General features: G+C 31.6%; 1 protein-coding gene across 4 annotated transcripts; it reads right to left on the bottom strand.

The window, feature by feature from the left end:
- Positions 1–16,432: 16,432 nt before the first annotated feature.
- On the bottom strand, positions 16,433–37,919 carry LOC137398721 (uncharacterized). 4 transcript variants are annotated; one of them, XM_068084909.1, is made up of 5 exons: positions 37,899–37,919; positions 29,221–29,323; positions 21,439–21,561; positions 19,563–20,027; positions 16,433–16,548 (listed from the first exon to the last, which is right to left on the bottom strand). In XM_068084909.1, exons 2-5 carry the CDS (start codon positions 29,270–29,272, stop codon positions 16,514–16,516), a joined length of 675 nt encoding a protein of 224 aa, XP_067941010.1. In that variant the 5' UTR covers positions 29,273–29,323; positions 37,899–37,919; the 3' UTR covers positions 16,433–16,513. The 4 variants fall into 4 exon arrangements, with proteins under 4 accessions (XP_067941010.1, XP_067941011.1, XP_067941008.1 ...); XM_068084907.1 differs by lacking the exons at positions 16,433–16,548; positions 19,563–20,027; positions 21,439–21,561 and adding exons at positions 26,974–27,086; positions 27,459–27,923; positions 28,101–28,223; XM_068084910.1 differs by lacking the exons at positions 29,221–29,323; positions 37,899–37,919 and adding an exon at positions 36,203–36,299.
- Between the last annotated feature and the right edge of the window lie 23,359 nt (positions 37,920–61,278).

The following is a 61,278-nucleotide window of genomic DNA, read 5'->3' on the forward strand; positions in this document are numbered from 1 at the left end:
ATATATATATATATATATATATAAACGCGTATGTGTATATATAAATACATACATCATATGCATGTGTCTGTTATTATAACATACATACATAAAGGTTTTTGCACAGAAATTCTATGTTAAATTAAAACACACAATCTTTACCATTCAAGCTTTTAACTGTTGTATTCCAGGACAAATAATTTGTGTAGCTTTAATAAATTTAAAGAAAAAATAAAACAACTGTAAACATATTCAAATTTAAAATAATATGCAAGTAATGGTAAGATAAAGTCTGTTTTAATACAATGAAAAATTATTTGATAAACATAAAACAACCATAAAAGGGTTTAATGTAAATGGTAAATAATTAACAAGTAATAGCTAAATTAAGTCTGTTTTTCTACGATTACAATAAAAGATGAAGCGGTAATGATACAATTAATACAAACTAAAGTAATAAAAAATAAAAACCATTTACATGGTGAATTAGTAACAACAATGGGTACATAGAAGTGTGTGTATAAAACAGGTTATTGCAGCAGAAGCTATCCATCAAAATTTTAAATACAACAATGCTCTAAATGCAAAAATACTTGAATTCTACATAGGACAGACAAAAAAATAAGATATAGGAAAAACGCGAAGATATTACTAAAGCAATGTAGTCCACGTGGGTATTTCACCTGAACAGATGAAGAGAAAGTGAAGAAGCAGTTGTTATTGTATATTGTGTTATTTTCGATAACACAATATACAACTGTTTGTGTGAAAAGCTTTTAGTCTTCAAAGATGTTCATCGGCTGATCTCAGGAACAGTTTCAAGTAAAACTGGAAATGAAGAAATGTAAATTGAAACAGCATATTCGAAATGACAACTGAAACAAAAAATATGAGGCTCTTTTTTAAAATATTTAAAAGGGTATATTAATATGTTAGTTGCACTACCCAGACTTTTTTATTACTCGGCGTCGCCCGGGTAATACAAAGGTCTTTGGACAGAAAATTGATTTGTATTTAACATATAACAACATTTGTCATTTCAACTTTCAAACTACATGTAATGAGAAAAGTGTTAGTTGAAACAACTTAATAGAGAATAAAAACAACTGTAAAGGTTTTCAAACTTTGTCAAACAACTGTAACTTTCAAACTTCATATCATGAAGAAAATGTTTTGTGCCGGACAGCTAAATTAAAAATAAATACAACAACTGTAAAAGTTTTCAAACAACTGTAAGCTTAAAATTTCATAACTCTAAAGAAGTGTTGCGGTGAAATAACTAAAAATTGAAAGTTTAAAGGTGTTTAAATGTAAATGTGAACTCATTAGTGAGTAATGGCTAAATATAGTCTATTTTGCTATGATTACAATCAAAAATATTTGGTTCACAATTATATGGTTTTAGTTTGTTTCAAAGTTGGCATGCGAAAAGTGGCACACAAAAATATCGTAGGCTATAGACATACATAAAGAGGTATAAAAAACTATAGTTATTATCTAATGCAATCACCTCCTGGTAAAAATCATCATCGTTAAAAATAGTATCAAAATACTATGTCAATCTTGGTAACTATAGGTAGCTACAATAACTTAGTGCATTTGTGGTTATGATCTGCAAGATATAACATTGCAATGTACTGAGTGGAACGTTCTTACCTTTGAGACAGACGGGCAACCTACACAATGAATTTACCTTAAATGAATTTATTTTACTAAATACATACTTGAAGGGAGATCTAGTATGTATTTTAGTGAACTTCAAAAGTTTAACAGAATGTTTATCATTTACTTTAGCAAATTGTGTTTATTATAACAGATACAGGATATAATGAATAACGGATACGGATAACTCGCCATGGCAAATTCAGTAATGTGTGTCTTTTAATAACTTATATAATAAGTACAGTAATCACCAAATGTCAAGTTTGAGATAAAATATTGTTGATTTCGTCGGCGGAACAAATTTACCCTAATGAAAAAAAAAATGACAAATCTGTGCTCTCATCTAATGCTATGCTGAAATAAACAAACATCTTAATCTGGGCTTTCAATAGACGCTCAATGTCCTTACTCAGATTTTCCACTCTTCTTGCAATGGCGTTTCTTGACAGAGCAATACTTTCTACATTGCTTTTCCTATCACGGCAGAATTCATCCACAAACACTGCCAGTGCCTAAAAATAATAAAGCAAGATTAAAATAAAAGTAATTGATAGTTACTGAAATATAACAACAACGACAATGGCAAACCCCACAAACCTTTGTTGAAATTTTTATTTTAGTTTCAGGTATATCAGGCTATAAAAGGAGTTATAACTTGCTTCTGTCTTTTAAGGTCACAACTTCACGCCTATAGTTGTTTTATGCAACTCTTGACTGACATAAAATTATAAAAAGTCTTTATTTTCAGAAAACCTAGCCGAGGGCCAGGTGCGGCCCCAGGGTCTCCTGCTGGACATGCCTGGTGTAGACCAAAAGCTCTAGCGCTAACAACCTACAGTACATCTAACCTCTTAAATTCTAACCCTAGGTCTTTTACACAGGGAAAGACAAATATATGTTTTATTATAGTAAAGATAGCACTGCCTTTTGCCATTAGCATAAACTGCATAAGCATAACTGCTTAGACCAACATATTTTTTCAATGTTTTTTAGAGTTGCGTTTTCTTTACAGTCACGGCTTTGTTCCGATTACAATAGTCCTGCTGGTCACCTGAGTTTAAGCAATCGTTTTTACATACGGGCATGTATGGTACTTTTGCTATAGCTTCACCCTAAAACAGAAGTCAAAAACTTGACAAAAATCTTTGTAATTACGAGACTTTACCGATAAATCCTTTATTGTAATATTACAGCCAGCTAATTGTTATGCAGTTTTTTAAAAGGTTGACTTGCAACAAAATTCAACTTACATATATGTGGTATCAAAGGGTTTACCATGGTCCATTCTGCTGTGTTATGGGTGTAAGATATGTGGAAACGTGATTACAAGCTCTTAATAGCTCAAAAACAAACAGTTGAGCGTAGCCATCACAAAAATGGTGTAGGTTAAAATCCCTTATTTCGGTGACATACTCAACTCGACGTGGTTATTGTTTTGAGACGCAATGTTATTGTGTGAAATGAAATGCCATTAAAAGCTCAATATAAAGCGTTTCGTAGCACTAGTTTATGACAAGCACTTTGGGTTCTACCAGAAAGCTCTCATCAATTATAGAAGCTTGCTACTGTACAGTTTCATTTCAGTTTGGTTCAGTCATCTAGTCGTAATTTGATCATGTGACCCATAATTCCTGCCAAATGGCGCAAACAGTTTTTGCAGCTTTTTTCGACTATCACAGATGACCAACAAGTTCCTCATTTTCATCAGAGGATGCGATGCACTCCTTCAAGCTAAGGTTAAAAAGTTAAACTAATTTTTAGTCTAGGTTTTGTGATATCAGGGCTCAAAAAGTGACAGCATTACAGTGATGATGAAACCGACGCAAAAGGATTTAGGCGACTCTCAGGGATTTACTAATTGCATTTGATTGATTTTCTGATTGAATAGGAGTTGGTGGAGATACAGCATCAGGAGTATTTATTTTCACTTGTAGTTGGTTAGCGTGGCGCTTCTACATACCTCAGTCAGTTTTCATTGTGTATAGCATAACACCCAATTTCTCAACAATAGTCTCTGCAAATCATTTTGGTTGTCCCCTGTAATTTCTAACATAAACCAATGTTCCTTGAGTGAAATATCTGCACGATTTGTCTGGGGTTGAAGTAAACGACTCTTAATTTTTTGGCTGGAGTAGAGAAAACAGATTATGAGGTGGTCTTGCGTGTAAGATTGCAGCTAAAGACGTCCAGTTTAAACTTGGGTGAGGTGAGCAGCAATATGTAGCAAGAAACAACGGTTGCGCAGTCTTTATTTCCTTTCCTCCAGCGTGGATTGTGTCTAAGCTCCTCTTGAAAGACTGAACAAACCTTTCTGTTTTACCATTAGATGCTTGATGAAATAGTGGAAAAGTCAAATGCCTGATGCCATGTGCTGTACAGAAGTTGTGGAACTTCTTGGAAATGTTTCTTGTTTTTCCACCATGTCCGGATAGTCTCAATGTTTTTCTCATCATTTGTTTTGGGCTGCTCTGTATTAGCACCAGATCCATCGCTGCCAAAACCGCTCTTCTTGGTATCATTCTTGGGCATTTTTGTTTCTCAATTATATGCGATGTCATTGTAGCTATTTTCAATCAAATTCAGTTTTACCCAGCAAGAAAAGATACACGTTGTGATTATAATGGTTTACTTCAACAGATTTGTCAATTTTTACATTAATTACCCAACAAGTTGATTGTAAATTTTATATACGTACTGTACCTATTAAAAATTGGAACCAAAATGGTATATTAACCTTAGTAACTGCAGTAACTTGCAGTAACTTTAGTGTATTTAGTGGTTATGATCTGCAACCAATCATAAGATCGCTATGTTCAGTATATACTGTAGAAAGATCTTAGGTTAGAGACAGAAGTATAACATAAAATTTGAATTTAACATGAATGAACTTAGCTAACTAAACACGCACTTATAATTTATAGTTAAGCTCAAAGCTCAAGGAAAAGTATATATTACCACTAACATACACAACAAACTTGATATCTTTTTGCTCAAACAATATCAAGCTTTTATGAAACATAAAAATGCTGAACTGAAAATGAGAGCATCGTATGTTTTTATGGCACAGTAACGGATATTTGGGGAGACCGCTGAACTTTGAGGTACAGGTTTAGCCTTCAAAGTGATAAACTTGAGATTTAAACTGCTCTTAAAATTTTTTGAAATTTAATGAGTCATTTCCAAAAAACTTTGAAATCATTAAAATTTTTTAATAATTTCCGTTGCTACTTAACTTGAATTTAAATGTCAAGTTCATGAATATAAAAGCTAAACTTCACTGAGTCTGAATGTGTGTTTTGATAATCAGGTTAGTAATATTTTAAAAATAAATCCTGATAGTATCTATATAACCTTTTCAGTAATACAGAAATGTGAGATGATGTTAAGCTGGTGTTTTTGCTGTTCGATTTTTTTTGTAAACCAAGATGAACATGTTTGCATTTTCTGAATGATTTCCAGTTATGTTTTTTAGTGCCAAAAATTGTTTGTATACTAATTATGGTGTACAACTGTTTTGATCAGCTCATTCAGCTGTATACGCAAATATTCGTGAATGAACATGCATGGAATAAGCTCAACCAAACAAATTTACTGAAAGTGATTAGTAAGGATCTTTTTATTTATAAAAACAATATGGAATAATTACCAACAAGTTATATTTTTTCTATAAGTTATCATCCTTCTTCCTTAGCCAATTCTTCTTTCCTCACTGCAATCCAAAAATATATAACTATCACTCATGTAAATATGAAAATAAATATATGTATTTAAATGCACATACACAGTGTGTATATAATAAATATATACATGAGTGTATATTTAGTGCATACATACACTTCATATAATAAATATATTATACATTTTTATTATATAAAGTTATAGTTATCAGCCATGTTTATGCGTAATATGTGATTATACATGTCATATATTTACCTTCACAATGTACATATAAACATATATATATATATACAATTATATCATATGTACATATAAGATGGTAAAGATATCATCACATATTACACATACACATGACTGATAACAATAACTTTATATAATAAATATGTATATATTTATTATATAAAGTGTATATATACAATAAATCATACACTTGTATATATTCTATATACACACTATGTATGTGCATTTAATTACATATATTATATATATATGAATATATAAATATATAAATATATATATATATAAAAATTGTTTCCTCACCCCGGATACTCAGTATGGGTGCTAAATTCTGCTCTAACTCGGGTCTCCTACCAGAGACCTGGGAGTTTGAGCACTCGCCTCAAGATCTTAGCTGTTCCCAATAGTGCACTTTTTTGCAACTCATCTGCGTTGATTGTTGTTGGTATTTGGGCAAGCCACGTTTTATGCGCCGGTGTTATATATATATATAACACCGGCGCATAAAATATATATATATACATATCTTTATTTATATATTATAATTATCTATAAATATGTTATAAATTATGATATATATATAAATATATATACATATCTATATTTATACGGACACTGAGATGTATACAAACACTGAGATATTTTTATACATATGAGGGTATGTTAAATGTGTATATTTAGATTATATGTATATATTAATTATATAGGTTGTATTGGTATATTCATTATAAATATGTGTAAATATATAACGCTCTATTAACAATAATTTCCTTTCAAACAAAAATGTTTTGTGAATTATACCATAAAATACCATAAAGTTAATTAATAGAATCAAATAGACGGTTTGACATAGCATTTAAAGTAACTTTTTTGTTAAGGATTACCAAAACATCACCATAGCGACTATTGTCAAATGATTAATGTAATAGACTCAACATTTTATATTCATACAGTTAGTATTACCAAATAAAGAAAATGAATTCTAGCAGTCATAAAACTATTATAGGCAGCAATATTGACCTTCCTGGATCAGAGAGACCTAATGGGATGTCAAAAGGTCACTTTTAACTGCATTAAATTAGCCGTTTTGTAGCTATAGTCGACAGAAAGTCAAAAATTCATATTTCTAATTTTTGCTAACAAAACTTGTTATTCTCTAACAAATTTACACAGGGCCAGTCAAATTATTTTAAATATAAAGTTTACCGCTTGAACATTGTATTAATGGTAAAATTTAGTTGGAAGAAAACTTTGGCACCAGAATAACTAGGTGAATGCATTTGGCCGAAAATCTGACCAATCCATCTGACTCAAATATAGTCAATGGTAACGCGTTGATATCTTCATATGAATTCTGGCTTTATCAAACTGGAAAGTTTGATAAAACAGTTTGCAGCAAAATCAAAATAACTTTTTAATTGCTGTACAATTTAAAAAAATTACATCAGAACAATTTCTCATCAAATAAAAAGAGTACTAAATACGAGGATGTATTTAGGCTAGATGTTTGAGCTTCCTTTTTTGTTACCGAGTAAACGAACTTACTTGTTTCTGTTCCACAGAATGAATTGTGAGACATGTTGACTGACAAAATTATAGTTTCAGGAGTTATCGGTCTATCTTTATCTCCAAAAACGACAGTCAAGTTATTTATATTTACTACAAGTAAATTATTTCCTAGTGCTCCTTCTGTTATCCTGAAAAAAGGGATCATATGTTGTTGAACCTCACTGTAATTTCATCTCTGTTCTAAGGAGTTTGTACCCATTCTACAAACAATGTGTTGGGTGTGAAAGAAAAAAGAAAAAATAGAAAATTGGTTGTACAAGCCAATAATACTACTGTTACTGCGCAGTAGTAACATTAAAAATAGTTGACTTTGCTGCTTTCGGAAGGTTCACTTATTGATGATCTTAAAAATGGCTCAGGTTTAAAAATATTTTACAGCTTGTATGATGAGCAATTTCCCTTACAGTAAATTTTCTCAAAAAAGAGTTACTTTACAGAATTTTCTACCGTATATCGTATCCTTACAACTATGCAGTAGACATATATATATAAATCTATGACTATCATATCGGTAATGGATTGATATAAAGATATACTGATGAGTATATCAGTATATATTTACACAGGTTGGTAAGTTTAAGCAATACTTTTAGTTCACAAGTAGTATTTATGCAGTTTTTGTTTATATGATATAAGTACATTGAATAAGTCATCATTTTATGATATACATACATTATGATGTACATGTATGTATATCATATCATTACTGATATGTCAAACACCCCAACTATCAACTACCGAATCGGTAAGGATATTGATATTCGTATATCTTAAAATGTCGTTTTAGACATTATGACAAGATGGACATGTTGACTTTCACAATGCCCCATAATGAAAACAAAAAGAAATTTTATATATTCTCGACATCCAGACTGACAGACAGAATGATCACTTTCAGAAATCTTGGCGCTTGGCAACAACATATTCTTATGAGTCTCTAAATTTGGCTTTCAAGCAATAAACAGAAAGATGCAATAAGGTTGTACAGATTAATTTTACAGATTATTTAACCAAATTTTGTTTAATTTTATCAAAAAGTATGGATACTGATGATACTAACTATAATTATTCAGTTTCTTTTGAGTCATCAAAGTATGCTCAAAACTGCATGAGCGTATGCTTGATGAATACGATACTAATGTACATGTAAATGTTTTTACGAGTTTTTTTAAATCGCACAAGTTTTTATAGTTTGAGCCCGAAAAACAGTGAAATACAGTTTTTTGCAGTCAAATGACAATAGCTCTGGATTGCCCAACTGTTTTATTAGTGTTTAACCAAACATCATTGTATTATGAGCATGTTTAGATATATTTGATACAAGTTTAAAAACTTCGAATAGTCAGGCAAATTGCCCAGTGTTACGTGTTGACAATGTGTTACTGTTACAATGTGCCCAGTGTTACTGAAACACATTGACAATAACAGCAGATCATTAGACAGATTGTCAAGTGTTACGCATTTACAAGAACGGCCAGGGTTCAAAAGGTTAAAATGTCTCTGTGGTTGCACACAGAAGAGAAGACAATGTCTAGGAGTATATTTATTATATATACTAGTTTCCCTGCAGCCTAGTCTGTCATGAGATATTGTTGAGTGTGCCAATAAAACACAAAGAATAATGCAAGTGCCTGCAAAACAATTTAGTAAATTTGATAGAAGGTTGATTGGTGCAGTAGTTACATTTATATATCTGCATTGGAGTTGTCATACCATATTCATAGTTGTCCCTGTTGATATCATCTACTTCCTGTTGATCAGCTATTCCAGTTTATTTAGACTCGGACTGATTGTGGTTCTTTAAACAATGCTTTCCCTAGTGATGAAATATACATCACTTGTAAATGGAGGTAGCTACTATAACCAGGCTAAGGCTTTAAAATGACTTCATTCAATTAAATTTCATTCAAGAAATTATTAATTTAATCCCCATTCTTTTGTTTATATAATCGTGTGTAAGCTGATTCAATTTAATATTTATAGGTGAAATGCCTCAATGCAATTCTCAACTTATTAGCTATCCTATTGTCAAATAATCCTTCAATTCACCCAATAAGACAAAATCAATTCTTTATTAATTTAGCGTCAAATCGACTCAAGGTAATATAAAATAAACAATAAACCACAAATAATATCTTAATTACACGCATTAGCTCACCTCCTTGATTGTTTGTATAGCAAATGTTAACTCTTTCACTGTGAAACTTTTTGCTTGTTTGGTCAAAACAACTTCAGGCCAAAAAGCTTTTGCTGTAAAATCTAAAGTTTTTGTCATACAGTTTAAATTAAAGCTTTGTGAATCAATAGAAAAATTTGGAAAAGTATCAAAATGTTTGGATAATTGATGCCATGTCTAATACTATTTGTAGTTCAGTGAAATTGGCTACAAAAAGGCTTCTGTTTTTACAGTTTGAAAAAATCACCGACTTAAATATTATATTCAATACATATATATATATATATATATATATATATATATATATATATATATATATATATATATATATATATATATATATATATATATATATATATATGTATATATATATATGTATATATATATGATATATTATAATATTTATAACATTTAATATGAAATATAGTCATCAAAAATATCTTTATATTATCATGAGTAATATTGTTTCTATTATATTTTCTTTAGTGCCTATACTTTTAGGCTTACTTTATTGCCTTATTAAAAATTAGAAACTCAAATAGTTCTCAGTGCTTTTATCTTTAAAAGTTTATTTAGGGTGACAATACTTTAAATACATAATAAAATATAGTGCATTGTAAAATAATTTAATGTGCTATAATACAATCTAATGTAATTAAATCTAACCATATACTGTAATATAACATTATTTACTTTAGTATGAACTAATGTAGTAATTTTTGTATCATTATATTCCCATTTTTATTGTGTGCATGTGCGTGTGCAAGTGTGCGCGCGTGTGCGCGTGTGCGCTTGTGCGCGAGTGTGCGCGTTTACGCGTGTGTGTGTGTGTGTGTGTGCGTGTGCGTGCGTGTGCGTGCGTGTGCGTGTGTGTGTGCGCGTGGGTGTTAGTCAGCATAACCCTTAAATACCACATGTCCTAATTTTCAAAATTTTGACATATTTCATGCAAAAATAAAGCAAAGATAGGCATATGAAGTCTACTGCTAGTATAATAAAATACATGATAACCTAATATAATTTGGTATCATGTCATATAATAAATAATGTCATTATATTAAATTGAGTTATTAAATTTTTTGTTAACACTGTTTCAAATATAATTAAATTTTACAACTTTAAAATAAATTTTCTCTAAAAAAGCAAAAAATATATAAACATTCATCGGCATCAGTCCTACTTAATTCATTCCAAAAAGTCCGAGAAAATTGCATTACTAATTTTATAGCCTAAAAATTTATATTATTTTTAGTATATTAACTAAATCATACTGAAAGATATAGTTTAGACATCACTTAGATTGTTGTTAAAATCTTCTAACTTGGCACGGTACTTCAAGGAAAAATTATTTATCTTTTGAAATAGATATTTCTTTTTATCAGCTAAAAATACTGTATAACAATTAAATGTATTTCTGCTTACTACAAACAGTAGCTAAGAACACCAACAGACATCCAAAGTTTGAACAAACTACCTTGTATAGATAGCATTTTCTGTACATTTTAAAGCTATAAAAAGCTTTCATAGCAAAAGCTAAACGTTCCTGATAATTCATTGGTTTAAGATTGGGAAAGCTTTATATCATTGTCGTTTTAAAGCATAAAACTGCTTTAATAAAAATGTGCTGCTAATATTCTAGTAACTGTAATATACTGCTTGTCACACATATTCTAAATTACTGAAAAACTCTTTTTGTAGCTGTTATGATAAACTGAAGTTTATAAAATGGGCAGGGGCACAACTTACATGACATCAACACGCTGTAGCATTTGAAATAAGCAATGTTTATTATAATATGAAACCTATACACATATACTGCATAAATTATATATCTTATACATAGATTATATATATTATAAATATAAACTGTATGTATACACCGCATAGCTCCAACAAACTGGAAGCACACGAAACTAAAAATTCCTACACTTGAGCACTCCGTCATGAATGTGCGCATAAACTAGCTGTACAAGCATGGACCTTCAGTTGAAAAAAATAAAACGATCGGTGAGATGGTTTGTAGTATCTTGACCATAATAAGAGTCTGTTTGTTTGGCTGTCTGTTTGTATGTCTATTTGATTGTCTAAGATCACGCTACGGATGTTAAGAAAGAAGAATGTACTGCATAGGAATCACACCTGGAGGCTCATAATGCACCAAAATGTGCTATCATCTGTGCCAATTAACTACCTTTCAACATCAAAAAGTGATTGTAAACATCTTAGTTAAATTTATCTCTTCTCAGCTTTCTGAAATTAAAATGATGTAGATTATTATATTATCATGTTATAATCTAAAAGAATAATACACTAAATTGACCACAAAAATTACTAAGTTGCTGCCAATTAAAATAATTATATTGTTTTTCTAATCAAGTATGAGTCAGACTTTCATTGTAATTTATTTCTATTTTCTGGTTCTATTAAACTTTCAACAGAAATCAGGCAGGCTACAGGCCAGTTACTTCACTCTCTAATTTTTGGCTAAAACACCAATAAACAATAAAGTTTGCAGTCACGAGAAAAGATTCAAGTCATCTAAATTTGACAGAATAATAAAATAATAATGCGGTTGGTTTACAGATAGTAGTGGTTAAGGATTATTATTAGGGAGTCGATGATCACATTTTAAGTTCTGCCTCATACTGTTTTTTTTTTCAAACCGGAGTTCCAGTTTATGGTTGACATCGGTCCACATCATTATATTACAGCTAGTAAGTAATACAGAAAAAACAATCGCTACATTGACCAAAATAACCACAAAAAACTAAATAAACCTAACTTTATTTGAAAGAAGGTATAATAAAAAAAACTCTTTTCAAGTTCTAAACTGACAAATAATAGACAATCTCACATTTCAGAATTTATGTAATTTAAAACAGCTGCAAAAAATCATCCCATGTAAATTTTTACTCATAGATCTTTTCAAGCAAAATCTGTGAACATTATTTGGTAACTATTTTTGGGTTAATGATGACCTTGCAAAGGTTTTGTAAACTTTATCAAACATTTTTTGGAATTTTTCTTATTATTGGCAATTTTTGTCATGTTTGACGTCATGTTTGAAGTGAGCTGACTGGCAAAATTCTTTTAGGATAAAATTGACAAAACTTTGTCATGATTAAAGCGCTAAAAAAACACGAGCAAAATGTCTTCACTAGTTGCTATCGTTGCTATAGTTGATATCGGCTGTTGTGTTCAAATTGTACCATTACGTGTCTCTATTCTGTCGCTCTTTGCAAGTATAGACATCATAATTGCACTTTCAATTGATGTGATAATGTTTTGTAATCTATTTTGGCAAAATATTTAATCTTGAAACATCCTGGCATCCAGATCACTTCAAACATCAAAAACAGTCGCAAATATTAGAGAAATGCTAACTAATGTTTTTTGATCAAATCTACTAAAATTTCTTGCGGGTTCAATTTTAGACTGGATCTTATTATGAAATGATCAGTGACTGATAGTTAATTCTATTTTTAAAAAGTGAGCCTACTTAAAATGCATGCCCAAAAATTGAATCACCAAACATTTCAGCAGCAAAAAAACAAACAGAAAAAGTATTTAATTGTCAGCATCTGTGACAAACGCTGAGTAGCGATTTATTGCTGCAGTCAACAATAATTTACAATTTGAGTTTTTAAAGTATGTTAGCTAAGTGAAAATTTTAATGACAATTCAGGTGCACATCCATTTTTGCCACCGTGTTCTAAAACTAATCAAAAGTACAAATCAGTTTGTTGTTTTTCTAAAACTGACTTTTTTATAATAAACTCCTTATTATGGGAAAAAGAATTCTCAATAAATGACAGAAGACTTCAGCATTTTTGTTGAAACATGGTTTTGTGTTAATGATTCTGTAAGCTGGTCTTTAATAACTTTTTTAAAGTAAAAACAAATGTCTCACTGTCTTTTGCTATTTTGTCTTATCTACACACAATAGCTGATGTGTTGCTTTGATTAAGTCGTCTGTCTTGTTGTAAATCATTACTATACTGTCACAAGGTATTGGTTTTCTCTCTTTTTGTAAAGAACCTCTAAATATTCACAATTTATTACTACAATGTTTTTTGTAAATGATTTTCGGCTATTTAAAAAAATACATTTAGAGTTTTTCTAATTTCTTTGTACCTTTCAGTTCATTCAGAATCTCTGACCATAAATGAAAAAGCTCCTTTCTCTCGCTTTGAGAAAAAACAAAGTAGAATTTGGATATCCCTTTGTCATGTGATCTAAAGAAGAAAAAAAGTGGTTGAAGTTGCTATTGTAATGTGTAGCAATGGAGCGTATAAAACAATTGGCAAAGGTGTGATGGTCTGAAGGCGGCCGATATTTACTCTTGTCAACCAATTATATTACATGAATTGTATGCTCAGCTGATTTGATTGAGCCACTTGGCTGCTTTATCTACAAAACAGTAAATAAGGCGTTCAAGTCAGGAATCTATATATATATATATATATATATATATTTCTCAAAGTCGGTGTGTAAGTATATGTGTAGCTGTATATTTGTATATTAACTCACGGGGTTTGCAATCACAGGTTTGTAATCCATTTATCTAACCACGAGTCTATGAAGACTTTTATGGCCCATCCCATTGCTCTTACTAAACACTATATACACTCTTTTTCTGTTTTCACATGTTAAATGACGTAATAATCAAAACTCTATTACCTCTATAGAGCACGATGCTTTTTCGTGTTTTCCTAAGCTTCCTTTTCCGGTTTTTTTGTAAAGTTCATATGAAAAAGCGCGTTCAGGGCCGATACTTTTTATGCAGACAATTGTAATATCTTGAATAGAAATTGCCTCTACATTGTTTCTCCATTCAGTCAGACAAAGACAGTCTGACATCTTATTTTTACATTTGTACCAGTATCGGGAGGTACCAGTAGCATCGTATTCAGTTTTGATAGATAGATAGCATCTGATGGAACAGTTACCTTTTATTTGTACACACTGCTATGCAGCAATTGTTATCAATAATTCAACATACTCAGGATTTTAATTTGTTGTTACAGCTTGTATTAATTGTATGATTACCAAATCATATTTGATTGTAATTGAGGCGAAACAGGCGTAATTTAGCAATTACTTGCTAATTATAATTTTCACAATTAAATTTAAACCCTTTTATGCTTGTTTAATCCTTTTTTAGTTTAATAAACCTTCACAAATAAATTTTTTCATAGAATGAAGTTTGAAAGTTACAGTTGTTTGACCAAGTATGAAAACCTTTACACTTGTTTCTATTTTTTTCCTAATTTATTTCAACTACGCAAAAAACTTATCATGATATGAAATCTGAAGGTTAGAATTGTAAATGTTGCTATATGTATAAGAAAAAGGAATTTTCTGTGAAAATGTTTTTTTTTACTTGGGCAACGCGGGGCATTCCGATAGAATGTTTATAAAAAATACCTATGACAATATCAAATGAGTCAGAACTTCCAAAATCTTTTTATAATTATTTGACTCAAACATTGAGAACATTCAGCACTTTCGGGATCAGAATCTTTCCTCGACTCACTAAGGGTCACACAAGGTCAAGTTGTAGAACTAGCAGTAGTATCATTATTTTCAGTCAAACTGGTGGACTGATCTGTATTCTGTGAAACTGTCAATAAGGTAGGAAACCAAACTAATATTATTAATAAGGGTATTTACATTTCCCATTGTATCTATCAGATTTACATCAATCACCTATAAACTATATAAAAGCTACTTCTCAGCTTTATGTTACCAAATAGAACACATACAAAGAGTAACAACACATGACTATTAGTTGTTTTTTGAACTACAAGAAGAAAATCAATTTGGGCAGTTTTTAGTCATTTTTCTTCCTAACATTTGGTTTAAGTTTCTTTGTGCTATCATAAGTTCCATTAATGGTGTACTTTTCCTCCTTGGTGTTATTCTCCAAGAAACCAACTGTTTCTTATCTTTCTACAACGTCGGATAGTCTCCATTTTGTTTCTGACTGCTTGGTTTTGGCTGCTTGGTTTTGGCTGCTCTGTGCTAGCACAAAACCCATCACTCTCAAAAACTTACTTCTTGGTATTATTTTTTGGCGTTTTTTGCTTCTCAATTATATGCAATGTCATTGTAGTTATTTTCAATCAAATTCAGTTTTACCCAGCAAGAAAAGATACATGTTGTAATTATAATAGTTTACTCCTACAACATATTTGTCAAATTTTACATTAATTACCAAACAAGTAAATTGTAAATTTTATATATGTACTGTACATATTAAAAGTTAAAACCAAAATAGAATATTAACCTTAGTAACTTGCAGTAATTTTAGTGTTTAGTGGTTATGATCTGCAATGAATCGTAACATCCCTATGTTTAGTACATACTGTATAAAGATTTTAGGTTAGAGTCAAAAGTATAACATAAAAGTTGAATTTAACATGAATGAACTCAGCTAACTAAACATGTACTTAAAGTTAATAGTTAAGCTCAAAGCTCAATTTGAATATTATATGCAGCCCAAACATGCACAACAAATTTGATATCATTTCACTCAAACAATATCAAGCTTTTATGAAATGCTGAACTGAAAAAATGAGTATCGGATGTTTTTCTAGCACAGTCACAGATATTTGGGGAGTCCGCTGTACTTCGAGGTGCAGGTTTAGACTTCAAAGTGATACACCTGAAATCTAAACTTGACTATTGAAAGTTTTTCAAATTTAAAGAGTGAAATTCCAAGAAACTTCAAAATTAACAGAAAATTCCAATCAATTTTAATTTCTATTTAACTTGAATGTCAAATTCATGAAAATAAAAGCTAAACTTCACCAACTCTAAATGTTTGTTCTGATAATCAGATGAGTAGTATATTAAGAATAAATCCTGAATGTATCTTTATAAGCTTTTGAGTAATACAGAAATGTGAAATTATGTTTTTTCCTGTTTGATTTTTTGTGTAAACCAAGAAGAACATGCTTACATTTTCCGAATGATTTCTAGTTATGTTTTTTTAGTTTCAAATGTAGTTGTACACTTTAATTAGTTGTATACTAATTATAGTGTACAAGTGTGTTGAACAGCTATATACACATGTATTCGTGAATGCACAAGTATGGAATGAGCTCAACTAAACAAACTTACTCTTACTGACAAGTAAGCATCATTTTTATTTATACAAATAATATAGAATAATTATAAAAACAATATATATGCTTCGTTTATGTGTTCTCATATATCTTCTTCAGTCAAGTCTTCTTTCCTCACTGCAATCCAAAAGTAGATAAATATTATTCATGTAAATATGAAAACAAATACATGCATTTAACTACACATCCATAGTGTATATATTGTATATATAATGTATATATAAAATATATATGTATGTATATAATAAATATAAAAACGCACTTTATATAATAAAAAATATATATATTAATATATAATATACATATTTTTTGTATAAAGTTCTATATACATTTATTATATAAAATATATGCAATATATTATAAAGTATACATATAATATAATATTATGTGTGTATATATTATAGTGTAAAGTATATACAAAATATAATATAAAGTATATATATAAGAATATATATACATATGTATATATATATATGTATATAAATATCTAAATATATACGAAAACTAAAATGTATACCTAAACTGAGAATTTTTTATACATGTGAGTTTATGTTAAATGTGTATATTTAGATAATATGTATATATTAAATACAGGTTGTATGTGTGTGTATTTTTATTATATATACTCATAAATATATAACGCTTTATTAACAATAATTTCGTTTCAAACAAATGATTTTCAAATTTTACCATAGAATACCATAAAGTTAATTAATAAAATCAAACGGATAGTTTGACACAGCATTTAAATTACTTCTTTCCTATTAAGAATAAAATATATTAGGCGAAACCATAGAGAAGCTAGAAGTAATCTTTTTAAATAAATGTTGGAGGTTGTATGGATTTGGTTCAAATAAATTAAGGTAAAAGGAGTAAACAACCATAAATATCTGTTCTTTGCTTGCATGGTTTTAAGTTGTAAATGTTGAAACATTTTCAAATTCTTTGTTGAAATAATAATCGTTTTGATAGTAAATAGTAAATGATAGGAAAATAGCAAAAAGCTCTAATAGAATCCACAAAAGAATTTGCCCAAGTTCATTTTTAATACCGTTTTCTGTAATATTACATCATTACAATATTACGAGCTATATATAACTTATTATTGTGTCTTCGGCTGACAGAATAAAGTTTTTCATAAGCCCTTTCATCCTAGTTTAATCAAGGCCCTAGTGTTTATTCTCAGCAGGTAAAACATCACCATAGCTACTATTGTCAAATGATTAGTGTAATAGACTCAACATTTTATATTCATACAGTTAGTATTACCAAATAGAGAAGATGAATGCTAGCAGTCATAAAACTATTTTAAGCAGAAATATTAATCTTCCTGGATCAGAAAGGTGTAAAAATGTCAAATGTAAAAATGTTAAAGATTTTGTTAAAAATTGGGTGTTAAAATGTGACTTTTTAACTGCAATTATCCAGCATTTTACATAGGTATATAGTCTACAGACAGTTCAAACTTCAGACTTCTAACTTTGGATAAGAAATATTTGTCAATTTCTAAAATTATATCTAGCTAGTTGAATCATTTTAAAATAATTCATTAATACTATAAATTCCCTTGTCATATAGCCCGCGGCCAAAGTGATAATGAAAAAGAACGGATACTGCCGGTTGAGAAATGCAACATTAGCAGTCAAATGGCACTGCAGTGCAATAGCATAACTGCAATGGTAGCTGTAATGGTAGCTTTAATGTACTGGATGTTTTTATGTAAAGCAAACAGCAATAATAAAAGAAAAATATTATATGTTTATATATCTTCCCTGCAACAGGAGAAATGCAATATTAGAAGTAAAATGGCAAGCTGCTGTGTAATATACATAGGCTGGGGGCTTTTTATCATTAGTAATAGCAACCAATATCAAGAAGTGATATTTATCTAGATTTACGTATTTATATCTAAAAAATTATGCTGAAATTAAAAGTCTAACAGATTTTAGCTGGTTGTCATAAAAATAGATGTATATCTATAAAAAAAGATGTGGGCGTATTACTTATTTTTGCAGATATTAAAAATGGCTTGGCATTACCGCGATATTGGGTACCGCAATATTGGGCACAGGCGCAGCATCATCAACAAAAGCTTTAGAAAAATAATAACAGTAACATATTGCATTGTCAATATATACTTCGATCTTGTAAATTCGAATGATTAGCTGTATAACTAAATATTATAATAATCTCATAAAATCGAATAATTATTCTTACAATTAAATATTGTAATAATCATATAAAATTGTTAGGAAAATAACATCGTCATTTCCTTTACTTTCCCCGCTTTGGACATCAGTTGGGATACCAAAGTACTCATTATAAGTGTCCAAAATGTCAGTTTTCTTTTAAATCGGCAAAAAACAAACGATTACGTTTCAGTACTTCTACGTTAATTACAGAAACCTCCGGCAATTGGACAATGCCATAGACTGGTGAAATGTGCACATTTTTCTCATGAAATTCGCATGACTCAATAGTTCTACTCTCTGTCACACGACCTTATCGGTGTTTCGTTGGCCAGTCTTAATTTTGATTAATATATATAGGCTTTGCAAGTTTTTATTTTGATTTTAGGCCAAATTAATCTGTCTATTTATGTATAATTCGATCAGATGGGTTAGTTTTAGGATATCGCAGAAACATTTCAAAGGCTTGGTAACATATTAAATAGGTTTATATGTGTTTTGTATCATTATTATACTTAAACGACTTTACACAAAAATGGTTAAATTTTTTGATGAGATTTTGGTACAAGGGTTTGGTCATGGCCGTTAACGGATATTTTTCGAGAGTTGTGTGCGCATATGCATTTATCGTAAATCTCCCAAACAATCGCTTCGGTCGTGTTTGGTCGTGGAATAAAATGTATAACTTCAACTTTGTGTTACCGCTAAAATGTAGTTAGGAGAAAAAGCTGGCCTTTGAAAAAAGTAGACTAATGCATCTGACATAGAGTCTGACCAATCCATCTGATTCAAGTATAGTTAATGGGGATTTAAAATGAGAGTTAATTCAAAAGGTTTACAAAAAAACAATTTTTCATACATTAAAAAAGGTGCTATATACCAAAATGTATTTATGCCAGTTATGTGTGTTTTTTGGTTTTGTTACTGAGAAAACAAACTTACCTGTTTTGGTTCCACATAATGAGTTGTCAAACCCGTTGACTGACAAAATTATAGTTTCAGGAGTTATCGGTCTATCTTTATCTCCAAAAACAACATCCATGTTATTTCTATTTACTACAAGTAAATCCTTTTCTAGTGCATCCTCTGTTATTCTAAACACAGGGATCATATGTTGTTCAATTTCACTGTAATCTCCTGTATGTTCCAAGCAGTCTATCATCAATAGAAATTTCTTTTCTCCTCCCTGCAGGAAGGTGGAGTAGTACTTGGCCATCTTTCTTGCATGAGAGCTGATTTGATTTAATATGGAGACAGGATTAATATCAGGACTTTGGAAATGCACTGCTATGGATGCAAGGAAGCAATTGCTAAAAGCATGATGGTGACAAGCTGTTGATGAACTGCACTCGTCAGACCATAACTGAGGGATTCGGCCAATTGACTTGAGCCAAACGTCAAATGTAACTGCAAAATTTGAAATCAGTTCTTAATAACTGTATGTAGTTAGGCAATGACCTAGCACCATATCAGAAAGTATATACTGTTAAACGTCTATTTGAACGCTGTGGGCTCTATTTTTCAACCCTATTTCTGTGGTGAATATAAAGGATGGCATTGTCTTTTTAAATAGCCAATCAGAATTTTGAGAAGCTAAATTTTAATTTTTTACAGGCAAAACTAATGTCGCATATATTTTGTACTCTCATTTGATCAAAGCGAATTTAATCCTTTTTGTGTGCAAAAATTGTTTTACCTTAATAATAATATAATATTGTAATATCATATAGACATAATGGTATCATAATAAAAAATTCACTTTCAACTGGTTGTAAATCTCAAAATCAATAAGCTTTGGAAAGCTGAGAAATATATTAATCAGTAAATATTTGTTGCTTGCAACTAACTTACAATAATCTTATAGCTTGTACTGAAATTTGTTTGAGCTTTTAATTTGTTATGTAATTCTAAAATTGATGGCATATTTTTACTTCACAACACTATTAAAACTTTAATATTTAACAATTTTGTGGCATTATTAATCATTGCACTCACTGATATGTTTTCTACAGTTCGCAGCCAGAACAGGACTTTTATATGCAATAGAAGATGATATGTTTTATATATATATATATTTATATTTATATATTTATATATATATTTATATATATTTATAGATCATATATATTTATTTATATTTTATATATACAATATAACATAATATGTTATATATAAGATATATATAGGATGTATATATAACAAGATGTATAAAATGATGCTTATACAAAGTCATCTCTATATGTTTGTTATGATATTTATATATAAACATATATATATATATATATATATATCATCTTCTATTAAGAACTGAAAACTTTTAACACTATTAACTATTTTAACTATAACACCGGCGCATAAAATGTGGCTTGCCCAAATACCAACAACAATCAACTCAGGTGAGTTGCAGAAAAGTGCGCTATTGGGAGCAGCTAAGATCTTGAGGCGAGTGCTCAAACTCCCAGGTCTCTGGCAGGAGACCCGAGTTAGAGCAGAATTTACCACCCATACAGGGTATCCGGGGTGAGGAAACAATTTTTTCACATATATATACATATATATATATACAAATATATACATATACATGTATATGTAAATATCATTATATATACATGTTGAAGGTTATATACATAACTTGCAACATCTCCATTCTGGTCATGGGAAAATATAAATTAATTCTGAATGAGTATGTTATTTAAATATATTATCACAAATAAAAATATAAATCAAATAAATACATAAAATATGTAAATATATGTAAATATATACCAGTAAATGTACACCAATTATGTATATACGTTATATGTTAACATAGACTAACCTGTAGCATATGTACTTTTGTCAGGAAGAAAATTAGTGCGCAAATTCCAAAGATTTGCTGAATCGTAATTGGGAAACTTTGGAGTGCAATGAAGAGAACTCTGGTCATCTATCAACATCAAATCTACAAACAATGCTTTGGGTGTTCATTGCATGAGCCTCTAGTCCAACCAAATATAAATAGCTTAAATACGGGGAACTCTGAACTATTTAAATTTCTCTTGCTTTAATGTGTGCCAAACTGAAGAAGAAAGTCATTTGATTCAATTTGTTCCCTTGTTACAGTAAATGCTTCTGTAGGGTAAACCTTTAACGTAAATCGCACTTAACGTAAAGAATTCATGTAAAGTTTTTGCATCGGGTTACGTACAAACCTTCAGTGCCAAAATTGTACAAGTTTTTTTAATACAAGAGGCCTATAGTTAGCTTTCACCTTTTGAACTCTAACGGTTGTTATTCCCGCATTGCGTAAGGTGTGTCAGAAACCTTAGCAGCCAGAATACTGGCGTTCACATGGCTCTGTTTACAAAAGCTGTTTCTAAGTCACGGCATAAACCAATCAAATTAATTTTAGAACAGGATGTTAAATCAGAAATTTACTTTCACTGTTAAGAGTTTGCAAATATCTTCATCCAATTCCTTCATTATAAGAAGAAATTTCGTCAGAACAATTTTGCGACAAAAAACCATACGACTATTTCATTGTTAAATCGTGGATGATTGTGATCGGAATGAAGAGTTTTATGATACTAACTATAATTATTCAGTTTATTTTGAGTCATGGTAGTATAAATAACATGTGCTTGATAAATATGATACTACTGTACGTTTTTTCTATGAATTTTTAAAATAGTACAAATATTTATAGCTTTAGCCCAATTAATGGTAAAATACAGTGTTTTCTGTTTGATGACATTTGCTGAGAGTTGGTCGACTTTTTTTACTAGTGTTTTATCAAATATCATTGGATCATGAGCACATCTATATATATTTGATAAGCTTTTAAAAATTTCAAATCGTCGGTCAAATTGCCCGGTCTTACTGACATGCATTGACATGAATGATAGGGGTTCAACGGGTTAACATGTCTCTCTGGTTGCACACAGAAGAGAAGGCAATGTCTAGGGGTACCTTTATTATAAATACTAGTTTCCTGGCATTTTAGTCTGTCATGAGAGATTGTTGGGTGACCCAATAAAGCACACAGAATAATGTAAATGCCTGCATTATTATTTAGTAAATCTTATAGAGGGTTGATTGGTGCACTAGTTACAGTTATATATCTGCATTGGAGTCGTCATACCATCTTCATAGTTTTCTCTGTTGATATCATCTACTTCCTGTTGATCAGCCATTCCAGTTTATTTAGACTCGGACGAATCGTGGTGCTTTAAACAATGCTTGCCCTAGTGATGAAATATACATTACTTGTAAATTGAGGTATCTACTATGAGTTGATTCAATTTGATATTCAGGTGCGAAATGCCACGATTCAACTTTTAATTCTTTAGCTATCCTATTTCTAATGAATCAGTTCAATTCACCCAAATTGACAAGATCAATTATCTATCAAATAACCTCAAATAGACTTATGGTAATATAAAACAAGCAATAAACCATAAATAATATTTTAATTACACGCATTAGCTCACCTCCTTGACTGTTTGTTTAGCAAAATTAACTCTTTCACTTGGGAACTTTTTGCTCGTTTGGTCGGAATAAATTCAGGCTGAAAAGCTTTTCTGACACATAGGCCTACTCAATATTTTTGCTACAAAATCTTAAATTTTAGTCATGGAAATTAAATTAATTTGTTTATATCAATAAAAAATTCTGAAAAAAATATCAATGCATTTAGTTAACTAAAGCCTTGTCTAATATTTTTATAGTTCAGTGAAACTTGCTAAAAAATAAAAATGTTACTGTTTTCAGTTTTATCAAATCACACACCTAAATTCTTTGATACAAAATATGATCAACAGAAGTACCTTCATATTACCAGAAATAATACTATTTATATCATAGAAATGATTTTAGTCCTGAATTTTCAGGCTTATTTCACAGATTTCTGCAAATGAAAACAATTATGTAATTATAATATTTTGAAAATTAGAAAACTCAGGTAGTTCCCAGTGCAAACAATAATAAACAATATTTTAACACATTATAATAAAATAGAATATGTTATAAAATAATTTACCATGCTTTAATACAATCTAAATACAATTAAATCTAACAATATAATGTAATATAACATCGTTTAATGTAACATAATATAGTAGTGTCTATATTCATAGGTTCCAGTTTTTATTGTGTGTGTGAGTGTATTAATCTGCATAACTCCTAAATACCACATGTGCTAAATTTCACATTTTTGAACTATTTTATTGCAAACTTCATGCACGTATTCTCTGTACCTTTTACTAGGTTGCTAAAAGAATTTGGTTTCAAACTCTTATCTGCTCCCTGGGAACCAGCTTCCTAAACACTCACCTGCAGGATAACTAATTAAGAATTGAAGATATACTAGGTATATGAAGTCTACTACTAGTATACTAAAATACAATGTAACCTAATATAATGTGGTATAACGTCACATAGGAAATAAAAATCATGATATTAAATTGAGTTATTAAATGTTTTGTTGGGCTGCTCCAAATATAATTAATTTTTAAAATTTTGAAACATATTTCTTCTAACGATGCTAAAAATTAATAAACCTTCATCAGCATTGAAACTATTTTAAATTTATTAATTTTGAAGTCTGCGAAAATTGCATTATTAGTATTATCGCTTAAAATTTAGTCTATATTTATAATTGATAATTGATATTGTATTAATTAGATAATTGATATTAATTTATAATTTATGATCTATAATCATAATTGAGTTTATATTTAGTATATAAACTCAATTATGATAAAAAATATAGTTTAGAAATCATTTAGATTGTTGTTAAATTTTTATAATTTGGTAAGATACTCCAATAAAAAGTTATTTTCATCTTTTGAAATATATAACCCTTTTTATTAGCTAATAATGCTGTATATCAATTGAATGTATTTTTACTTACTACAACCAGTAGCTAAGAACATCAACTGTGATCTAAAGTTTAAACAAACTGCTTTGTATAAATAGCGCTTTTCTTGCTTTCAAGCTATAAAAACTTTCATAGCAAAAAGTAAATGTTTCTGATGATTCATTGGTTTAGGATCAAAAAAGCTTTATAACCATGCAGTTAACAAATATGCTGAAATACTTTAACACAAATGCGCTGCTACTCTATGCATATAAATTACAAATTGGTTTTCACTTGTCTTTCTAGCTATTAAAATATAGCAGTAAAAATTCATATCACAAAATATTTATCTAGGCACTTCCTGTTCACAAGAAGACAAGGTAACCCATAGCTAAACATAATGCAACTGACTCATTGAGTGATATGCATCATTATCTGGATAATGTACCCATAGCGACCCTGCAATACGGCGCAATATCTTCAAAGCTTGGTCTCATGGTTAGTATTAATAAGTTTAGCACTACAGATATTAGCACACTCAAATTAGCCTATGGCCACTATATTACTGGCAGCTTTTCTTCACATGTATTATGGACCATTGTCTTCATTGACCAAATTTACTGATTCTTATCATGAAACAATTTGCTTTGAAAACAAAGTAAATCTCTAGCATCACCTGCCCTATTGCTAGTCTACATGTATATACATAGATTTCAGTGTCTGTCTTTATGTTACACCCTGTGTCCAGTTATAGCAATTAAAATCTATCAATGAAAACTTGCATGGTACTAAATTTGATCTCAGATTTTCTAATCTAGAGGTGGCAAAATTAACCATTAACCTTCACAAAATACTATGAGATCATTGGGTAACTAACTAGTCATTACATTACTTAAAATTCTCACGCTTGAAGTGTTTGCTTGGGGTTAATAACAAGAACTGTTTACTGTTACGCATAGCTATTGTTAAGATGGCCCAAAACAAGGGCATTGCTTTAGTAAAGCTTTGTAAAGATTTAGTCTTCCAACAAAGTTACTCATATTACTAAATTATTAGTTTAGTACAATTCAGTATGGTGCAATGTCGAGCATTAACCTAATAATTCATACAAAACAAAAAGTTTTTCTGCAAGCACGATTACAAGAACTAATCATTTCTGGTAAATTTAAACTGACCAATTTAACTAAATTAAGCAATTAAAAAAGAACCAGCAGATAAGGTGGTCGAGTGGTTAAGGTGATGGACTGCTAATCCATTTCCTTCTGGGAACATGGGTTCGCATCCCATCCTTGTTGATATTTTGAAAGGTATCTTGCCATTCTTGTAATAATCAAAACCAGCACCGTTTGGTTTTGGCTGATCTGTGCTAGCACAAAACCCATCACTGTCAAATAATTTTCCCTTTGGTATTATTACTTTTGGACGTTTTTTGCTTCTCAATTATATGCAATGTCATTGTAGTTATTTTCAATCGAATTCAGTTGTACCCAGCAAAAAAAGATACATGTTGTGATTATAATGGTTTACTTTTTCAACATATTAGTCATTTTTTACATTAGTTGCCCAACAAGTAGATTGTAACTTTTATATACATGCTGTACATATTAAAAGTTAGAACCAAAATAGAATATTAACCTTAGTAACTGTAGTAACTTGCAGTAAATTTAGTGTATTTAGTGGTTATGATCTGCAACAAATCGTAAGATCGCTGTGTTTAGTACATACTGTATAAGGATTTTAGGTTAGAGACAAAAGTATAACATAAAATTTGAGTTTACCATGAATGAACTTAGCTAACTAAACACATACTATAAGTTTATAGTTAAACTCAAAGCTCAAGGTAAAGTATATATTATTACTAACAAGCGCAACAAATTTGATATCTTTTCACTCAAACGGTATCAAGCTTTTATAAAACATAAAAATGCTGGACTGAAAAAGAGAGAATCATATGCTTTTTAGACATGCTCACAGATATTTAGGGAGTCCACTATACTTTGAGGTGCAGGTTTAGATTTCAAAGTGATACACCTGAAATCTAAACTTGACCATTGAAAGTTTTTGAAATTTAAAGAGTAAAAATTCAAAAAACTTCAATATTAACAGAAAATATCCATCAATTTTAATTTCTATTAACTTGAATGTCAATGTCAAGTTCATGAACATAAAAGTTAAACTTCACCAACTCTAAATATGTGTTCTGATAATTAGATGAGTAATATTTTAAGAATAAATCCTGAATGTATCTTTATAAGCTTTTGAGTAATGCAGGCATGTGAGATGACAATGTTAAGCTTGAGTTTTTGCCGTTTGATTGTTTTGCGTAAACCTTGGCAAACATGTTTGCATTTTCTGAATAATTTCCAGTTATGTTCTGTTAGTTTTAAAAGTAGTTGTACACTATAATTAGTTGTATACTAATTATAGTGTACAAGTGTGTTGATCAGCTATGTACACATATATTCATGAATGCACAAGTATGGAATGAGCTCAACTAAACAAATTTACTCTTAGTGATAAGTAAGCATCATTTTTATTTGTACAAATAATATAGAGTAATTATAAAAACAAGATTTATGCTTCGTCTATATGTTCTTATGTATCTTCTTCAGTCAATTCTTCTTTCCTCACTGCAATCCAAAAGTAGATAAATATTACTCATATAAATATAAAAATAAATATATGCGTTTAAATACACATCCATAATTTATATATTATATATAATGTATATATAATATATATAAATATGTATTTAATAAATGTAAAAATACACTTTGTATAGTAAAAATAAATATAAATATATAATATACATATTTGTTGTATAAAGTCTTATATACATTTATTATATAAAAGATGTGCAATATAATATAAAGTATATATATAATATAATATAATATAACATACAATATAATATAAATTATATATAGGAATATATATCAATATGTATATATATATATATATCTATACATATATATATACATTTACCAAAAAAATTAACTTACCTGTTTTTGATCCACAGAACGAATTTTGACACGTGTCGACCAACAAAATTATAGTTTCGGATGTTATCGGTCTATCTTCATCTCCAAAGACAACATCCAAGTTGTTTTTGTTTACTACAAGTAAATCCTTTCCTAGCGCGCCTTCTGTTATTCTAAAAACCGGGATCATATGTTGTTGAATTTCACTGTAATCTCCTCTCTGTTCTAAGCAGTCTATCAACAATAGAAATTTCTTTTTTCTTCCCTGAAGAAAGATGGAGTAGTACTTGGCCATCTTTCTCGCATGAGAGCAGATTTGAATTAATATAGATAAAGGATTGATATCAGGGCTTTGGAAATGCACTGCTATGGATGCAAGGAAGCAATTGCTAAAAGCATGATGGCGGCAAACCGATGATGAACTGCTCCTGTCAGACCATGACTGAGGGATTCGACCAATTGATTTGAGCCAAACGTCAAATGTAACTGCAAAGTACAAAATCAGCTCTCAATATAAATTAACTCTGAATGAATATTCAATTTAAATATATTACCACAAATGAAAAAATCTAAATACAATTAATACATAAAATATGTAAATATTATAAATATATACCAGTACACCAAATATGTATGTATAGTTATATGTTTAAACAGACAAACCTGTAGCATCTATACTTTTGCCATGAAGAAAATTATTGCGCAAATTCCAAAATCTTGTTGGATAGTAATTGGGAGGCGTCGGAGTGCAATGAATATCACTCTGGTTTTCTGTAAACTCCCAGTCTACAAACAATGCTCTGTGTGCTTATTTGCATGAATCATTACTCCAACCAAAAATAAATAGCTTAAATATGGTGGATACTGAGTTATTGAAATTTATATGGCTCTGTGTCCCAAACTGAAGAAAAATGTGACTTGTTTTCTAGTTAGAGTAATGCTTTTATAGAGTAAAAGTTAAATTGTACAAACCATAAAAAACTCTTTAAAAATTTTTGCATTCTGTTACTTAAAAGTTTCCATATAACATGAAATGGCAAAATTGTACAAATTTTCAAAATCGATTAAAATAACAAGAGTCCCATAGTTAGCACTAACCTTTTGAACCCTGACGGCTGTTACTCTAGCATTGAATCGGGTGTCAGAAACCCTAGCAGCCAGAATTCCAACATTCACATGGCTTTGTTTAAAAAACTGTTTCAAATAACAGTGTAAACCAGTCAAGTTAATTCTTGCACAATATGTTAGGTAAAAAATTTCACTTCCATTTGTAACAGTTGTCAAATACCTTTATTTACTTCCTTTGTTATAATAACAAATTTTATCAGAGCGATATCACAAAAAACAAAACGACTCGTTCGCTGCTAGGTCATGGATGATTGTGATGCAAATAAAGAATTTTGTGATACTAACTATAATTACCCAGTTTAATTTGAGTAAATTTCATTGAATCATAAGCACATCTATATATATTTGATAAACGTGTAAAAATTTCAAATCGTCGATCAAGTTGTCCTGTGTTACTGACATACATTGACAAGAATGACCGGGGTTCAACGTGTTAAAATGTCTCTGGTTGCACACAGAAGAGAAGGCAATGTCTAAGGATATCTCTATTATATATACTAGTTACCCAGCAGTATAGTTTGTCATGAGAGATTGTTGGGTGACCCAATAAAGCTCACAGAATAATGTAAATGCCTGCATTATTATTTAGTAAATCTTATAGAGGGTTGAATGGTGCACTAGTTACAGTTATATGTCTGCATTGGAGTTGTCATACCATCTTCATAGTTGTATCTGTTGATATCATCTACTTCTTGTTGATCAGCCATTCCAGTTTATTTAGACTCAGACTGATCGTGGTTGTTTAAACAATGCTTGCCCTAGTCATGAAATATACATCACTTGTGAATTGAGGTAGCTACTATGAGTTGATTCAATTTGATATTCAAGTGCGAAATGCCACGATTCAACTTTTAATTCTTTAGCTATCCTATTTTTAATGAATCAGTTCAATTCACCCAAATATACAAAATCAATTATCTATCAGTTTCACCTCAAATTGACTTAAAGTAATATGATATAAACAATAAAGCACAAATAATATTTTAATTACACACATTAGCTCACCTCCTTGACTGTTTGTCTAGCAAATATTAATTTTCTCACTGGGGCACTTTTTGCTTGTTTGATCAAAAAAATTTAGGCTGAAAAGCTTTTGCTGACATACACTCAGTATTTTTGCTGTAAAATTTAAAGTTTTTGTCAAAGAATTTAAATTAAAGTTATTTGATGTCAATATAAAAATTTGAAAAAGTATCAATGCATTTAATTAACTGAAGCCTTGTCTAATATTTTCATAGTTCAGTGAAACTGGCAAAAAACAAAAAATGTTACTGTTTTTATAGTTTGACCAAATCACACACCTAAATTCTCTGATATAAAATATTATATCTCTCATGATATTTAAAATGTGGTCATCAGAAATACCTTCATATTATCAGAAATAATACTATTTCTATTATAAAATTTATTTTAATTCGTGTTTTCAGGTTTATTTCATCAGAGTTCTGCGAATGAAAACAATTATATTATTATAATATTTCAAAAATTAGAAAACTCAAAAAATTCCCAGTAATTTTATCTTTAATTTTGATTGGGGTGACAATATTTTAACAACATAATATGATAAAATACAGTGCATTATAAAATAATTTAATTTGCTATAATACAATTCAACATAATTAAATCTAACAATATACGGTTATATAACATTGTTTAATGTAATAATATAACATAGCACGGTCTATATTAATAAATTCCAATTTTTATTGCGAGCGTATGTGTATTAGTCAGCATAACCCTTGATTGCATCATGGCCTAAATTTCACATTTGTGACCGATTTCATTGCAAACTTCTTGCGCGTATTCTCTATACCTTCTACTAGGTTGCTAGAAGGAATTGGTTTCAAACTCTGTCTGCTCCCTGATAACCAGCCTACTAAGCACTCACCTGCAGGATAACTTATTAAGAATTAAGAGTTGAAGATATTATAGGCATATAAGGTCTACTACTAGTATAATAAAATACAATATAATATAATATGGTATAGAGTCACATAGTAAATAAAAACATAATATTAAATTTAGTTATTAAATGTTTTGTTGGACTGTTCCAAATATAATTATTTTTTCCAATTTGAAAATACATTTTGTTGAATAACGCTAAAAATTAATAAACCTTCACCAGCATTGAAACTATTTTAAATTTATTAGTTTTCAAGTCTACAAAAACTGCATTGCTAGTATTATTGCTAAAAATTTAGTTTATATTTAGTATATCAACTGAATAATATTTAAAAATATAGTTTAGAAATCATTTGGATTGTTGTTAAAAAGTTGTTCTGTTTTTATTATTTGGTAAAATACTTCAATAAAAATGTTGTTTTCTATATAAACTAAATTATATTTAAAATATATTTTAGTTTATATACAAATTATACAAACTAAATATAAAAATTTAGTTTACATTTTGTATATAAACTAAATTATATTTAAAATATAATTTATAAATCATTTACGTTGTTGTTATGTTTTTATTAATTTGGTAAAATACTTAGGTATACTAAGGTATGCAAGGCTAACCACTAGTATACTAAAATACAATACAACTTAATATAATGTGGTATAAAATCATATAATACTTTGATATTAATTTTAGCTATTAAATTTTTTGATGGACTGCTCAAAAGTAGAATTATTTTTTACAATTTTAAAAGGTATTTTCTCTAGAAATACTAAAAATTAATAAAACTTTATAACCATTGAAACTATTTTAAATTTATTAATTTTGAAGTCTGTGAAAATTGCGTCACTAGTATTAACGCTTAAAAATTTGGTTTATATTTAGTATATAAACTAAATGATTTAAAATATAGTTTAGAAATCATTTAGATTGTTGTTAAACTTTATAATTTGGTAAGATACTTCAATGCAAAAGTTATTTTCTTCTTTTGAAATAGATATCCCTTTTTATTAACTAATAGTGCTGTATAACAATTAAATGTATTTCTACTTACTACAACCAGTATCTAAGAACATCAACTGTGATCTAAAGTTTAAACAAACTGCTTTGTATAAATAGCGCTTTTCTTGCTTTCAAGCTATAAAAACTTTCATAGCCAAAAGTAAATTTTTTTGATGATTCATTGGTTTAGGATCAAAAAAGCTTTATAACCATGCAGTTAACAAATATGCTGAAATACTTTAACGCAAATGCGCTGCTACTCTATGCATATAAATTACAAATTGGTTTTCACTTGTCTTTCTAGCTATTAAAATATAGCAGTAAAAATTCATATCACAAAATATTTATCTAGGCACTTCCTGTTCACAAGAAGACAAGGTAATCCATAGCTAAACATAATGCAACTGACTCATTGAGTGATATGCATCATTATCTGGATAATGTACCCATAGCGACCCTGCAATACGGCGCAATCTCTTTAAAGCTTGGTCTCATGGTTAGTATTAATAAGTTTAGCACTACAGATATTAGCACACTCAAATTAGCCTATGGCCACTATATTACTGGCAGCTTTTCTTCACATGTATTATGGACCATTGTCTTCATTGACCAAATTTACTGATTCTTATCATGAAACAATTTGCTTTGAAAACAAAGTAAATCTCTAGCATCACCTGCCCTATTGCTAGTCTACATGTATATACATAGATTTCAGTGTCTGTCTTTTTGTTACACCCTGTGTCCAGTTATAGCAATTAAAATCTATCAATGAAAACTTGCATGGTACTAAATTTGATCTCAGATTTTCTAATCTAGAGGTGGCAAAATTAACCATTAACCTTCACAAAATACTATGAGATCATTGGGTAACTAACTAGTCATTACATTACTTAAAATTCTCACGCTTGAAGTGTTTGCTTGGGGTTAATAACTACAACTGTTTACTGTTACCCATAGCTATTGTTGAGATGGCCCATAACACGGGTATTGCTTTAGTAAGGTTTCGTGAAGGTATAGTTTTTCAGAAAGTTAGTCGACTTTAATAGGTTATTATTTTAGTAAAATGCAGTATGGTGCAATGTCGAGCATTAACCTAATAATTCATACAAAACAAAAAGTTTTTCTGCAAGCACGATTACAAGAACTAATCATTTCTGGTAAATTTAAACTGACCAATTTAACTAAATTAAGCAATTAAAAAAGAACCAGCAGATAAGGTGGTCGAGTGGTTAAGGTGATGGACTGCTAATCCATTTCCTTCTGGGAACATGGGTTCGCATCCCATCCTTGTTGATATTTTGAAAGGTATCTTGCCATTCTTGTAATAATCAAAACCAGCACCGTTTGGTTTTGGCTGATCTGTGCTAGCACAAAACCCATCACTGTTAAATAATTTTCCCTTTGGTATTATTACTTTTGGACGTTTTTTGCTTCTCAATTATATGCAATGTCATTGTAGTTATTTTCAATCGAATTCAGTTTTACCCAGCTAGAAAAGATACATGTTGTGATTATAATGGTTTACTTCTTCAACATATTAGTCAATTTTTACATTAGTTGCCCAACAAGTAGATTGTAAATTTTATATACATACTGTACATATTAAAAATTAGAACCATAATAGAATATCAACTTTAGTAACTGTAGTAACTTGCAGTAACTTTAGTGTATTTAGTCGTTATGATCTGCAACAAATCGTAAGATCGCTATGTTTAGTATCTACTGTATAAAGTTGTTAGATTAGAGACAAAATTATAACATAAAATTTGAGTTTAACATGAATGAACTTAGCTAAATAAACACATACTTTAAGTTTATAGTTACACCCAAAGCTCAAGGTAAAGTATATATTATTACTAGCAAGCGCAACAAATTTGATATCTTTTCACACAAACGGTATCAAGCTTTTATAAAACATAAAAATGCTGGACTGAAAAAGAGAGAATCATATGCTTTTTAGACACGCTCACAGATATTTAAGGAGTCCGCTATACTTTGAGGTGCAGGTTTAGACTTCAAAGTGATACACCTGAAATCTAAACTTGACTATTGAAAAATTCAAAAAACTTCGAAATTAACAGAAAATATCCATCAATTTTAATTTCTATTAACTTGAATGTCAATGTCAAGTTCATGAACATAAAAGTTAAACTTCACCAACTCTAAATCTGTGTTCTGATAATTAGATGAGTAATATTTTAAGAATAAATCCTGAATGTATCTTTATAAGCTTTTGAGTAATGCAGGCATGTGAGATGATGTGAAGCTGGTACTTTTTGCTGTTTGATTTTTGTGTAAACCAAGAAGAACATGTTTGCATTTTCTGAATAATTTCCAGTTATGTTCTGTATGTTTCAAAAGTATTTGTACACTATAATTAGTTGTATACTAATTATAGTGTGCAAATGTGTTGATCTACTATATACACATGTATTCGTGAATGCACAAGTATGGAATGAGCTCAACTAAACAAATTTACTCTTAGTGATAAGTAAGCATCATTTTTATTTGTAAAAACAGTATAGAATAATTATAAAAAACAAGATATATGCTTCGTCTATATGTTCTCATATATCTTCTTCAGTCAATTCCTCTTTCCTCACTGCAATCCAAAAGGAAATAAATGTTACTCATATAAATATAAAAATAAATATATGCGTTTAAATACACATCCATAGTTTATATATTATATATAATGTATATATAATATATATAAATATGTATATAATAAATGTAAAAATACACTTTGTATAGTAAAAATATATATAAATATATAATATACATATTTGTTGTGTAAAGTCTTATATACATTTATTATATAAAAGATGTGCAATATAATATAAAGTATATATATAATATAATATAACATACAATATAATATAAATTATATATATAGGAATATATATCAATATGTATATATATATATCTATACATATATATATACATTTACCAAAAAAATTAACCTACCTGTTTTTGATCCACAGAACGAATTTTGACACGTGTCGACCAACAAAATTATAGTTTCGGATGTTATCGGTCTATCTTCATCTCCAAAGACAACATCCAAGTTATTTGTGTTTACTACAAGTAAATCCTTTCCTAGCGCGCCTTCTGTTATTCTAAAAACCGGGATCATATGTTGTTGAATTTCACTGTAATCTCCTCTCTGTTCCAAGCAGTCTATCATTGACAGAAATTTCTTTTTTCTTCCCTGAAGAAAGATGGAGTAGTACTTGGCCATCTTTCTCGCATGAGAGCAGATTTGATTTAATATAGATAAAGGATTGATATCAGGGCTTTGGAAATGCACTGCTATGGATGCAAGGAAGCAATTGCTAAAAGCATGATGGCGGCGAACCGATGATGAACTGCTCCTGTCAGACCATGACTGAGGGATTTGACCAATTGATTTGAGCCAATCGTGAAATGTAACTGCAAAATACAAAATCAGCTCTTAATATAAACTAACTCTGAATGAATATTCAATTTAAATATATTACCACAAATGAAAAAATCTAAATAAAATAAATACATAAAATATGTAAATATTATAAATATATACCAGTACACCAAATATGTATGTATAGTTATATGTTTAAACAGACAAACCTGTAGCATCTATACTTTTGCCATGAAGAAAATTATTGCGCAAATTCCAATATCTTGCTGGATAGTAATTGGGAGGTGTCAAAGTGCAATGAATATCACTCTGGTTGTCTGTAAACTCCCAGTCTACAAACAATGCTCTGTGTGCTTATTGCATGAACTATTAGTCCAACCAAAAATAAATAGCTAAAAGATGGTGAATACCGAGTTATTGAAATTTCTCTGGCTCTAATGTGTCCCAAATTGAAGGAAAATGTGATTTGTTTTCTAGTTACAGTAATCGCTTTTAAAAAGTTAAAATTTAAATTATACACACCATAAAGAACTCATTAAAAATTTTGCATTGTATTACTTAAAAGTTTCCATATAACTTGAAATGCCAAAATGGTACAAATTTTCAAAATCGATTAAAATAACAAGAGTCTCATAGTTAGCATTAACCTTTTGAACCCTGACGGCCGTTACTCCAGCATTGAATAGGGTGTCAGAAACCCTAGCAGCCAGAATTCCGGCATTCGCAAGGCTTTGTTTAAAAACCTGTTTCAAATAACAGCGTAAACCAGTCAAGTTAATTCTTGCACAATATGTTAGGTAAAAAATTTCACTTCCATTTGTAACAGTTGTCAGATACCTTTATCTACTTCCTTTGTTATAATAACAAATTTTATCAGAGCGATATCACAAAAAAACAAAACGACTCGTTCGCTGCTAGGTCATGGATGATTGTGATGGAAATAAAGAATTTTGTGATACTAACTATAATTACCCAGTTTAATTTGAGTAAATTTCATTGAATCATAAGCACATCTATATATATTTGATAAACGTGTAAAAATTTCAAATCGTCGGTCAAGTTGCCCGGTGTTAGCGACATACATTGAAAAGAATGATCGGGGTTCAACGGGTTAAAATGTCTCTCTGGTTGCACACAGAAGAGAAGGCAATGTCAAAGGATATCTCTATTATATATACTAGTTACCCAACGGTATAGTTTGTCATGAGAGATTGTTGGGTGACCAAATAAAGCTCACAGAATAATGTAAATGCCTGCATTATTATTTAGTAAATCTTATAGAGGGTTGAATGGTGCACTAGTTACAGTTACATATCTACATTGGAGTTGTCATACCATCTTCATAGTTGTATCTGTTGATATCATCTACTTCTTGCTGATCAGCCATTCCAGTTTATTCAGACTCAGACTGATCGTGGTTGTTCAAACAATGCTTGCCCTAGTCATGAAATATACATCACTTGTAAATTGAGATAGCTACTATAATGAGTTGATTCAATTTGATATTCAGGTGCGAAATGCCATGATTCAACTCTTTATTCTTTTGCTATCCTATTTCTAATGAATCAGTTCAATTCACCCAAATATACAAAATTAATAATCCATCACTTTCACCTCAAATGGACTTAAAGTAATATAAAATAAACAATAAACCACAAATAGTATCTTAATTACACACATTAGCTCACCTCCTTGACTGTTTGTTTAGCAAATATTAATTTGTTCACTCTGAAACTTTTTGCTTGTTTGGTCGGAGTAAATTCAGGCCAAAAAGCTTTTGCTGACACACACTCAGTATTTTTGCTGTAAAATTTAAAGTTTTTGTCAAACAATTTAAATTAAAGTTTTTTTACATCAATAAAATTTTTTGAAAAAGTATCAATGCATTTGGTCAAATGCCTTGTCTAATATTTTTATTGTTCAGTAAAACTGAACGATAAAAGAAAAATGTTACTGTTTTTGTAGTTTGACCAAATCCCACACCTAAATTCTCTGATATAAAATGTGGTCATCATAAATACCTTCATATTATCAGAAATAATACTATTTCTATTATAAAATTTATTTTAGTTTGTGTTTTCAGGTTTATTTCATCAGAGTTCTGCGAATGGAAACAATTATATTATTATAATATTTTAAAAATTAAAAAACTCAAAGAATTCCCAGTACTTTTATCTTTAAGTTTGATTGGGGTGACAATATTTTAACAACATAACATGTTAAAATACAGTGCATAATAAAATAATTTGATGTGCTATAACACAACTCAACATAATTAAAATAACAATATACGGTAACCTAACATTGTTTAATATAACAATATAACATGGCACTGTCTATATTAATAAATTTCCACTTTTATTGCGAGCGTTTGTGTATTAGTCAGCATAACCCCTAAATACCACATGTCCTAATTTCACATTTGTCTTATTTCATTGCAAACTTCACATGCGTATTCTCCATGCCTTCTACTAGGTTGCTAGAAGGAACTGGTTTCAAACTCTATCTGCTCCCTGATAACCAGCCTCCTAAACACCTACCCGCAGGATAACTAATAAGGAATTAGAGATATACTAGGTATATAAGGTCTACTACTAGTATAATATATACAATATAATTTAATATAATATGATATAACATCACATAATGAATAAAATCATGATATTAAATTAGTTATTAAATGTTTTGTTGGACTGTTACAAATATAATTATTTTTTGCAATTTTAAAATACATTTCTTTGAACGCCAAAAATTAATAAACTTTCATCCGCATTGAATCTATTTTAAGTTTATTAATTTTGAAGTCGGCGAAAATTACATTACTAGTATTATCGCTTAAAATTTAGTTTGTATTTAGTATATCAACTAGACTATATTTAAAAATATAGTTTAAAAGTCATTTAGTATGTTGTTAAAATTTTATAATTTGGTGAGATACTTCAATAAAAAAATTGTTTTCATCTTGAAAAATCTATATCCGTTTTTTATTAGCTAATAATGTTGTATAACGATTAAATGTATTTCTACTTACTACAACCGGTAGCTAGGAACATCAACTTTGATCTAAAGTTTAAACAAACTGCTTTGTATAAATAGCGCTGTTATTGCTTTAAAGCTATAAAAAGCTTTCATAGCAAAAGCTAAATTTTTCTGATGATTCATTGGTTTAGGATCAGAAAAGCTTTATAACAATGCATTTCACAAATATACTGATTTACTTCAACACAAAATAATGCTTTGCTACTCCATTTATATAGGTCTCAGATTAGTTTTTAGGTGTATTTCCAGCTATAGCCATTAAAATATGGCAGTAAAAATTCATATCACAAAAAATTTATTTGGGCACCTCCTGTTCACAAGGAGACAAGCTAACCCATAACTTAACAGAATGCAATGTACTCCTTGAGCGATGCGAGTCATTATCTGAATAATTTACCCATAGCGATCCTGCGTTACGCCGCAACATCACTAAATCTCGCTCTCACGGTTCTTGTTAGCAAGTTTAGCACTACAGATATTAGCGCACTCAAATTAGCCTATGGCCACTATATTACTGGCAGCGTTTACAAGATGTTTTTAATATTCATGCACTGCCCAGCATTTGGCTAGTATTCTAGTAGCTGTAATATAGTGTTCGTAACATTTATCCTGAATCACTTAGAAACTGTTTGAGTAATCTTCATGACAAACTGAAGCTTATAAATATGCGACTAGCTCTATTTAAATGGAATCAAAACATTTTAAAATTTGCAATAAGCAATGTTTAATATAATATTACACACGTCGATCCAAAGGCTGATTTTACATATTCTGAGTCATGTGTGAGATTGTTTCAAATAAATATATTTATGTAAATGTACATAAATATACATTCAGATATATATACATATGTAAATAGACATATATAAGCATTTATATATTTATTTATAAATTATTTTTTGTAGATATATTCAAGCAAGCATTTTATATTTATTTTATTATATTATTAAATTATATTTATTTTACATAAAGAATAATTTGGTTTAAATATATACTTATCTTTATTTTCCTCTGCTACCAGTTGTATGTGTTTGTGTTCCTCAGGCTGTACTAGCAGATTAGGCGGGTACATTTATTTATATAATATATTATATATAAATATATTATTATATAATGTTATATTATCATTATAGTATTATTATACAATATTATAATATACAAATATATAATATATATTTATATATAATAATATTGTCATTTATTTTCATATCAGTTGTTTTAACACAAACACGCGCTGCTAACATTTTAATAATGGTTATGTAATGTTCCTAGAATTAATTCTGAACTATTTAGAAACTGTTTTTGTAAATGATATGAGAAGCCTTGAGCCTTGGAAAATGAGCAGTTGGCACAACTTAGACAACATTAAAACATTTTTAGCATTTGCCATAAGCAATTACTGCTATGATACGGGGTGTGCAGGTAGGTCTGTGTAATGTTTAATATTTTATTTATCTTGTTTACATATATAATGCTTTATATACTTTATCCCACGACCAAACGAGCGGGAGCGAAGTTTGAGTTTTTATGATAAAATGCATGTGCACACAAATTACAGAAATTATTCATAAACAACGTCGCAAACCCTTGTCTCGAAATCTCATCAACAAATTTAACTATCGTTTTTTAGAGTTATTAAAGTATAATAACGATACAAAACACATATAAACCTATTTAAATATGTTACCAAGTCTGTAAATTGTCAGTCTCTTAAAACTTACCCATCTGAATGGATTATACACAAATAGACAGATTTACTTGGCCAAAAATCGTTATTAAAACTTGCTAAGCCTTACTTTTATCAGAGTTAAGACCAGAAATTGAAACACCGAGCGACAGAGAATAGAACGATTAAGTCATGCGCGTTTCACGAAAAAATAACAAGCACATTTCACCAGTCTATAGCATTGTCAAATTGCCGAAGGTTTCTGTAATTAACGTAGGAGTACTGAAATCGTTTCATTTTTGCCGATTTCAAAGTAACTCACATTTTAGACACTGTAGAGTACTTTGATAATCTAACTGATGTCCAATGCAGTGTAAGTAAAGGAAATGACGATGATATTTTTTTCTAACGATTCTTATGAGATCATTACAATATTTATTATAAGTTTGGATGACTACAGAACAATGACTACGTAGTCCAGATTTTCTAAAAATCTATATAAATATCACAATTTCTTGGCATTGCTAGCTATGACATTTTAAAATGTAAACGAAATTGTGCATTGGTTTTATATTAATACTATATTAATAATATTGGTTATTATAACAATATCAGTGCATTTTACTTCTAATATTGGCCAATATTGCATTTCTTCTATTGCAGGAGGAGAGATATAAACATATAACCTTTTCCTTTCATTATTGCTAATTGTTGTATATAATAACACCCACACCCAGTACATTACAGCTACCATTGCAGATATCCTATTGCACTGCAGTGCCATTTGACTGCTGATAATGCATTTCTCAACCAGCAGTACCCTTTCTTTTTTCCAATATCTCCTTGGTCATACGCTGTTTGACAGTGGAATTTCTACTATATGAAATACCTATGTGTATACTACCTAATTTTATTATACTTTATATAAAGGTGTAATAAAATAAAAACCATAAAATAAATAAGGATGTATAAATATAATTGCAAATAATAAAGATGTGATAGCACGTTATTTCAACTCTGCTATCTTAAGGAAGGCTTTATGTGGAAACCCAGTGTTGTATCAAATTGCTTACTCAACTATGTTCCAAATTATCAAGTCTATTTGTAAAAGTGCCACATGCAGATGCATCGAGTAAAAAACTGACTGAACGACAGAAACAAACGAATGAGTATCATTTGTTTATATGTTACAAGCTATACATGACATGAGCCAAAGACAAGATACAAAAAGAAATAGAATAATATTACAACACTAATTTTTTTCAGACACACAGAGACAGAGGCAACAAGCAAGCAAAGATAATTGTCCTTTGTATAAACAGATTTCACTATTAGAGCTGACATGTTACGATGTCAGATGTCACATTAGCATCAAAAAATGTATATATTTAGTGTACGCCAATGTCTGGCTTTGAATTCTAAGCTGATATTGTTTCACCATCTAATGTTATTTGTATATATATATATATATATATATATATATATATATATATATATATATATATATAAATAAAGCTCGCTAGAATTAATGTAAGTTGGAACGACTGTCATTCAGCTTTGACATGGGAACGGAAGGATGCTGGTATGAAGAGGTCATGGTTTGGTAGGAATGGCTTGACTATCGGTTGTAGTCAAGCTATACTTATCTCACAAAAATATAATAGGTGGGACATACTTTATATATATTATTTATATATATTTCAATAAATATAATATAGAAATATTATATACAGTGTTTATTCATACATATATATGTACATATATATTTATATGTGTATGTAAAACAGTCAATGGTTATATTCCAAGAACTTTAGGAAGTTCTTTTGGTTCCTGTCAGCCATTTCAATCAAGTTTCATCATCATATCTACTGCTTGAGGATGTGATCCATATATCAGAATAACTAACCACTTGACTTTGTTTTTTTTTAAATATTCAAGTTTTAATTGGCAGTAATCTTTACCATGATAAGAGACGTGTCCATTCACGCAGATAAATCTGAAGTCAGGCTCAGAGCATCGGGAAAAAAATTGCTTTGCTTGAGATTTGAACTTGTATATGAAAGAATATCAACAAGCAGCACTACCAACTGCCCCACTGAACCAGTTTGCACTATCCTACAATAATCGTGCAAATGGTTGGTCTCAAACGTCTCAAACAATCACCAAAATCAATATCACAAAAATCCATACTGATTTTGATATGGTTCTTGCACAAGAATTAGAGTATTCAGTATACATATATTTGCATAATTACTGAAAATATATAAACCAGGTCTGATGAATACTGCAATAATGCAATAAAACAAATGCAATAACCTATAGGTTTTGAGAAAACCAGTAAATTAAAGAAAATATATGTAGAAGCTATTTAAAAATAATGCACAAATATCCAAACTTGACTTGTCACAAAGCGTTAGCCATCGTTGATGCACCGAAATATGTTTGTGATAGAAGGTATAAATATGACGCAGATTAAAGCTTAACATAAAATACTTCTGTAAATGCAAAAATTGAAATTTACATGAATAATTATAATAATTACAATTAACTTACAACTAGAATTACAAGATTTAAAAGCACAAATCATCTTCCAATGGCTGATACTGCAATTACGACCATTACGCATCAACGACCTTGACATGTTAGCAAGAGCTTTCTTGGGAAACCAGGTTCACTTTGCACTTCTTGATTAGAATTTGATCGTGTATAAATTGCATGGCTCCTATGAACTGGACGCACGCGAAGCCATGAATACTTACACTTGATCACTCTGCCATGAATGTGGGAACAAACTTGAGCTAGACAAATATGAACCTTCAAATAAAAGAGAAAGCAATAAGTGATAGAGTTCATAGAGGTTTTACTATATTAAGTGTAAATAATAGCAATATATTGAAAGCAATACTAGAGTAATAATAGCAATATAACTTTTCATCTTCTATGAATATAAACCTTAAAGTTGGTCTGTCTGTATGTCCTTTGATATGTCCAGATATAGTTATTACAATCTTGAAATTAAAATTCCAGATTTTGATGGAGTTGAACTCAGAAATTGCAACCACAAGATTTAAATTTACACGCTGTACCACTGAGCTATACAAGGCATGTTAATCCAACACATTACCACACACTAAAAAAAGTATTATTTGAAACTATATAAATTTTATTAACTCTATGAAACACAACGCATTTTCGTGTTTACAGGAATTTTACTATAATTGTTATGTTTCTGCACAGAAGCAATCAAATAGAGTATTAAATTAGAGGAATGTGGTTTATTGCACTCTCCAGAGACAACTGATTTGATAACAGAAAACCCAAGTATTTATATGTTTGGTCATAGAAAAGCGGTGTAAAAAGCTACCAGCATTATTAATAGCTATAATGAGACAGTACTATAATATTATTAGCTTGTATAAAGCTTTAGCTAAAAAGCATAATGTTTGTTGGCAAAGTACCAATAATACTTGGCACTTGCATGACACCTCCTCACTAAGCTAAAGGTTCTTTCTGGTTCTCTTAGACCTTCGGGGTTTGTCTCTGCTATACTCATCTCCATCAGGTAGACGAGGGTTGCGTGGTCTTCTTCTAGACGGAGGTTGCTCTGTTACAGTTGTAGGGGCTGGTAGTTGCAGTTTTGTCTCCTCTGTTATATCAGGTTTATCTCCAGGGTCTTGATCTTCTTCTGTTGAGTATCTTGGTCTGAGTTGTTCAACATGCCTTCTCCAAGTAGGTCCCTTTGGTACCACTTTGACATTGAGACTACGAGTTCCATATATCTTAGTAACAATGGCTGGAACCCATCTAGGTTGTCTGTTGCGTCTAGGTCCATGATACAAGGCATAGCATGGTGCTCCAAGATTGTAGCTGTGTATCTTGCTAACTGTCTTTTCTGCCGATCGGTTGACTTCTCTGGATTGATGAAACTGTGCTATGTGTGCGGGTGATGGCAATAGGGTGTCAATCTTGCATCTCATCTGTCTTCCATTCAGCAGCTGACTGGGAGAGTATCCTGTAGGAAGTGGTGTCCTTCTATAGTGCATCAGGAACTGTTGTAGTGCAGATTTAGGTGAGAGTGACGATTTCTTCATGGCTTGTTTGAAGGATTGTACTAGTCTTTCAGCTGCGCCATTTGTAGCTGGATGGTAGGGTGCTCCAGTGAGGTGAACAATGCTTCTCTCTTGACACCACTGCTGAAACTCTCCTGAGGTGAAGCTGGTAGCATTGTCAGTGACTATGGTGTGAGGGTATCCAAAGTGTGCGAATATCTCCTCTAAGATGTCTGTGGTAGCTCTGGTAGAAGTAGATGACGTCCTGTGTATGCATGGATACTTTGAGTAGGCATCTATCATCACTAGCCATTGGCTGCCCATGAAGTTCACTGCATGATCTAAGTGAAGACGACTCCATGGCTTCTCAGGTAGCATCCAGGGATGTATAGGATACTTCTGTGGAAGCTTCTGGTGTTCAGCACAGGCAGTGCACTGTCGGCTTGTCTCCTCTATATCAGAGTCAATGCGAGGCCAATAGACAGCAGTTCGAGCTAGCTTCTTCATTCTTTCCATTCCAAAGTGTCCAAGGTGAAGGATCTTTAATACTTCCTGTTGTAACTTGACAGGAATGACTACTCTGTTGCCATATAGAAGACAACCTTCAGTGATAGAAAGTGAATCTGAGGTCTTGTGGAAGAGTGACAGCTGAGTCTCCTTCATCTCTTTGTTACCAGGCCATCCTTCTGCTGTGTAGCGCATTACTGTGGCTAGTGTTGGGTCTTTCTTTGTCTCCTTTGCTAGAACATTGTAGTCTGTAGAGTTGAGCTGTTTTCCAATAGTGTGAATAGTGCATACTGTATCAACATCATCCTCATCTTCTCTTACATCAAACTCTTTATCAGGTCCAACTGGCAGTCTTGAGAGGACATCTGCATTTTGATGATGCTGGGTAGATCTGTATTCTATGGTGTAGTCATACTGATTTAGTACCAGTGCCCATCTTGCTAGTCTGTTGGCTGCTAGAGCTGGAACTCCTTTGGTAGGTCCTAGAAGTGTGAGAAGAGGTCTGTGGTCAGTTACCAAGATAAACCATCGACCATACAGGTACTGGTGATACTTCTTTAGAGCAAATATGATTGAGAGAGCTTCTTTTTGTATTTGTCCATATTTCCTCTGTGTGCTGGTCAGTGTTTTTGAAACATTGGCTATTGGTCTCTCACTTCCATCAGGATAACGATGAAATAGTCCAGCTCCCAGTCCAGTTTCTGAAGCATCACATGAGATTCCAATGTCAAGATCTGGGTTGAAGTGTGCTAAGACACTATCAGTTGATAGCATATCTTTCAGTTTGTTGAAGCTCTTTTCTTGTTCAGTGCCCCACTTCCAGGTCTCTCCTTTGCGTGTCAGTTTGTGCAATGGTCCTGTGAGTTGTGACAGATTGGGTATGAACTTGCTGTAGAATTGTGTAGCTCCTAAGAAAGATCTTAGCTGAGTTAAGTCTGTTGGGACTGGCATCTGTTGTACTGCATCTGCCTTCTTTCCTTTAGTGATTCCCTTTGAAGTGAGTTTGTGTCCCAGATACTCTATTGTAGGTTGAGCAAAACAGCACTTGTCTTTTCTACATCTGAGCCCTCTTTCTTCTAATCTTTGAAGAAGTCGACGTAAGTTTTGTAGATGGCTCTCTGCATTGGCTCCACTCACTAGTATATCATCTAGGTATACTGCTACTCCTGGGAGGTCTTGTGTCAGTTGCTCCATGATTTCTTGAAAATACCCTGGTGCTGAGCTTATGCCAAAGGGCAACCTCTTCTGTAGTAGTACTCCTCGGTGTGTTGATAGTGCTAGTCGTCGTTGACTTTCTGGTGCCAACAATATTTGATTGTAGGCATCTGCTAAATCAATCTTTGTGTAGCAATAGCCTCCACCTAGTTTTCTGATTAGATCTTCTGGTAGTGGGATAGGTTTCCTATGTGTTTCTAGCTGATTATTGATAGTCTTGGAGTAGTCTCCACATACTCTGATCTTCCCTGCAGCTTGACCTGTTGTAGATTTGCGTACAGGTACAACTGGTGTTCCATACTGGTTGAATTGAGTTGGTTCCCATATGCCTTTAGCTACACCTGCTTCGTATGCTTGGTTGAGCTCTTCTGTCAAGGCAATAGGAACTGGTCTGGGTCGGCAGAAGACTGGCTTTGTTGAAGGTTTGAAGTTTATCTCTAGTTCAAAGTTCTTGAGACAGCCTAGCTCGTCTTTGAATATTTCTGGAAATTCTTTGCACATCTCCTTACACTTGATTTGTAACCTCCCATCTGGCTGGTTCTCTGTGATTGTTGATACAAGGTTCTGTTGTAGCTTGTCATCAATAGAGATGCCTAGTTGCTGTATAGCAGTTCTTCCTAGTAGGTTGAGATCTTGTACAGCACTAATCACAAATGGTAGTCTGACTTCTTTCTGTGCATCCAATTGGGCAGTTAGCTCACATCTGCCAAGCGTCTCTATGAGATGTCCTGAGGCTGATTTGTAGTTAACTGTAGTAGGTTTTAGGTTTGGCTTTCCTAGCTTCTCCCATATTGATTTACAGATGAAGTTGTCACAAGCTCCAGTGTCCAGTTCAAGTGTGAAGTTGTCTCCCTCCAGTTTGATGTTTTCAGCAAGTTTCACCATCTTGGTTGATGTGCATTCTATCATCTTTACTGGTTTTCCTGCTGCAGATGATTTCTTTTTCTTGCATGCTCTTTCTATGTGACCTTGTTTAGAACAAAAGTTGCAGGTGGCTGCTTTGAATCTGCAGTCATCCGCTGTATGGTTAGTTCGGTCACATCTGTAGCATAGCTTTCCTTCCTTCTGCTTGTCAGGTGTAGAGTTGTTTTTCTGGAGTGGTTTGTATCTTGATTTCTGTTGAGCAACCTTGTTGACTTTAGACGAGTTTCCATAAACTGTCTCTTTGGCAACTTTAGCTGCTTCTTCTGTTTCCTGTGCTACCTGTATAGCTTTGTTGAAGTTGAGTTCATTGTCCTTGACCTTGAAGAGAGATTTGAGAACTGCTTCATTGTTTACAGAGCAGATAAATCTTGTTCTGAGAGCCTCATCTAATGGATCTGTAATGTCTATGAAGGCACATGTAGTTGCATCTTGACGAATTCTGGCAGCTAACTCTTGAATAGTTTCTCCAGGTTTCCTCTGCATGTCACTCCAATACTTGTAACACTCTCTAACGATGAAGCGCTTAGGGTCATACTGGTCTTTGAGAAATTCCAGTATTTCATCCATGTTGAGGTCGTTGATCTGCTTGGGTGTTGAAAGCTGAGCTGCCATATTACTAAGCTGCTTGTAGAGTGTAGGCTGTTGGTTGGTGAGAAAAGTGCCAGCAATCTTGTCTTGATGAATAGAATTTGCTGCAATGAAGGTGTTGAATCTGTCTATGTAATCTGTTAGTAGCTCTGCTGTTGGGTCAAAACCTGGGAAGGCTGGAACAGCGGTTGCAGCTGTTTCTTGTTTCCGTTGTAGGTTTTGTAGTAGTAGCTCCATCAGTTTCTTATTCTCCTCCATTCTTTCATCTTGCTGACGTCTGTATTCCTCTTGTTGCTGCTTGAACTCCTCATGCTGCTGTTGTCTATGCTCTTCTTGCTGACGTCTGTATTCCTCTTGCTGCTGTCTCTGGTCCTCCTGCTGCTTCTGCATTAGCTTGATCAGGTCTGCTACTTCTGCCATTGTAGTGGTGCAATTTTGAACAGTTACTCTTGTAATAAACTAGAACTCTTTGTATCGATTTTATCAATGATAAAATCTGAACAAAACTCTTTGTAACTGTTCAAAAGAGAAATTCTTGTCGCCAATTAGCTTCTGTTATGTTTCTGCACAGAAGCAATCAAATAGAGTATTAAATTAGAGGAATGTGGTTTATTGCACTCTCCAGAGACAACTGATTTGATAACAGAAAACCCAAGTATTTATATGTTTGGTCATAGAAAAGCGGTGTAAAAAGCTACCAGCATTATTAATAGCTATAATGAGACAGTACTATAATATTATTAGCTTGTATAAAGCTTTAGCTAAAAAGCATAATGTTTGTTGGCAAAGTACCAATAATACTTGGCACTTGCATGACAATAATAAAAGCAATATTTGTCTATTCGTCTGTCCAAAGCCACTGGTTTACACTATATTGACATGTGTAGGAGTTGTCCTTTTGACATTCATCGTCAACTATGTGCATTTTAAACCGATTAGCATCAATGAAGCAATCCGAAACTAGCAAAAAACTAGCCACGGTCAACTTTTCTTGATAGTTCACCGAGCACCAAAGACAGCCTGTACAGTATGCAAAATTTCAGCAATAGTGATTCAATGAGGCTGATATGTTCTGTATTTATTTTTGGGTATAGTAGTTGGGTGAGGCTAGTTTTTGCTTCGAGCACGTTGCAATAAAGAGACTCATTTAAGAAAAATTAAACAGGAACAATGAGAACACTTTGTCTCAAAGTATTCAGTGATGTGGATGGGTTGGTGATATTTTGAACATTGTTATTATCGACAATCACCAAAGTATTGTGACCTCAACGCCGAGATAATGTGAACCAGCCTTAAAAGGGGTATGAAAAAAAAAACTCCTTACACAGGAATTGAACTCAGGTATTCCGCCTAACCGACAGGCACACAAGCAAGTTCATCACTTCAGGCCCGTATTTCCTGGGGCGGCTGGCCGGCTGAGCCGCCCCAACTTTTAAGGAACTTTCGGCGGCCAAATACAGCCAAACTTGGATAACTCACATTCGAGATAAAAATTTTATCTCGAAGACTTGGTTAACCCGAACGGATTTGTTTGGTCCGTTCCCACGTAATGATAAATTGCTTTAGATAACTCGACCTCAACATCATTAACTCCAACATTTATTTGCCCAGCTTCTACGGGGATGGTTTTTACCGCTGCGAAATATCACTTCATTCTAAGCCATAGAGATGAACATCAACTTTTAGCAGTTTTTAGGCGTCATTATTATCATCATCGGTAAAATATTCTTGTTAACAACTTTTATAAAAATTTGCGAAAGGTTCAAGTTTTACCAAGCATCCGCTTGGCAATGGCCCATCGAGAGTGTGGAAACCTCCGGATGGACATAAAATCGGCAAAGGTGATCTTTGTTGAAACGCTAAAACAAAGATCTGTTTTTCTGAGCGTGTTAACTGCGGCCAAGTTTAGCCTATTTTAATCTGAAAACGTCTTGGCAGTCACATCACATAAAACAAATAAATCTCAAATAATAAAAAAATAATTATACTTTTCGATAAAAAAATTTAAAACTTTACGTGAGAGGCCCGGTTGAGGCTCTACATGAAAGAAATCTGTTGAGGGAGCTCACACTGCCCTCTCCAAACCCCCAGATGTTCATAACTAGTCGCTAAACAGTTGCCGCCCCAACTTGCAACCAAGGAATACAGGCCTGCAGTACTCAACAGCCTTACGAAGTAAGGAATAATTGTGAGCATAGATATTACACCTGATGAACTCTCAAAACATACAGTCCGAGTAACTATTGCAGAATATGAATTACAATAAAATATAAAAATTCATATAATTTGTATTAAAATACAATGTATATATAAAATATGAAAATATAAGATATGATGCTAAACTACCCTATGCATTTTCTCTTCGCGGTTTTAGTTTTGTCTGGTTCTAACAATTTTCAATTGATTTGAGTTTTTCTTCTCCAGTTTTTTAGTAGGCATGGCAGTTTTCTTTTGTTTTTCTATTTTTTAACCCAAAAGAAAACTGACTACAGCCCTTCAATCACCATAACAAATATAAACATAAAAATACTGACAGTTGCAAGCTTTTGGGCCTACAAATAGACAACCATTTACCCTGATATAGATAAATGGTCGTCTATTTAATGGTTCCAAAAAACTAGACTATCAACTCATGCTCTGGTTCAGCTTAGAAAGATAGGTATAAAACGGAAAGACCTAGAGCCTTTTTACTAAAATTGTATATTATCCATTCCGCCTTATGCTGCTCTAAGCTGGGTATCCCTTTGTATCGCAGACTGGTAAAGAAAGATTTACAAGCTTCCAAAAATTATATTTTAGATTATTTCTACTATATATGGACAATTACAAACTAGCATTTAAATGTCTTTAAAGCTGAGGTGTTAGCTGTATTAATAGATATTTGCTGCCTAAAATACTCAAATCGTATTTACAATCTTTCTGAACATCCATTACATTTCTACTTATTCAAAAAGTTCACTGCATCTTATACTAGACACCAAAGTGTTGCCGATTCATGTTATAGAACAACGCTATGCAAAAGGAGCTTTTCCTTTAGTGAGATCTTTAAGTAGAGTTTATGGTAAAGGTTTACAGTATAGGAGCAACTACTATATTTTTGTTTCTGTCCACGTCGGAAAACAAAGAAAACAATACTAGTTACAACTACTAGGTCGCACTCCTTGGCAACTTGATAGATGCTCTCTAAAACGCAACTATGATATGAATAGGTTACCAACCTGTTATTTATATTGCGTTTTTTTGTCGTGTTTTGAGAAAAAAACCAGATGTTATGAACTCATCACATGTTGTAATCCTCGGGAACAGTATTTTATGTGTTTGTGTGACCAGTTCTGCTAAAGTCATTATCCTGTCACTATCCTGTATAGCTGCATTTGCTGTTTAGTCAGTTAAACATACACACGTACACATCTTGACTTCTCACCTGTCTCCCATATTACAATGACTAATACATACTGCAAGTAATTTAACAGTTATCTAAAACACAACTATGCTATGAACAAGTTACCAACCTGAACTGGTCAGTAGGAATGTTCAACAACAGCACACAAGATACCGAGGCAAGATCATCAGCAGCCACAGGGGTACTTTTCTTGCTCCAAACCAGTGAAATAATTGTGCTCATGCACCTCAGACACTTGGCTAACATCTGCGCCTGCAAGGACAATCAGAGTTTGATGGAGTTGTGTTCTATTGTGATACTTCTATAGACGCAAATGAATGACACATAATGGCGCAGTAATGCTGTCGGGGTTATAGGTAAACACTAGACCAACATATAATTGAAAAATTCAGATTTATATACATATAATGAAAAATATATTATACATTTAACACTAAATTTAATTACAAGATTATTAAGTTTTTAAAAATTTACAGATTGCAGCAGCATCGAATGTTTCAACCACAGATAGTGTAAAACTTCTATTTGAGGGTCATTTATTTTAGTGCCCCTTTTATAAGAAAGCAACATCTAATAGAGCGTCACTTAAGGAGAAGGATTAAAAAATACAGAGCCACTCTTTAATTAAACGCCACCTCCATTTGCCAGCAACGTTGAAATTCATTATGTTTGCTCTTTACAAACCGACACTAGAAAGTGATCAGTAAAAAAAGATACTGATATCCACAAAACGATGCTAATAATGACTTGGCGAATGACTCAATAACAACTAGTTCTTTTATTGTTGTAGCATTGCCATGTTTTTACTGTTTTAGTGACGATGTACCGCAGAAGATCGATCATCACAATCTTCCGAACTACACTATTGTTAGAACTCAATTTGCCAGCATCGTTGAGATTAATCGTTTGCTCTTTACAAACCCACACTACCAAGTGATCAATAGAAGTGATCAATAGAAGTGATCAATAGAAGTGATCAATAGAAGTGATCAATAGAAGTGTCCACAAAATAGTACTAATAACTAGCTGGTTACATCAATAAAAATTAATTATTTTGTTGTTGCTGTAGCGATGCTATATCACTACTGTTTTAGTGACGGCTGTACCTGAGAAGATCGATCATTGCAATCACCAGTACTACAATTTTATTTGAAGTCATTAAGGTCTAAATCATATCAATTGTCTTCAATTTGGTCCGTAAGGTGGTTTACAATTTGACCTGAAGACTTTGAAGCATATTGATGAACAATGGTAATACTCTTCAGGGGCATTGTACAACGTAATAGCAGCCATTGTTATAGTATATTGAAGTCCTTTTTCTAACTAGAAAAGCTTTACAGTTTTATTTGAAACGTTGAAAATGAAAACATCGAAATAAATAATAAACGTATCTATCAAATGCTTCACTCAAAGTAGTTCCTTGTTTAACTTGTTCCGATACTTTGATGTATATGGAAACGGTGTAGCAAAAAGCTGGGGGTGATGAAATAAATGTCGATTCATCAGAGAAGAGTGCAAAATATAGGTAACAATAGCATAGCTTTGCCCATGAAAGGGCCAAGTTAATTTTACCAAAAATTTTGATGAGGTAGTCGGAAAATACAGCGAAACCCTCTATTTGAATTTTACCTCTAATAAAATGCCACTTTGGGAAGGATAATAAAAAATACAACGCAATGGGGCTCATTTAGAGGCTTTACAGTATTTATACGTATATCCAATGCCATCAAATTGATAAACTTATTCGTCATAGGAAAGCTTTTCAAAATGACCATAAAAGGAGATTTCATAACAAGTCTTCCTAACGCAACCATTTTAAGTGGAGAGTGGCAAAGGTGCATGTCGGTGAGACATTTTACGCTTTCACTAAAAACTGAGTTAAACATATTGGATCCTGGCAGCATCCTACTAGATGAACAGTGAGCTTTTGATTACTAACCTACAAATTCATAAAAATTATAGCATCTATAAATATGTGAAAATACAAATATCATTATTGGAGTCCTCTCTTTAAACTTTTTTAAAATGATGCATATATAGTTGATAAAACAAACTATTACTTTAGATAAAACACTTTATTACTATCAGTAATGAAGTGTTTTTATCTAAATAATAAGTTTTAACAACTTCAACTTGCTCTGATTTAATTATTTTATTCATATACATACACACCCACTTACACCCACTTACCTCAGAGAGATAAGTGGTGTGGACAAGTTTGCTGTATTTCCACCCTTCACAGAAATGCGAAACCAGAAACAAATAGGTTTTCTTGCAGTCTGGCTACTGACCGGTCTGAAAGCCGAGATTTTCGCAAAAGCACGTTTTTGACTTTACGAGCTTTCCTCACCACTAAGGATTTTTTGGGTTGTTGACGAAAAGCAGTAGAAAAGGACCCACATGAGTACACAGAAAACAAAAACAACTGTTTTGCCTCTTGAAACATAACTAAAAAAGATGAGGCATGTGTGATATGATATATATAGTATGTTTTTATAGGTGCAATTAGTTATTGTTGATAAATAAAAAATAAAATATTTATTAATAAATATTGACTTGAAAATAAAAAGAATCAAATGGTTTAAGAACCTTTACTCTAATAAGAGCAGTATCCGTCACCACTCTAAAAAAGTTAGAAAAAAGATTGCCTCTTATGCGTGTTGAACTCATACAACCAGGTTTTTTCAAGCCAAGCATACCACCCACTGCACCACTTAGCAGTAGCATAGTTGTGCACATAATCATTACATATGATCATCAGTGACGGTAAAAGGAACTGCCTGGGTACTAAAATACATATAAAGACAATCCCTATTTGTGCGTACTAATACAGGCTTTTTAATTTCCGGAAAGTAAAAAGTCTGTACATTGAAAACTGAATACTGCACAGCACCGTACATTAAACAGCCTATATTGTCTCACAGAGAAACTTCTAGGTTACAATATAGTACAATATGCATATACGCTATGCATAAAAAAGTGAAATATAATTATACCTGCAATTATAGGGTACAGTATAATGCTATAATATAAAATATATAGTATATTATATCATATATATTATATATATAGTTTCATATATATATTATTGCATACATAATACTATATGTTATAATATGTATTATATAATATAAAATTAATAGCAGTGGCGGATGGAGAGGCGAGGCGGGTGGAAAACAAAAGTCACACTCTTGTGCAAGCGCCATTTCTTGTGAAAGCAACCTATCAGTCAAGGTTGTCCTTTTTTGGACACATCAGACAATCAAATAAAATCAAGAAGTAAACCAACCAAGTGAAAGTCCGAAAATGTGGAAAACGACTACATACTCCTCGAGAACATCTTGAAAGTTATTATAAGATCATCCTCTGATTCATTTTTACAAATAAAGTGGTGTTAACTTAGCCTGTCGTGTTGTACACATGATTTGTTTCTTAGATTCGCCTGTATTCACTGATCAATCAATTATTACCAATTCATCACCTAGTACAAAAAATTTAATTTATGCAGAGGCTAGCATTTGTTTGTCATCCTATATAATCAACTTGATATAGATGCATTTAAATGTATATATAATAGAGGTAGTATTCACAGTCTCTTCCGTAAAAGTGCTCAATAATAAAATAGAGCAATTTAAAATTAAGTATGATGAAAGTTTAGTTCAGTTTAAACAATTTTATTACTAGTAGTTTTATAGTGCAAAGCAAAAATCAGATAAAATATATTTAAATGTATATATATTTATATACATATTCAAACATATATATTTAACATATATTATATATATTTTATATGTAATAGATATATATAATAAATACATGTATATAAATAAATTTATATATAAATATGTATATATAAAGAAAGATGATGTGCCAGGCTAATGACAACCGGTAGGCTACTGCATTACTTGTCCCTGTTCATAAGCTGTTTTTATAACGTGTGCAACACCGGTCATTTGGCTAGTGATTGTATCTAGCTAAGCAAAGCCTTTACCTAAAATCTGCTGGTTTTTATCAAAAAGTATACAAACAGTAAATTGTAACTATGAGTTCTGATTAGCCTGACTTGGCTAAAGTTGAACTTCCACAACATTTCTAGTAAATTCTATCAAAAAGTATTGGTATTTTTTATCATTTGTGATTGTTTTTGACATTTGAAGTGATCTGAATGCCAGGATGTTATAAGATTAAAATAAATAAAACTTGATCTGAGTTTAAATGTTCAGATCAATCGAAAATGGCCGACAGAATAGAGACGCGTAACGCTATAACTTGAGTGCAACAGCCTTTTGATATCCTATCAATATAATAACATTAATATCAGCTACTATATACAGCTATTATATCAGCCTGCAATAACAACTACTGCAACGATAACAACTAGTCATGTCATTTTGCATGTATTTTTGCTGAGCCTTTCTATCTCAATCAATTTTTGTCGATTTTAATCTTGAAACATCCTGGTAATCAGATCCCCTCAAACATCAAAAGCAGTTTCAAAGGATGAAAAATACTGATACTTTCTGATAAAATCTAAAAAAGCTTTTGGTAAGATTATCTTTGAAGACAGCGGCGAGCAGTATTTTACTGAACTTTTCTCTATCACCAGGAAATGAGCGATTGTGCATTGAGATTAGGCACTGTGGTTGAATACCATTGGTAGTTGCAAAGGGTTCCATTAACATTGATCTTGCCAATGGAATTTTCAAATAAATAGAACTTTACATTTGTTTTAAATAAATATTCATTATATTTTGAACCAATAAAGATAAAAGGATAAATACAAACAAGCCGTTAAATTGCCTTTTGATATCCTATCAATATAATAACATCAATAGCCTGTGGTATCAACTACTGCAACGATAACAAATAGTAATGTCATTGTGCTTGTGTTTCTGCTGAGCATTTCTATCGCAATCAAGTTTTGTTGATTTTAATCTTGAAGCATCCTGATAGTCAAATCACCTCAAACATCAAAAACAAACACAAATTATAAAAAAAACACCAATACTTTATAATAAAATCTAGAAAATTTTTATGTGAGATTGTCTTCAGGGCCAGACGCAAGTAGTCTCTAAGTGAACTTCCCTCTATCAGTAGGAACTGAGCCATTGTGCATTGAAGTTACACATCATTGTTGAAGATCATTGTTTGTTAGTTGCAGATGGTTTTATCAACATTGATCCTGCCAACAGAATTTCCAAGTAAATAGAAATTTAAAGTTTGTTTTAAATAAATATTCATTGTCTTTGAAACCAATAAAAATAAAAACTGAAATAAAACAATTTTCCAAAATGCAACCTAGTACAGCCCAGTGCCTTCAGCAATAATATTTTCAAATAAGAGTTAATGCATACATACAATCAAATTTTATCTAAAAATACTGTTTACACATAAAATCAGAAATGAAAATATTTTAATTTTATAACAATCACAATATTTGAGTAAAAAGAAATAGTTAAAAAAAGTGAAAATAAAATAGTTACAAGTTTAGACACTAAACTGTAATCTCCTGTGACTTGTTTCCATCTGAGTAGCTTCTGCCTACGAGGGAGGCAACTCTATTAAAAAAAACGAAGTGAACAACATATTAGACTACAGATTGGACAACGACTTAAAACCTAGTTACTTGCTTTACAATGCTGCTTCCATCATTTTTTTTAAATATATCTATAAACACAATTATAAACTACCCAATAAATATGTATTGAGTAGTTATAATATATATATATATTTCTCAAAGTATGTTTTTTGGCATATGTTGTATGTTTGTTTGCATTCCGGCTATAGATCTTAAAATCTTGATATTAAAATTTTGCATTCTGATGGATATGAACTCACAACCAATGCATCAACATCTTTCTAATCCAGTCACTCTACCACTAAGCTAGAACACCATAGTGATCAGATACATTTTCCGATACTGTATACACGATACGCTTGCTGATTATTTTAACCTTGCGCCTAAGGGCTACGACGCTCCTGTTAAAGAAATATTTTGAGATCTAAATATATGCAATGGGATGCTTATTCGTCTTTGTTCGTTAGGGCCAATTTACTCGGCCCAAAATATTGACAATAATTTATCTCGAATTTAAAATTTGGCGATTTATATAATTTGTAATTTGTGAAATCCTAATTCCAAATATCGATTAGCTCTAGCTGGACAATCGCTAAAAGGATGTTTGTTAAAATTTGACTTTGTGAAAAGGTTTAGAAAAGTCGTTAACAAAAATATTTTGCCGATGATGGTAAGGTAAGAATGACGCATAAGAACTATTAAAAGTTGATGTTCATCCATAGATATATAAACCTAGATTGGCCAATAGGGAAAAAGCCTGTCAGACTTAAATAGCGCGATGTAAAGTCATTGTATTGCACCTCATGCTTGACTGCACTGTTATTAACAATGAAGCTCATCCGGAGTTCGACTAAATCACATATATTTTCACATTAAAACCTTCTTGGATACATAATCCAGTAAACCAAAGCGATTCTGTGATAATATCTGATAACCACCATAGATTAAAAGTATAAAAGCTATGAAATGTTGCACACAAATCATGAGCCATCAGGGCTTTATTTGCCACCCTCTCCTATCCCCATTCTCTCTTTTCCCTTCCCCAAAGAAGAAGTGAGAAGGGGAAAAGAGAGAAATTGATTGATGTGATAATGGTTTCTTTTATCTTAGTTCATTGATGTAACAACATTAGGCTGTAATGGAACTGTCTCTTAACCTTAAATGAATAAAAAATCGTGCGTGCTGACCCGGTGCAACCCGATCTTGGCCCTCATTGCTGACCCTGAGTCTAGTCCGACCCTGCATTCCTTGATCTCGTTTCAGCTCTAGGTAAGAAAGCCATTGATTCCATTTCCTTGATCAGATCAAAACTTCACAGGCTCATCATATTTAGTCATGTTTAGTTCAGCACGATATTAGTCTATTTACCTAGCCAGGGTCTGGCTCTTTGAGTGGGTAGGCTATTTGCCCTCCCCCCTCTCCTTTTCCCCTTCTCTCTTTTCCCCTTCTCACTTCTTCTTTAGAGAAGGAGAAAAGAGAGAATGGGGATAGGAGTGGGTGGCAAATAAAGCCTTGATGGCTCATGATTTGTGTGCAACAATTCATAGCTTTTTTAGTTTTAATCTATGGTGATTATTAGATATTATCACATCATTGCTTTAGTTTACTGGATTATGTATTCAAGAAGGTTTTAATGTAAAAATATATGTGATTTTGTCACCTTCTCCTGATGAGCTCTATTGTTAATAACAGTGCAGTCAAGTATGAGGTACAATAAAACAGATATCAAATATGAATTCAAATAAATCTTCTGGACTCGATAATATTTCTGCTAAATTTACCAAAGCTATATCTTATGCTATATCTGAGCCGCTATCTAAAATAATAACTTTTCATTTGAATCTGGAAAAGTTCCTGCACAATTAAAAACTGCGAAAGTTATTCCATTACATAAGAAAGGATCTTGTGACGAATGTGCTAATTATCGTCCTATTTCTATCTTACTTATTTTTAGTAAGATAATGGAAAAACTTGTAAATTAGCAAATGCTTGACTTCTTAGAGTCCAACAACCTTCTCAATCAAAAGCAATTTGGCTTTAGGCGAGGAAGAGGCACATCGGATGCAATTTTATCTTTTACTGATCAAATTCTAGAGTCTTTTAATAAAAGAGAATGTGTAATTAGTACTTTCATAGATTTTAGTAAGGCATTTGATACCATTGATCATAATATATTACTTAACAAGTTGAATAATTATAATTTTATTCCATTGACTATTAATTGGATCTATAGTTATCTGTCGAATAGAACTCAATTCACACAAATAAATGATTCATATTCTAATTCCTGCAACATAACATGCGGTGTGCCACAAGGTTCTGTGTTAGGGCCAATTCTGTTTTACTATATAAAAATTATCTTTGTCAATCTCTACAGTATCTAACTCCAATTTTATACGCTGATGAAACCAATTAGTTATTTTCTTCTTCTGACTTGAATGAATGTTACACAAAAATTAATTCTGATCTTCAAAGACTGAGTCACTGGTTTCAAGTAAATAAACTAACAATTAATTGTGAAAAAACAGCTTACATTGTTTTCAAAAACTACCAGAACAGTTTTAAATTTGAACACTTATTAACTTTAAGTGATAAAAATATTGTTGAAGTTGATGAAGTTAAGTTTTTAGGCATTACAATTGATAAGAATTTGAGTTGGTCCTCAGACACACGCAATTTACTGATTGACTTAAGACCTATTTCAGGACGTTTTTTCGATTAAACACTACTGTTCCAAGAAAGATTCTGATAATGCTTTACTACTCTTTTATTCACTCTAAATTACGCTACTCTATAGAATCGTGGGGAATTGCTTCTTGGGTTCACCTTGACAAATTAATTAAGTTTCAAAAGAAAATATAGCGTATTATATATAAAAAGCCTTTTGGTTACCCAACATTTGATTTATTTCACGACTCTAAGATTTTGACTGCTAATAGAATGTATCATTACAAATCACTTATTAAAGCGCACAAACTGTATCATTCACAAACCCTTCAAAAACCTTCACATTATAACACCCGATTTCAATCATCCTCACTTCCTAATCTTTTTTATTCTTCATCTGCTGGTCAACGAACATCCAACTTTGTGATGTCTGCACTGTGGAATAAATTGCCAGCGTCGTTGAAATTAATCAAACCTATTGGTGAGTTTAAAACGGAGTAAAGGCTCCAACTTAGCTCGGCTTGGTGAGTACTAGTGTCTACACCTTATGCTGTCGACTCGGGCCTGCGACCGGTTAGCTCGGCTATTTCGCACTGGCCCCATCATCTCTACTTTTGTTTGATTCTTAATATACAATTGTTTGAAATTTTTCTTTGTTTTCTTGTTCATATGTATGCAATTGTATGTAGTATATATTTGATGAAATAAATCACTCACACACACACACACACACGCACACACAATACAATGACATTACGTCGCGCTATTCAAGTCTGACAAGGCAACCGATGGGAATAGCTACTATTGGCCAATCTAGGTTTATATATTTATGTGTTCATCTCTATGGCTTGGGATAAAGTGATATTCTGAAGCGATAAAAATTGTCTCGATAGCCGTTGGGCAAAAAAACTGTTCGAGTTAATGAAATTTAGGTCGAGTTATCTAAAGCAATTTATCATTGCATGGGAACGGACCAAACAAACTCGTTTGAGTTAACCATGTGTTCGAGATATCCGATTCTAACTGTATATATATATATATATATATATATATATATATATATATATATATATATATATATATACATAGATACATATTTATACATATGTACATATATACAAATATATACATATATGTATACACATATATATATACACCTATATATAAACATGTATATGTAGTTGCTGAAACAACCATATATATATTTATATATATATATAGTTGTTTCAGTTGTTAGTACTTAATTGTTATACTTACTATAGTTGTTATAACTTTAGTTGTTTCATGGCAGGAAGTCAACTCTCATTGGTAATGGGATTTTTGTCCCTTGCATAAGCTCTGAGCTGCACTGATGAGGCTTCAATAGCCGAAACAGCACTGTCTGTAGCATGAGTATATATATATTTATATAGGTTTATATTTATATATATATAATTTATGTAGTATTTATTTATATAGTTTATATAAAATTGGGGTGTCAGGCTGGCTTAGTGGTATCATCTTTGACTGTTAACCATGGGGTTGGTGGTTCGAGCCCTGCTTAATGCCAATCTGACCAAAAGCTCTCGGCAAGCTTTCAACCCTAAATTGCTGGGTCTTTTGGATCTAGACCTTAACTTGGAGGCCCAGTGTACCACACTGACAACGTGGGCACATTAAAGATCCACCTCTGTCCTTCGCACATTGGACAAGTGAAATGGCTACCTGGCTCTGTCAGACTGGACGTGTTGCAAAAATGTATCCCTTCAGGTTAATCTGACAGTTCCAGAAGAAGCCCTTGATAAGTGTTAGGACCACCCAAGGTAGCTTATAAAAACCTAGTCCTAGTGGTGTGTTTTTCTACTAGAGAACACTACCAAGCATTGTCACCACATGACAGGAGCATGCCATTATTGGTACATACATTTATATATATATATATATTTATATATACATTTATATATATATACTTATATATATACATTTATTTATATATATATTTATATATATATATATTTATATATATATATTTATATATTTATTTATATATATATATATTCTGTAAGAACAACTGTAATCCCAGTAGTCATTGGGGCACTGGGCGCAATAACACCGGCGCATAAAATGTGGCTTGCCCAAATACTAACAACAATTAACTCAGGTGAGTTGCAGAGAAGTGCGCTATTGGGAACAGCTAAGATCTTGAGGCGAGTGCTCAAACTCCCAGGTCTCTGGTAGGAGACCCGAGTTTGAACAGAATTTACCACCCATACGGGGTATCTGGGGTGAGGAAACAATTTTTATATATATATACATTGAAATGCGTCTGTCACAAGTGAAAATGTAAATTGAAATCACTACATATAGCTAGGTAAATCATCACACAAACACCTGCGTCTGCCTGTACACGTAGCAATTGCACTCGATAATCTCTTACTTGCGTTTCATGAAAGCGTTTTATAGGAGCAGCATGAAAAACTGATTAAGGTGCTATCAAGTTTAGACCTAAATCGAAGAATTTTCGGCTAATCAGAAATTTTACAAACAAACTGCATTCAGGAGAGTTGACTATAAAATAGGTGAGTTTTAAGGAAAAGTAAGGCAAGAAAGCGTTTTTTTGTTGGTGAGGTTATACTTTTAAAGCGAGAAAGCGACCGTGAATGTGAGCGAGAAGGTGAGGAAAAAAGAAGTAGAGGGCAAGTGAGAGGGAAAGCTAGAAGGCAAGCTACAGGGTTAGTGAGAGGGCAAGCAAGAAGGCGAGTGAAAGAGAGAGAGAGAGAGAGAGAGAGAGAGAGA

The sequence above is a fragment of the Watersipora subatra genome, chromosome 6 (genome assembly GCF_963576615.1).
Source record: "Watersipora subatra chromosome 6, tzWatSuba1.1, whole genome shotgun sequence".
Classification (NCBI taxonomy): domain Eukaryota; kingdom Metazoa; phylum Bryozoa; class Gymnolaemata; order Cheilostomatida; family Watersiporidae; genus Watersipora; species Watersipora subatra.

What these genes read in the sequence shown, in the direction of transcription:
- LOC137398721 (XM_068084909.1), bottom strand. Translation starts at nt 29,272, where the DNA reads ATGGCTGATCAACAAGAAGTAGATGATATCAACAGATACAACTATGAA. An exon ending in CAGATACAACTATGAAGATG is followed by an intron (nt 21,562 to 29,220) that starts GTATGACAACTC and finishes CATTGTTTGTAG; the next exon opens with ATTTGATGTTGATAGATGAC. An exon ending in ATTATGTGGAACCAAAACAG is followed by an intron (nt 16,549 to 19,562) that starts GTAAGTTTGTTT and finishes TTTGGATTGCAG; the next exon opens with TGAGGAAAGAAGACTTGACT.